The 69901-nt window shown below is 40.9% G+C and overlaps 6 protein-coding genes across 8 annotated transcripts; 4 read left to right on the plus strand and 2 right to left on the minus strand.

Annotated features, from left to right (window-relative positions):
* Window positions 1-756: 756 nt before the first annotated feature.
* On the plus strand, window positions 757-5522 carry zgc:92313 (uncharacterized protein LOC436869 homolog). Its single transcript, XM_047376316.1, has 6 exons — window positions 757-1070; window positions 1218-1330; window positions 1495-1571; window positions 2883-3154; window positions 4866-5026; window positions 5134-5522. The coding sequence occupies exons 1-6, from the start codon at window positions 1025-1027 to the stop codon at window positions 5380-5382; spliced, it is 918 nt and encodes a 305-aa protein (XP_047232272.1). The 5' UTR covers window positions 757-1024; the 3' UTR covers window positions 5383-5522.
* A 143-nt stretch (window positions 5523-5665) lies between these two features.
* Window positions 5666-15658, minus strand: mapk7 (mitogen-activated protein kinase 7). 3 transcript variants are annotated; one of them, XM_047376313.1, is made up of 7 exons: window positions 15543-15658; window positions 13763-14055; window positions 13493-13658; window positions 11818-13295; window positions 6484-7535; window positions 6264-6394; window positions 5666-5965 (listed from the first exon to the last, which is right to left on the minus strand). In XM_047376313.1, the coding sequence occupies exons 2-7, from the start codon at window positions 14037-14039 to the stop codon at window positions 5818-5820; spliced, it is 3252 nt and encodes a 1083-aa protein (XP_047232269.1). In that variant the 5' UTR covers window positions 14040-14055; window positions 15543-15658; the 3' UTR covers window positions 5666-5817. The 3 variants fall into 3 exon arrangements, with proteins under 3 accessions (XP_047232269.1, XP_047232270.1, XP_047232271.1); XM_047376314.1 differs by lacking the exon at window positions 6484-7535 and having other exon boundaries at window positions 5824-5965; XM_047376315.1 differs by lacking the exons at window positions 5666-5965; window positions 6264-6394 and having other exon boundaries at window positions 7360-7551.
* A 1099-nt stretch (window positions 15659-16757) lies between these two features.
* On the plus strand, window positions 16758-19118 carry vkorc1 (vitamin K epoxide reductase complex, subunit 1). The gene is made up of 3 exons (XM_047376320.1): window positions 16758-17019; window positions 18394-18503; window positions 18669-19118. Exons 1-3 carry the CDS (start codon window positions 16838-16840, stop codon window positions 18878-18880), a joined length of 504 nt encoding a protein of 167 aa, XP_047232276.1. The 5' UTR covers window positions 16758-16837; the 3' UTR covers window positions 18881-19118.
* A 10037-nt stretch (window positions 19119-29155) lies between these two features.
* LOC124874786 (prostasin-like) lies at window positions 29156-31722 on the plus strand. Its single transcript, XM_047376319.1, has 6 exons — window positions 29156-29254; window positions 29407-29427; window positions 29512-29674; window positions 29926-30197; window positions 31100-31245; window positions 31334-31722. Exons 1-6 carry the CDS (start codon window positions 29200-29202, stop codon window positions 31577-31579), a joined length of 903 nt encoding a protein of 300 aa, XP_047232275.1. The 5' UTR covers window positions 29156-29199; the 3' UTR covers window positions 31580-31722.
* Window positions 31723-35900: 4178 nt separating this feature from the next.
* LOC124874785 (serine protease 27-like) lies at window positions 35901-38296 on the plus strand. The gene is made up of 6 exons (XM_047376318.1): window positions 35901-35958; window positions 36402-36422; window positions 36500-36662; window positions 36825-37096; window positions 37394-37539; window positions 37629-38296. The coding sequence occupies exons 1-6, from the start codon at window positions 35904-35906 to the stop codon at window positions 37872-37874; spliced, it is 903 nt and encodes a 300-aa protein (XP_047232274.1). The 5' UTR covers window positions 35901-35903; the 3' UTR covers window positions 37875-38296.
* A 2098-nt stretch (window positions 38297-40394) lies between these two features.
* Window positions 40395-58686, minus strand: LOC124874807 (integrin alpha-M-like). Its single transcript, XM_047376347.1, has 30 exons — window positions 58558-58686; window positions 57046-57148; window positions 56824-56921; window positions 56328-56398; window positions 56112-56226; window positions 55865-55992; window positions 55455-55597; window positions 54858-55008; window positions 54381-54531; window positions 54166-54239; window positions 53943-54066; window positions 53613-53749; window positions 53265-53405; window positions 52927-53148; window positions 52717-52850; window positions 52469-52611; window positions 52240-52394; window positions 52022-52147; window positions 51729-51802; window positions 49011-49152; window positions 48830-48928; window positions 48661-48740; window positions 48494-48580; window positions 48334-48403; window positions 48130-48228; window positions 47969-48049; window positions 41699-41809; window positions 41492-41605; window positions 41298-41408; window positions 40395-41093 (listed from the first exon to the last, which is right to left on the minus strand). The coding sequence occupies exons 1-30, from the start codon at window positions 58592-58594 to the stop codon at window positions 41007-41009; spliced, it is 3408 nt and encodes a 1135-aa protein (XP_047232303.1). The 5' UTR covers window positions 58595-58686; the 3' UTR covers window positions 40395-41006.
* Between the last annotated feature and the right edge of the window lie 11215 nt (window positions 58687-69901).

A 69901-nucleotide genomic window follows, 5' to 3' on the forward strand; every position in this document is an offset into this window, starting at 1 on the left:
AAGCGGTAGAAAATGACCGACTGACTGACAATTATATGCAAGTAGAAACAGCATGGGAAGTCTGGTCAGGAAGGAGATGGGTTCTGTGTCCAAGAGATATGTGCAAATCAACCACATAAAAAAGTAAAACATCTAGTAAAGATTCACAAGAATCTTTACTAGATATTTTACATATAACTGAACATGAATTGGACCTGTTTGCCTTCTAAAGTCCCATTAGATCAGTTTTTTTTTTTTTTGTTAATCTGGTACTTGCTGCCATTGTTGAGAGAAACCCAAACTTTCTTTCAGATATGAATTGTAGCTATATTTTGTAGTTTGGCACCTTCAACAGCTAAACTATTACTTTTCAAATACTTTTAAAAAACCTAGTCTTTTAAGTTTGATCAGGCTTTAAAGATCAAATCGTTTACTAAATGATATTAAAACAAGGATATCCAAAATGTTCGCATAAAAACAAACAGAAGGTTTATTTGTTGGCGTGACAAGGTCTCCATGTCAGGAGTTAGAAACTTTACAAAACTACCATATTTGTGTCTCCAAACTAACCTTTGAATTCCCTTTGTTTAGAGTTTTGATCAAATATCCGTATTACGTATTTTCCTTTCAATCCTTGGCTGTTTTCCTACTAACCCCGTTAATAGTAAAACAAAAACCTATAAAGAATGCAACAATGCAGTTCACCGTTGATGATATTGGCTCAGGTGTGTTTCGTGGGCGGGATAAAGGCTCTGATTGGGCGTGACGTAGCTCAGGTAACAATTTTGTACAGAAACTGTTTCTTGGAATTTCGGAGGGACCGCGGATGGTTGTCGAAAAACCCGCAAGTGTTCACGGATTATTGTTGGTGGAAACAAGACTTTTAAGAAAAGAGATGTAACTTTTTATATTTCCTTCTGCAGTGTTTGTTCTAACATCACAAGAGAGGAGGATTACATGTAGTGTTAAAACCTGTTAAGATAACCATCTTCAAACGACTTAAAGGGATTTCCTTCAAGGTTATTGTTCAGCGAAACGCCTCAAAATGGCGACAAAGTTAGTGTTTTCTCTCGTTTTTGGATGCGTAACAGGTGAGTTTTTCTTTCCCCGCCATGCTTGTTTTCTTGTCTGCTCGATAAACAGACACCGTGTACTCTTGGCTTATTCTTAGCTGTTTGTGTTTATCGGTGGTTAAATCTCCCCATTTTTCTTGGGTCATAATTGTGCATTTATATCAGGTTTATGGGGCTCTTACGCCCAGGAATGTGGTCGTCCACCGCTGAAGGAAGACAGGATTGTAGGAGGGGTGGACGCTACGATTGGGGCTTGGCCGTGGCAAGTGGATATTCAGGTAAGTCACCATTAAACAGATTTTTACACATGCATCCAGCGGGTACACAGCTGTGCCTGTAGGTAGGCTGGGTTTATTTGTGAAGCTGACCTGCTGAGAGAGGGGTTCTGCCTGTGATGCAGAGGTGACTCACTGCTGTTTCCTTCTTTCCTCTGTGCCTCCAGAAATCCCAAGAACATGTCTGTGGAGGCGCCATCATCACTGAGAACTGGGTCCTATCAGCTGCACACTGCTTCCCTGAGTAAGAAAGCTCTACCCAAATAAAAATCAGCTGCTGGGCTCTTTTTGAAAAAGAATAATGCTGAAGTTGGCGTTCAGTTCAGCTCCGGTCCAAAGGGGCTGTTTCATTGCATTAAATGTATCTAGCAATTTTTAGTCTGATACAAAATGAATTTGAGTTGTTCATTTGCATGTTGCAATTTGTGGTAATTTAGATACATAAAGAATATGTACTTAAATAGGGTTGCAAAATATTAGCAGATATTATGGTGATATTATGATGATTTTGCCTATTCTTTCTCATCTGTGCTTCCATCCCTCTGTGACCTTTAACATTTTGATCAATGCCATTAGTGTCCGTTGTGAGTATCTGCTGCCGTGAGACTCTGTCCCACTGGCTAAATATTACATTAGCATGAAATATGCAAGTTCATTAAACTTAGGATATATTAGCCAACAATTATTGCACTCCAAACAGTCCTTTTATGTGAAAAATGCACCAGTTGCGATGACAAAATATTAACAGAGTCTTACTGCTCAAACAGGGCAACAGAGTCCTAAAGCAATGTTTTTTCACCATCAGTGTTTAAATGGCTAAATGACTGTGCTCCACAGGCTCAGAGTTTACAATGTTTGCAAAAAGCTTTACAATGTTTGCAAAAAGCTTTACAATGTTTGCAAAAAGAGAACGGGGTTAGAAATTGAACTATAACATGTTTTTTGGCGGGGGCATAGTAAGGAAGGTAATGTGTTATTTATAACAGCCCTAAACATGCATATTATGTGGTTTTTCAGTTTAAATATCATTTAAACAGTTTAAATATCATTTAAAATTTATCAAGAAATCTTATTTTAGAAAAAGGGTCCGAATGTCTGATTAGTCTGAGGAGCAAAATGGAGAGATCCTGAAACCCAAAGTTTGCATTTTGCATGTCTACTTATTAAAAATAATTGATATTTGGAACAAATATTACAAGACATTACAGAATGTCAGTAAAGATCTGTCAAGGTTGCAGCAAATGTACTTTGTGTTGGAGACAGAATATTGAAGCCAGTTTAAGCCAAAGAAAATAAAAACGACACTGACCTCACTTCAGAAGGTTATCCGAAGACATCCTTGTATTTGAAATGATTGCATTATCTCCATTTTTGTTGTTATGCCATTCTAATAGTGTAAAGTGACACTGAATATTTAAAAGCTATTGACCTATTATTAGGAGCATTTTACATGAAAGGCCCATAATTCCTGTTCAGATTTAAAGAGAGTATGATGATTTTATGGCTTCCTGGCCTGTTGTTCTTTTAACATTACAAATTTGGTATCCTCTTACAGTCCATCCGATGTGTCCTTATACATTCTATACATCGGACGGTACCAGCTGCATGGGGTGAACCAGCAGCAGTCGATGCATTATGTGAACCGCATAGTGATTCCCTCCGGTTACCAAGACCCGAATAATGGTAAAGATATAGCTCTGTTGCAGCTGTCCACACCAGTGGTCTGGTCCAACTACGTCCAGCCTGTGTGCTTGCCTGAGTCGGGCACGTTGTTCCCAGCTGGAATGAACTGCTACGTCACTGGCTGGGGAAACATCCGGGAAGATGGTAAAGCTTGCTAATTTCTTCTTGTCATGTTACAGCTACATTTCTAGAAAGCAGAATATCCACAAACGTAATTTCAGTTCAGAAAGTGGGGCTCTTACAGTATGCTGTATTCATTACACATGCAGTGATGTATTTTCTGCCTTTCTGTTAACTCCTTCAGACTGGCCAAAAGGCATGAAGCTAAGCCACTGAGCAGAATTTAGGCCCGCCCGCCAACTTCCTTTAACTATTAATCTATTTCTTCTGCACAGCAAAGATGAAGATTTATAACTGAGAGCAGTATAAACATGAGAATAGAGGTACATGTGGAAATGGAGGAGATGAAAGGGCCACAGAGAAATAATGAGAAATGCATCTTTAACTTATGATAAATGTTTAAGAAGGTTTAAAAATGTCTATATCATCAAAATCAACGAGGAAGGACATTCTGATTTAAAATGAAAAGGCATCATCTCTGTCAGTAATTGTTTTATGAATATCTGTCAGAAACGGGAAGCCCTGCACACATACAGAATAAACAATCAACCTCCCTCCAAATTCAGGAATTAACAAAATCCTTCAACGTCCAGTTAAAATACTTTAGTCAACAAACTCTAACCAGGCTACTAACATTCACCGAAAAGAATACGAAAAACTAATAAACTACAGAAGGAAAAATGGTAAAAAGCAACAAATACGAATAAACTGAAACGGATAACGCGTAAAAAGGTGCAGCGTGAATATGTTGTAGGGTATGTTTTGAGGAATTGGGAGTGAGGCCGCGTAGTAAACACAGCAGAACTAATGGTGGCTACCAGCTTAGCATTAGCAACTGGGATAACAGAGACGCATTTAGCACATTTATGGGGACTCTGCAGACATATTTTATGTGGGTTGGTGAGATGGGAGGAATAGGAATCACGGATAAAACGGAGCAAGCTCATGTTACTGGACCATCAGTGTTTAAACTACTCATTAAAATAAAATTTGTTACAACTTAAAAACAAAACCCAAAACTAGTTTTGTTGCATCAGGCTTAGTGGCCTGTTAGCACTGAAGCAGTTGAACGCCACACAGCACTAAACATATGGTCCAAAGTTCCCTCTTTAGATGAAATTAAAATAAACTCTCTGAGTTTGGAGGACGTGGAGAGCTATATAATCCTTTTTGTTTGAGGTCCAGTGTGAGTTTTGTGAAGCCATGTTACCTACTAGTGTTGAGCCACTGGGTTTTATTAAGTCAGTTGAACCATCTACTAAAAAAATCGTGGAGCATTTCACTCTTCCTCCTTCTGACAAGCTTTATGTAGATGCTGATTTTATTTTCCAGCCGGACGCTGTACCTGTCCACACCGACGGTACCGATACCAGCTTTAAAGACCATGGTGTTACTGTTTGGTTTGCCAGCAAACTGGCCTGACCTAAACCCAGTAGAGAACCTACAGAGTACTGTTGAGAGGAAGAGGAGACATCTGATCCAACCTGAGCCGAAGGCCGCTTTAAATGATCATATTGAATATTCTAATGTTTTGACAAATCAACATTTGGGTTTTAATTGGCTGTAAGGTACAATAAACTCAAGAATGAACATCAAAATAAAAAGAAATAAGCACTTAAAGTGCATCATTGTGTGTAATAAATCAGTTTTCCTTATTATTTTAATTTAAGATGCTCTTATAGTTGGTAATTACGTTTAAAAATGTGCCTACATTCATTAGTCCAAACCTCTTCAGTCCCTCTGACAGGAAGCGGGACTCTGCAGGAAGTGCAGGTGCCAATCCTCTCCCAGAGTTCTTGTCAGGAGATGTACCAAACAAACCCGATGGAGAAGGTGGACATTCTGTATGACATGATCTGCGCAGGATATCAGGAGGGCAGCAAAGACTCCTGCCAGGTACTGTTGGATCAGTGCGTTGTTACGTTTCCCTTCACAGAACATTTACTCGTTAGGCCTTGCATCCATACCTCAGAGGTGTAATATGAATAACTTCATCTCCTCAGGGCGATTCAGGAGGGCCCCTGGTTTGCAAAATGATAAACGGGACCTGGGTGCAAGCTGGGGTGGTGAGTTTTGGAGATGGCTGTGCTAAACGAAACAAGCCAGGTGTGTACACCAGGCTGACCAGCTACACGGACTTCATCAGCTCCACAATACCAGACCTCCAGCTGTACGGAGGAGCTCACCGGACCCGGGGTGTTGTCTTGTTGGTTAGCAGTCTGTCCACTCTGCTGATGCTAACTTGGAGATAAAAAAAACCCCATATAGTTAAATTGTCTTCATAAATCATTGTTGCATCATTGTTTTTATTAGGTTTGATTAAAAGTAGATTTTAACATTAAATCAGAATGAGAAATTTAATTTGGAATATTTAAATAAAAGTTTGATTTCAGATCATGTTTTACCGTCTTTAACTTTGAGTCATCTGTTAATTTCAAAGTGTTCTTAAAATCATCTGCAGCATCAGAACCAGCAGTGATTTGGGCTTGTAATACAAACGTCCTGATCTTAAATGGAGCACAAACAGCAGCAGACTGGTGGTGCCAAAATGTTTTTATTACAGAAATGCAATATGACTTAAGAAATGTTTTACATGGTCTATGGAAAAAAAACCTAAGTTGACTTGATACATCTTGCTGAAGTTGTTATAGGTTGAAACGCAAGTGTCTTTGAGGAAGAAGGCAAAGTCAGGCGTCATGGGGGATGGTATCAGAGAGAATCATGGGTGAGCCGAGCTGCAACTCCTGCTGCAGCGACTCTAGGTCGGCCACAGTCATGCGGTGGACCTCGCTCCAATCAGATAATAGGGAGGCAGACAGAGGGGCCGAGTCGTAGCTGACGGAGAACAGGGAAAAAAAATGCACAGAGTCAATATTTAAAGGCTTAAAAGAATGTGGCATTTTTCTCTTTACAGGACCCTACTGTAAAGAGACTTAATCTCAATTTCAGAGTCAATAAAAGCAAAATGAAATCTTTGCAGGTGCTCTCAAAAGAACACCTGCAAAGATATTAGTAAAACCCTGTAAATCTGTAGTAAAAGAACCAGAAATGAGAATCCCTATTGGTCAGAAAAGCTACAGATGTGGCAGAGTAATAAGAATGCGCCCCCACTAAAACCTGTGTTGGACCTCACCTGTCCCGGTCACCGTGCTGCAGCTCTGTTAGAGACTGGTTGAAAAGGTCATCCAGATCGAAGCCCACCCCGTACCCAGCCCCGCTGCCCTTGGGGGTGACTGAGATCATAGGAGGTAAAATGTCCTCGACCTGATGGATGAAAGGTGGAGAACAGTGGGTCAGCTAAATTATGAACTCTTCATAAAAAGATGACTAAAGCCTGGTATACATTTGCCCACCTGGGACTTTGAGAGCTGCAGTGTTACTGTATGGATGTCAGGGGCAATAGAGGGTCCTTGTTGCCCTGTATCTGTAAATCCTAAGCTGGGATGTGGCTGGGAGGGAACCCCTAAAGTCCCACAGAGATGGTTTAAACTTTGTGCTGCAGTTTTCTCACCCAAAGAAGAGCAAAGTTTCTCCAAGAGTCCAGTATTCGCCGTCAATGAGTTGAGGTTACTCTGACTCCTGAGGTCCACGTTTCCATTTGTCTCTCGGATGGTTATTGGAGGAGCTTTGGACAAAAAACTCTCTATGGAAAGCAGGTGCGCCTGAGGTTTAGGGTCGGGCTGTGTTTGACTCTGCGGTTGGAGCTGGGGTTGAAGGAAGCCGGACGATGGCTGAGGTGTCCTGTCCTGCGCTTCCAGTTGCTGGCCGCTCCAGTTCCCCACACCGGAGAACCCGTTTTCCCCATTGCCCCCAGGGTGAGGTTGGAGTCTGTCATTTTTAAGATATCCAGCAGTGACAGTCATGTCCATCCCTCCAGGTACAGCAACAACTATATCTCCTAGAGGCTTCCTGTGGCTCATGGAGAAGGGTAGAGTTAGCTGCTGGGTGGTGGGAGGCTGAAAGAGCCCGTGTTGGTTCGGTTTTACTTGAGAAACTAGCTTCTCATGAGACAGAATTTTCCGCCCCTCTGTGTTTGTTTTATTGTTCTCACTCATTCTTTGTGAATTCAGGTTACAATCCTTAGTTTTCCCATCATTAATAGCAGTCTGGGATTTCTCGCTGCAGCTGTCCATCATCTTTGTCCAGCGCTGCAAGAGGCTTTTGTCGTCGTCGCTCAGCAGGACCCCACCCAGCGAATCCCCCTGTTTTTTCTCTTTTCTTTCCTTTTCCTTCAATTTTCTCTCCCTCTCTTGTGCTCGTTGCTGCCTCTTCCTTCTTTTCTCCTCTCTCTCTCGCTGACGCTCCTGGGCTGTGACAGGCCGCCGCGACTCGGGAACAGAAGACACTGCAGAGGAGATACCTCCTACTGCGCCAACGTCAATGCCCAGCGCCGAAGCAGCTCCATCTGCAAGAAGGTACTCCTATCAGGTCGAGAGCAGTTTGAAAGTAGGTATGTCCCAGTTAGGTATGAAAGTGCCTGGCAATAGTAATCAAAATCTGAAAAGTGTGGAGTGTATTTGTATTAAGCCCCCTTTACTTAGATACCCCAACACAAAATCAGTGAAATCAGTTGCTTTCAGATGTCAGGTAATTAGTTTACTGGTGTTAGATTGCCTTTGTGAAATCTAACCTCAGTATAAATGCAGATGGTCTGTTTCTGACTTAAGAGGTTTGCTGGAGAACATTAGAGAACAAACAGCATCATGAAGACCAAGGAACGCAGCAGACACGTCAGGGAGAAGGTTGTGGAGAAGTTTAAAGCAGAGTTAAGTTGTAATGCAATATCCCAAGCTTTAAACGTCAAGAGAGTCACACCTACAAGTCTTCCAAGACATGGACATCCACCTAAATCAGGGGTCAGCGACCTTTACAACCCTAAAAGCCAATTCTGCCTTCAGTCCAGCAAAACAAAATTAGTTTAGTGCTATTTAAACAATGTGTCTCTTCAAAATAGCTTGTTTTTATAATAACCACTATAGGAAATGTTTGAATTTTTTAATTAAACGACAATTTTAGTTTAGTTTTTACTTTTTAATACGTTTCCTTCAACCGGACATTACATTTTTATAGAAGACTTCCAAAGAAACATTTGCAAGCTATTTACAAAATAATTACTTCATAAAAAAATGAATATTTCTTAAACTGTTAATGTCATTCTTTGTGGAATTGTTACGCATATAATGCATGAAGACGCCTAAAAAAAACTGCTAAAGCTAACATTTTTTATTACCTTTACATGTTAAAATATTGTTCAGTTCTTTAGCATTTTTGGCCAAAGTTTGAAGAGCCACATTGGAGTGTCTAAGGAGCTGTAGGTTCCGAACCCCTGACCTAAACTGACAGGCCAGTCAAGGAAAGCACCGATCAAAGAAGCTGTCAGGCCCATGGCAACTCTGGAGGAGCTGCAGGGATACCAAGCTCAGATAGGACAATCTGTCAATAGGGCAACAAAAATACACATTACCATAGTGAAGCATGGTGGTGGCAACACCATGCTGTGGGGAAGCTTTTCTTCAGCATTAGTGGCATAATTGGTCAGAGTTGATAAGAAGATGGAAGCTAAATACAGAACAATCTGCAGCAGAAGACGTGAGACTCTGGTAGAGGTTCATCTTAAACATACAACCAGAGCTATAGTGGGATTGTTTAGACCAAAATACATTCCTGTGGAAAAATGACCTAGTCCAAGTCTGGGTAGCTGAAGCAGGGCTTAAAATGTAGGTTTTTCTAATCTCACCGAGCATACCTTAAAGTGGCATTGTTTTATTTTAATTTCTCTTCTTTTCTTAACATAAATCGACATTTTGTTTGCACAATAAAAACGAGAAAAGACCTCCTCTAGGCAAATCAGATCACAATCTTGTTTTTCTCTGCTTGAAATATGTGCCCCTTGTTCAGAGGCAACCTGTAATAAAGAGGACTGTGAGAAAATGGTCACAGGAAGCTGAAGAAGCTCTGCAAGGTTACTTTGAGGCTACAGACTGGGACGCACTGTGCCAGCCACATGGAGAGGACATCAATGCCATGACTGAATGTGTAACCGACTATAAAAACTTCTGTGTGGATAACATCATCCCCACCAGAACCGTGAGATTCTTCCCCAATAACAAACCTTGGATCACCAGTGACCTGAAGGATCTGCTTAACAAGAAAAAAAGAGCCTTCAGAGAGGGAGACAGAGAATTATTGAGGAGTTTACAGAAGCAACTTAAAGTCAAGATCAGAGACAGCAAGGAGGTGTACAAGAAGAAGCTGGAGAGCAAGCTCCAGCAAAAACAATATCAGAGATGTCTGGACAGGGATGAAGAAGATCACGGGCTTCAAGCAGAAGGATGATCGGACCGATGGAGGTCTGGACAGAGCCAATGAACTGAACGCATTCTTCAATAGGTTCAGTTCAGAAACAAGCTCAGCATCCTCCTCTCCTGCTCACAGTCAAACAGACATCCCACCCTCCTTTGACCCACAGGACCCACAGCTGTCCAGTAACACCTCACATTTTTTATCTTCCACCTCAGCCCTAGACCCTTCTGCTTCTACATGTTTGCCTTCAACCATATCAGAAGATGCTGATGCTTCCTTTACTTCCCCCTTCCACCTGTGTGTCTCAAGAAGTCAGGTGAAGATGCAACTGGAGAGACTGCATCAGAATAAGGCTGCAGGTCCAGATCATGTCAGCCCTAGAGTCCTGAAGGCCTGTGCAGAGCAGCTCTGTGGGATTCTGCAGCACCTCTTCAACCTTAGCCTGGCCCAGAAGAAGGTTCCAGTGTTGTGGAAGACCTCCTGTCTTGTTCCGGTACCAAAGAAAATTCATCCATCAGTCCTCAATGACTATAGACCTGTTGCCCTGACATCTCACATCATGAAGGTCCTAGAGAAACTCCTGCTGGCCCACCTGAGTAAGCAAACAGTAAACCATCAGGACCCCCTTCAGTTTGCTTATCGCTGTTGGAGTTGGAGTTGAAGATGCCATCATACATCTGCTTCAACAAACCCACTGTCATCTGGACAAAGCCAGCAGCACTGTGAGGATCATGTTCTTTGATTTCTCCAGTGCATTTAATACAATCCAACCTGATTTGCTTTGTCAGAAACTCCAGAAGACTCAGGTGGAGGCCTCAACAATCTCCTGGATCAAAGACTACCTGACAAACAGACCACAGTTTGTGAGACTGAAGGGTTGTGAGTCTAACCAGGTAGTCAGCAGCACAGGAGCACCACAGGGGACTGTACTCTCACCATTCCTTTTCACTCTGTACACCTCAGACTTCCAGTACAAGACAGACTCCTGTCATCTGCAGAAATACTCAGATGATTCTGCAGTCGTGGGGTGGATCAGAGATGGACAAGAAGCTGAGTACAGGAAGGTGGTGGACCGCTTTGTGGCATGTTGTGGAAATAATCATCTCATTTTGAACGTGACTAAAACAAAGGAGATGATTGTAGATTTTAAGAGAAACAGGAATAAGTCAAAAACCATTTCTATCATGAGAGAAGAAGTGGAGGTGGTGGAGGAGTATAAATACCTCAGTGTTCACCTGGACAACAGACTAGAGTGGAGATGCAACTGTGAAGCCATCTACAAGGAGGGACAGAGCAGACTGTACTTCTTGAGGAAGCTTAGGTTCTTTGGTGTTTGCAGCAAGATGCTGCATATCTTCTATAAGTCTGTTGTGGAGAGTGTGATCTCTTCTGCCATCATCTGCTGGGGAAGCAGCATCAGAACCAAGGACTTAAAAAAACTCAACAAGCTGATAAAGAAGGCTGGCTCTGTTATGGGGACTCCTCTGGAACCTCTGGAGATCATTGTGGAAAGACGGATTCTTCATAAAATGAAGAACATTATGGAGAACTCTGAGCATCCTCTTCATCAGACTGTCCTACAACAACAGAGTGTCTTCAGTCAGAGGCTTCTTCAGATCTGCTGTAAGACGGAGCTCTACAGGAGATCCTTCCTGCCCACAGCCATCAGCATCTACAACGACTCTTTGAGGAAACCCTCATAATGAACTACAACAACATTTAATTTCCCTTTGGGATTAAAAAAGTATTTTTGAATTGAATTGAGATATACTCACAAATCCAAAAGGAGGCAAAAAGAACAGCAAAACATAAAAACGTGCTGTTGATAATTACTATTACTGTAAAAATAATAAAACTGTTTGGCACAGAAGAATGGGTAAAAAAGTAATTTCTAGATGTGCAAAGCTCGTAAAGATATAACCCAGAATGGTGTGGCGCTGATGGTGTATGGGCGTAAGCGCGCGACCATATGCAGAGGCTATAGTCCTCAAAGCAGCTGTCCAGGGTTCGAGTCCCGGACCCGGCGACATTTGCCAAATGTCTCCCCCTCTCTCTACCCCTCTTTCCTGTCTGCCTACTGTCAAAAAATAAAGGCCACTAGTGCTGGGAAAAAAATATATATATAACCCAGAATGAGGTTTTACAAATATTGACTTACTGGTGCTGAATACAACAGCGCACAACTTGTCATATTTCTAAAACCATATATCGTTTTCCTTCCACTTTGAGTTTGTGAATCACATAAAATCCCAATAAAATACATAACAGTTGTAACATGACAAAATGTGTAAATGTTTAAGGTGTATGAATACTTGCAGTGAATTGTGATGATATATTGTGATATATCATCATATATAATTGTGATGTATAAATGATATACTTACCACCCCTGGCTCTATTTCTTTGAGCTGATTTTAACAGAGCTGCTTTTAGGGCAGCTTTGGTATCTTCAGAAATGGCGCCCTCCTTTCTGGTTCCCTCAGCAGCACGTGGAAGAGGCTTTGCAAGCTTGGACAGTGAGTGTGAAAGAGACTGAGAAAGAGACTGGGCCTGTGCTGCTGACAGAGAAAGGGAAGGCACAGTAGTTGGTAGAGGAGTCATGGTTTGTGCTTGTGATGCAGGAATAGAGGTGGGCTCCATGGGCTGGCTCTGGTTGTTTGGTGTTTCTTCCTGTGCCTCACCATCTCTCATCGATTCTGATGGAGCGTCCTGGGTGGACACTGGCGTGGTTAGATCTATTGTCTCTAGCTGACCACTGTCAGAGTTGGCACTAGGCATGTCCACATCGACTGGACCGCTTTCACTTTTACTGAGGAGGGGCAAATGGTGGGGCGCATGAGCCGGGACAAGATCAACCTGGTTTGTAAATGCTTGGTTCACTTCTGCCGGTGGGTTGTTTTGTTGCTGCTGGGATTTCGCTTCTCTCATTTGCTGTTTCTGAATCTGTTTTGCACCAAGGTGCTGCACCATTGTGACCACTGTTTCACTGGTCAGGTCAACAGTTGCTGGCTGTTTACTGCTTAGTGCTGCTCCACTGTTAACTCTTGGCAAAGGCCTGAATTGCAGTCTTGGACGAGGACTCAGTTTCTTTTTGTGAAAGTCTTGAATTTCCATTAAAATGGCCTCTTTAATTTGTTCTTTGTTCATTGGAAGCTTGTCAAACTCAAAGTCAAAAGCTGGCACGCAAGATGGCTCATCATCTGCGTCGTGGTACTTGAACAGGTACTGATGATCCAGTGCCTCTGTCACACTGATACGTTCGCGAGGATCAAACTGCAGCATGGCCTGCAGGAGGTCTAAAGCCGAGGCTTCAGCTTGTGGGTACAGTTTGGCCAAAGGCACGGCTGTCCGAGATGGGAGACTCTGAACATAGGAGCGTACCCGGTCAGCCCTGATAGTTCCGATCAAACCCTCAGGAGGAGTGCCTAACACACTCAGAATGAGCTGGAGCTGGTGCACATAGTCCTTCCCAGGGAAAAGCTGCTTCCGCCCCAACATCTCAGCAAAGATACAGCCCACAGACCACATGTCAATGGCTAAACTGTAATGACTGAGAGAGAGCAGGAGCTCAGGAGCGCGGTACCATCGGGTTGCCACATACTCTGTCATAAAGGAATAAGATTCCTCCGGGTGGGAGCTCAGACCCCTTGCCATGCCAAAGTCCCCAATTTTCAGTTCACAGTTTTCGTTTACCAGCAGGTTTGAGGGTTTGAGGTCACGGTGGATGACATTTGCGGAGTGAACGTACTTAAGGCCACGGAGAAGCTGGTATAGAAAGTAGCGTGTGTGCTCAGGGGTTAGTGTCTGGGCAGAGTGAATGATCTGATGCAGGTCGCTCTCCATGAGGTCCAACACTACATATCTGCAAACACAGGACCGTAGCACAGAAAGGGGTTAGGAATAACAACATAGGTCAGATTGGTGTATTCACATAAGAATGGACTAATAGAAAGAAATTGAGTGCAATGTGAGAAAACAATGGGCTGTCCTTGTTATGAAAGGTTACACTGTACGTAAACTGTTTAAAAGCACTTGGAATTTGATAAAATGTGTACTTACACAGACTTGAAGGCAGAGTGAGGCAGGTTGGGCTGCAGTATGTCTTTGATGGCGATAATGTTGTCATGCTTGAAGTGTTTTAGGATCTTCAGTTCTCTCAATGTTCGCTTGGCATTCGTCACTACTTCAAAAGCATTGGAGATCTTCTTTATTGCCACCTGCTGGCCTACATAAGGTAAATATGAAGAACAGAGAGGAAAAGATCAAAGAGCATTTGCAGCTAAACACAAATGTTCACCTTCAAACACAGTAAGAAATCAAACTATCTACCGTTGTCCCTTCTTCTGGCAGACGAAACAACTCCATATGCCCCGGTACCGATGGTTTCTATGACATCGTACTCCTCTCCAACGTCAAACTTTACGTCCAGAGAGTGTGCTTTAAGCAGGGCCAGGTTTTTTGCAGCTATGCTGGTGTCTGCATTACTGCCCGTCGCCTCAACTCTACATTGATGCTGGTTCTGGTTTTGGCATGGTCTGCCTTTGTCCATGGCCATTCTTTCAGGGGAGGCCAAGACTTTGGCACCTCCTCCCTCTTTAGCCGACATTTGTCTGTAATGAAACCTGAAAAGCAAATTAAAAGGTATTATTTGACATAATCTGGTAGATTCTGACTGTCATGTCTTTGCAACTTTGCAGTTATATAAAAATAAAGATTTCCACTAACTGATGAATAAGCAAAGGCCACCAGATTTTTATCTAAAATATTATATGTATCATGCCATTGGACGCAAGGATAAGAAGGTTGAAAATGCCTTTGGAAGAGAAACAGGCCCACAGCATCACAGATCCTCTACCATACTTAAGTCAGGATAAGGTGTTTGTTGTCAAAATGCTCAGTCTTAGTCTCATCTGACCAAAGCACACGGTTCTAATTTAAGTATCAGTAAAGTTTAGCAGACTTCTTGTGTTTATGTCTGTGAAGCTTGTGACAGAAAGGTGATCTTTTAGTATCACTCCAAATAAACAGTAAGCATGGAGATGAGGTTGATGGTCGTTAAAGAGGAATAAAGACTCATAAGATGACACTGTGCTGCAGTGAGCTTTGGAGATTTTTACTTTTTGTTTTACCAATGATGAGAAAAACTTGGGTTCTCGCCCAGCCTATGGTTAAAAAAAAAAGGCTTCTGTGTCACGTCATATTTACACCCCAGGGAATCAGAAAGTCATCAATTTGCTAATTAGAAGTTCCTGCAACCTCTGGTATATATTAAAAAAAGAGTCTTGTTAGAGCTTTAAGTGATTTGTTAAATTATTTCCTTACATGGACTTTTTTCACAAGTATACATGTACTCAAATAATAGGTTTCTACGTTTTTCAATGTGAGGTTACGTTATAGCTATGAAAACTGAATTTTGGCCATCTTTACAAGAGGTACAAAAAAATACTGTACACCCTGAAATAACTCATTTTATCTACATTATTGTGGTCCACGTGAAAAAAACGCATGTAGTAATAGTAATGTACAGACATAAAGTTGGATGAATGAATGGCATTACTCATTAATGAACTGAATATAACTGGGAACAGCCTCAGTGGCCAACTCTGTAAACCATTAATGGTGCACAAGAGGGTTTTTCAGGTTTGTTAATTTAGCTACAGTAGAGTCAGCATTAACTTCATTAATACTAGATTTATCTGTATATTTCCCTTAATTACGACTTTATGGGTCCCCAATTAGACACCCCAGTCTCCCTTTAGAACGACCCGTTTCCTTTTTCTTAAAACAGGCTCAATTATTAACGAAATATGCAACAAAGAGTACAGAAAAAGACACGCCGCCTGAAATGTATCTAAAAGGGAAGGTAACCTTTAGCTTTCAAGAAAATGTTTAAAACAGATCCGATCTGAAAGCTGAAGAGAAAAACACCCCAGTTTTACTTGTTAAACGGTGTCAAAGAAGCAACATTCCCCACGTCTTGACGCAGGGGCGTATGCTAGTTAATGATACCTGAAACTCCTGCTTCCTACGTACCGTTAAATCTGCTCATTATCGGTTATGTATTTAAACATTACAGTAAATAAACGTGATTCAAGAAAACTTAACATACTTTCAGCTTGTCAGCGACACCATAACGTCCATATTTTTTTGTTTTAATCGCGAGCCAGCACAATAATTCACTTGTTTCGTCGGAGCTTCCTCATCCACTTCCGGCTTCACTTTGAGTGTCATGTGGGAGGCCAATTAGAGAAGGGGAGGGAAGGGAAATCATCCAGTAAGCGCACAGTATACACCTAGAGGCGGGGCGTTATACCAAATACAAAGGTCTTGTGATTTGGTTCATTTTTTATGGGTGGTGACGTCATTTTCCACATTTTGCCAAAGCTGGATAAAACTTCTGGGAATTATGGAGCTAATGGCTGCAGTCTGAAAGGCTAGTGACAATATAATGATCAGATTGAAGAACTAAAGAACCCGAGAATGGCATAAAATGTTTCAGCAAAAGTGAAAATGTAGGAAAAATGTTCTTATCACGTTTTATTTAAAAAAAAATATTGTTTGGTATCTGTACTTTTAACTTTTAACCTGAAGACTCGTTCCGCTATTTAAACTTGGTAGCAATTGGGGCTGCACAATATGAGAACATGCAAGTGCGATATTAACAATATGGATTGCAATTAATCTACAGATTCCTCATAATTCTCTTTTGTCCTCTTTACGATGTCTTCATCACTGTGTGATCTTTAGCATCTCCTGAGCAATAATCCATAAGAAAGATATGGGGCTCAAGGGCAGAGAAAATCCACACAAATGCCCAGATATATTATAAGCATGGAGAGTGTGAGTGTAGGGCACATTAAATATAATAGCTTGCCAAATATTGAAGCCAAGCATCTCTTTCCAGTTCTGATATTACAATTAATCATACTGGGAACATGCATACATAAAAGCGCATTGTTTTATTTTAATTTATCTTATTTTCTTAACATTAATCGACATTTTGTTTGCACAATAAAAACGAGATATACTCACAAATCCAAAATGAGGCAAAAAGAACAGCAAAACATAAAAACGTGCTGTTGATAATTACTATTACTGTAAAAATAATAAAACGGGGTTAAAATTGCTCCAGCTACTGCAATAAAAATATAGAAATGAACAAAAAGTAAGCTGTAATGGACAGTTTGACACATTTTCCAATAGGCGGTTGACAGTAAACAAAAAACGCCCATTTGTCTGACTCAACATTGAATCTTACCGTCCAATGGCAAGTAGGCACCGAAGGCAAGTCAACCAATCAGAAGTGGGAATGTGACTTTTAACACGTCTCCCATGATGGGAGGACACTGGGTAGATTTGCTATAACTGTTACAAGCGATTAATCTTGACCGTAAGAGCGTCCACATGGCTGAGGCTCAGGAAATGCCGAGATGGGAGCGCAAAGTGCGCATAATTTTGGCTCTTCTGGGTTTGGTGCTGTCTGCCTATGCTCTCCATGTGGAGCTCTCCCGAGAGAGAGACCCAGATTACAGGGCAATGTGCGACCTGGGGGAGTCTGTGAGCTGCTCCAAGGTTTTTACCTCCAGGTAGGATTTTTATTCCTACTTATGTGAATCATACCTGCAGAATCCATGAACCTTAAGCAGGCTAAGCCATGTTGCTGTGCACAGCTGTGTGGGTCAGTGTTTTTAATGCCTGTCTCGGCATATTTAAACCAGTCAACCCCCCTTCATTGCCACGTGTTGAAGTTTTGAAATCCCTTCGGGAATCCCTTCATTAGTTGCTGTTTAACACTGCCTGAATACATCAGTACATGTTTGTCTGATACTGTTTTAAAAGTTCATATCAGCTGCATTACAGTTTTTTATTATTATTATTTTAGATCTCTCTTGAAAATGAGAATTTATTTCTCAATATTTATCCTGTATAATTAAAGGTCAAAAAAGCTGTAGGGAGCATTGTAAAAGTATTACAACCAAAAAAGTGGAAGGACAATGATACATAGTTTCCACATTTTTTAAATATAAAGCAAATCTGAAAAGTGTGGTGTGCATTTGTATTCAGCCCCCTTGACTGAAAACTTTATACAACCACCTTTTGCTGCCATTACAGTTGGGAGTCTATTGAGGTATGTCTCTACCAGCTTTGTACATGTAGAGATAGGATTTTTTTGGCAAAATTGCTAATCTTTTTCAGATTGGAGGGAGAGCGTCTGGACTTTGACTGGGCCATTTAAACACAATAATAATATAACATTCCCTGCAGCTCTGGCTGTGTGTTTAGGCCCTGTTGTCTTGGGGGAAACTGCACTAGGATTCTAATGTCATTCTTTATTTCAAGCCCCTTTTCCATTAATTCCAGATTTGTTGTCAGTTAAAAGTTGTCATATCATCAAATTCTTCCACCTGATCTGTGAACCTCTGCAGATCCTTCAGAATTACCCGTGGCTGGATTTATGACTCATGCTCTCCTTAAAAGCTTGTCAGTTTAGGTTTAGACCAATCATGTCTTTGTAGGTTTGCAGTTATCCCATACTGTCTGTATTCATGAGCTGTTTGGACCTTTTTGGATATTGTTCTAAAGCCTAAACCTTTAAGCATCTCCGCAGCTTTCTCCCAGCTCTGTCTGCTGCACTACTTGGTCTTCATGATGCTGTTTGTTTACTGATGTTTTCTAACAAACTTACTCACGGATCAGCTCTATTTACTTTTTAAGTAAAGGCAAACAGTTGCACAGGGTTTTATTTCGAGGTATCAGAGTCAATCGGGGCTGAATACACAAGCACATCAGATTTAAGATTTGTATTTCTTTCCACTCAACAATTGTCCCAGAAAAATACATTAAAATTTGGGATTGTACAAAAAGAGAAAAAGGAACATCCGTACTTCTGCAAGACAAGGTTTGTTATATTTTTAAGAATGCATTGCCTTGTTGATGTTACTGCTTTCTTTTTTTGGCAGATGGGGACGTGGTTTTGGTTTGGTCCAGCTCGTTGTGGCCAAGGACAGCCTTCTGAACCAGCCCAACAGTGTGCTCGGCATCGCATTTTACACTCTGCAGATGGGCCTTGGTTAGTCTGCCATTGTCCTTTGCAAATTATAGAGCAGGGATTTTAGAACGAGAGTCTTAGTCAGCATGTGAGGTTATAGGGGTTGATATATATATATATCAACCCCTATAACCTCACGTATAATATATAAACTGAAACAGTAAAATTAATTTATCTGCATTGCAGGATTGTCTCTGTCTAAAAAGGCAGCCCTGGCCTTGGTCCTCTCCTCCTGGGTGTCCGTGGCTGGCTCAATTTATCTTGCATCTATTCTCGCCTTTGTTCTGGGAGATTTCTGCATGGTGTGCGTCTCAACGTATATTGTCAATTTTGCACTGCTCTACACCAACCTGAAGAGAAGGAAAGCAATTGAAGGACTGAAGGAAAAGACTGGATAGGAAATGCAACATTTGTTAAAGGCTAACCTGGGCCAAAATGATTCGCTGTTTTTATACCATTCATAAAGAAATAATTGCAGATTCTTCTTAGAAAATCTGATCATTTTAGTGATGAACTGAAAAAAATACATATTTTTGTATACCATTTCGCATTTGTGACAGGCTTTAAATATTTGTCAAATATCTTATGGTCTGATATGATTTTACTTTATGCAATAAAAGCACATTTTTACCATCACTCCGGTAATTACTTAGTAATACCAACAGAGGGAGCCAAATACCAATTGTTGGTTCGGTTTGATTAAACAGGCTTTGTGTACCACGTTTAATTTGTGTTATCAATGTTAAATTATATAAATACAGGCAAAAGAAACCGTTTTTCTAAATGGACACATCTATATTTAAAGAGGTAAATACAAAACACATTAAATATACAAATAACTGAATTACAATTTGAAAAAAAGCGGAAAAGTGTAGTCTTTCTCCCCTTTACATATATGATTAATGTGATTTTTCTTTATTTTTGTTAATAAGTCTAAGACCCTTTTTAATTTTTGAAACAGTAGTGATACAGATCAACCTTCTCTAACAAACAGACTACTTTGGTTGTTTAATTAAAATATTGAATGTTTAGTTTATTGTTGAGCAGGTAAAAAAAACTACAACAAAATTATTTTGGCACATTTATCTTTTTATTTTATTTTTTTATAAAATTGAATGCTTGGCCTCCATACATCATACAGATATTGGATATATATGGTTAATTTTCTGTTTTATTATTATGTAGAAACAAAACACATATATGACTGACTTAATATAACAGCAAAAACAAAATTCTAATCATGCATTAGGAGATATTTAGGTCCGTTCCATATTTGATTGCAATATGCCTCTCCCCTGAAAATCACAAACCTGCTGTTTCATGTTACTTTAGTTATGACTGTATCAGATTTTTGATCTGTGGAACAAAGATACAATATTTCAGACGTTGGTGGTATAGAGAAATGTCTCACAGCGGGGGATTTTCTGTTAAAGTGATTTGCAGTCATAACAAAGATTTCTTGCTGAAGACTTAGATCCAAATAGTTTATACAAAGTCAAAAGTGCACTGTGAAAACTAAGTGCACCCTTGTTTCTTTTATAGGATTTAAGAGTGACTGTAGCAATATGCTGCTGATCAAATCTACTGGAATAAGAGATCATCAGCAGGTGTCGCCACCTGTATAGAAGCAGTTTGGTCTGTGCACAATGTCAGGAAAAAGATACATCAGCAATGACTTTAGAGAAGCAAGTGTGTCTGCTTATAAATCCAGGAAGGGTTATAAGGCCGTTTCCAAGCAATTTAAAGTCTATCTTTCAATACTGAGAAAAATTATTCATTAACATAACCATTTTTTTTTTTTACCGTGACCTGTCTGGCAGAGTAGAAGAAGCCCAACAGATTTACTTTCACAAGTGGATCATTACAGCTAATGGTTTAAAGCGCTGCTTGATTTTTATAAAAGAAACTTTATTAGAAACTGCTTTAGGATTATTTCAATTGTTACGGACACGGAGACAGAAATGAAAAGGAAGAAAATAAGAAGCATGAAAGAGAGAGAGGTGGGGCAGGACAAAAGAATGGAGGAGAGAAAGAAGGATGAAGAGAATACAAGATAATACCCTGCTTGCTTCTACACCTGCAGAAACATTCACAATACATTTGTGTATTTGTTAACACCTAAATCTAAACACCTGTGGGTCTGAGTGTGGGTGTGCTTGTTAATACAAGGTTTCTCCATAAAAATATGCAATAGCGAGTGTGAGGAGCCACAGACCTGCCCTCCTGGACCCAGGACACATATGGGGAAGATCTGAGCCACAGACATCCAAAGGCCCCCTAGAGCACAGGAACCCCAGGCGAACCACCGCCAGGACTACCGCAACCCCCCAGAGAAGAGCAGGGGAAAATCCCAGGGGATCCACCCAGCAGCCACAGTGCAGAAGCCACAACAGGCAATTCAATCTGAAAAGACTCACAAAGAAAGGGATGGCAATTAGAAAAGTTTTAATGATGAGAAATTACATGGTTATTTCTTTGGCGCTCGGACCTGGGAGGAAGACATGAATGCTGTGAATGAAATGAGCTAAGATGATCATTTGTAAGGTTTAGATTTAAATATGTCTTCCCCCTGATCCGACACTGGTGGTGGATTGGTGGCCAGGGAGCGAGGAAGCCAGGAGTAGATGTGACGGAAGATGGTGGAGGTGGGGTGGAGGAGGGATGAGCTCAGCTGACAAGCGAAGATGAACACGATAGAAGCTCCTTTAAAAGCAAGGCGCCGGAAGGTGATTGGATGGAGAATCAGGCGGACAGGATGCTGATTGGAAGGCCGGGAGACGCTCAGAAGAGTCATTGGAAGGTGGAGACGGTGAAGGTGAGTCTTTCATTCTGAATTTTTGTCAAAACTCCATTACACCTGCAACAGTGCTAACAACTGGAACACCATCGGACAGTACAATCCCAAAAAGGCTGAACAGGAATGACTTGTTTGGGAGGGTTGCCAGGAGAAAACCTCTTCTCTCAGGTAGACTTAGGTTTGTATTAAATGAACCACAAAACCTTTGGAACAATTTCCTGCGGACAGATAAGACCAGAGTGGAGATGTTTTGGCCATAACACTCGGCGTCATGCACAGTAACAACCAAATACTGGATATAAGCACAAACACCTCACACCAACTGTCAAGCACAATGTGGGAGGAAAACCTGGAAACCTCAAACTCATCTATACCACAGTATTCTGGAGTTACATGAGTCCGTGTTTGTCATCTGAAGCTTGGTTCAAATTACATCATGGAAAATCACAATGATGCCAAACACAGCAGAAAACCTATAACATCTATTTTAGAATCACAGTGGGGGTGCTGCCTGTCTCAGTGCAACCTGGACATGTCCCCCAGTCAATCGCAGGGCAACACAGAAACAAACAGCAATGTCTGGAAAATATTTGGTGCACTTTCCAGGGACTCTGTTTCTCATCTATTCTTGAATTTATTTTGATAGAAGCATGATGTGTTGCTTTTTGAAATCTTTTAGCTGACTTTGTGTTGTCAGTCAGGCAGGTTCTATATGAGCGAATTACGGATTCTAATCAGGCCTGGATGTGGCTGGATAAATTGAATCAAAAACGTGGTACATCACAGCTAATATATAATTTAACAAGGAGTTAATTATATTTTCACACATTTTTACTCTTCGTAAATTAAATCATTTAAAAATCACATTTTGTATTTACTCAGGTTATCTTGGTCTGATATTAAACTTGGTTGATGATCTAAAGTATGTGAATGTGACAAAAAGCAAAAAAAGAAACTCACTATAAGCATTCATGAGGAGCACTATGTAGTGTTATTATGGACGATCAAACTCCATAAGTATTTGGACCAAATATGACAGAATAAACTATGTCACAGCAAAAGGTGCATTGTGTATAAACATCTAAATTATCAGAAAAATCAAATCAAAAATGTAGAATCTAAAATCATGTGGCCAGAAATCATGGATAATATTCAGCTTTGTCCAACATATGGTAAGTCTAAGATATGTTCATTCATTAAAGATGAATAATTCGCTCATAATTCATGATTTAATTGGATGTTTAGTCATCGGTACTTCCCTGTTCCAGTTTGTTTCCACCATGAAGTCATGAAGTTGTAGGTTTCCATTTGATGCTGTGGCGTCCTGAAAAACAGACCTATTCTGATAACATGTTTAAACTATAAAGTCACCATGATGAAGACTGATAAGGTTAACATCAGCATCATCTGCTTCTTCTGTAAAGATAAAGGTCATGCCCTTTTTTAGGACTGGAACCACTCAGGTCTCAATAAAACCAGAATCAAGGACGCAGAGCTGGTCCAGTTTTGCTAAGATGACATGCAGTGACTCATTCAGATGGGAGTTTTGGAAGATCTTGTTAAAATAATCAAGGCCTTTTTATGGTATTATTGACAGTTTTTCCAACACCTTTGCTTTGTTCAGCCTTATTTGCATTTTTTTACACATGTAAGTTTTATAATGCATGTAATAAAAAAATAAATCAGAAATTTGATACTATACTTTACACTCTGGAAATCATTGTGGTTTTTTTCTAGTTAGCTACTATTCATTTTGTACATTTCCCATTTTGTGCTTTAGCAGCTTTTCTCTGCAAAACAACACGGCTCCTAACCAACTTTTTCAGGTACAAGAACGAGCCTTGAGATGTTTTTGCTGCAACAATGCCTTTCTTGGAAATGTTGCATTCCCACTTTGACAACCAATAGTTTATAGTAATTTTCACTAATCTACACAGAGTCCACCTTTAGACATGTGGTCTTTATGTTTCCAGTCAACAATATTTACAGACAACATGTTGCTTAGAGTCAATTTGGTGTGATCATATTCTGTGTCATAGATGTCTACTGGCCCAAACAGCATTACAGCCACAACCAATGAAAATATGTAGGAAATAATACACAAAAATATTCTTGAGATCTGAGTTTTTTATTATTACAGTTGCAATCATAAATATGCAACCCAATATTTGAAGGATTTATCTTTTTTTTAACCACAAAGGAACTTTCTGCTTTGATTGACAGTTTATTAGAGACCAAGGCAACATGAAATTAACACAGAAAGTGCATAATGTATAATTTGTGTGAAACAGTATATTTAGTCTCTACATAATATTGTTTTTTTGAGCAGTCTGACAGTTGGCATGGCATAAAGTGGAAACAAGGTGAAATGTAATCAGAAGCTAAGATTAACTACAGCTAATTTAATATAATCCACAATCAATTCAAACAACAGAAATGACTCTATTATTTAGAACAAAATGAATTAGTGATGTCATTTCCTCCAGCACTGACTAATGTTCATGACAATCAATCATGTGTTCGACCACGGAGTCACTCCACGAAGTCAGAGGTAGGAATACTCTGTCACTCAACGTAGGTGCATGGTGTCATCTTGGTTTTAGGTAAGATTTGTGATCTCTGATTCAGAAGTTGGACTCTTCTCAAAACATTCCCAAAACCTGTGATAGGAAGAGGAAATGCAGTTAAGATGGTTTGTCTCCCCCTCTTTCAGAATTGACCCATATACCTCATCATAGGTTTCTTTAAAAAAGTAGAGGCCATAATTCTTCCATTTATCTGGAATTATAAATCCCAAAGGATCAGAAGGGGACATTTGTGCACACCTAAGACAAGTGGAGGCGTGGCTGTCCCAGACTTTATGCATTATTACTGGGTGGCTAAGATATGCTGTTTTTCCTATAGTCAGATGAGACAACTCTGCAGGTGGCTGGACATGGAGCAGGAAGACTGTCTCCCTCACTCAGTCAGGACTATTAAAATGTCTCCTATTCGTCTTGGAAAACCAAATTACAGTTACAATCTCAGGGCTCTATCCCTCACATTGGCACTCTATGCAAATCCATCATTTATTCCTTTTACTCTGGATCGGGCCTTTGATGGAGTTGGGATTGTGCTGCGTGGAGGATTTATACATGCAGGGTGTGCTTGCGTCGTTCCTGCAGCTTCAGGAGAAATACGATCAATTAACACATACCTGCAGGTTATCAATGTGTAACTTGCAGGTATGTGTTAATGGATCCGTATTTCTCCTGCAGCTTCAGGAGAAATACGGATCAATTAACACATACCTGCAGGTTATCAATGTGTAACTTGCAGGTATGTGTTAATGGATCCGTATTTCTCCTGCAGCTTCAGGAGAAATACGGATCAATTAACACATACCTGCAGGTTATCAATGTGTAACCTGCAGGTATGTGTTAATTGATCCGTTATTTCTCCTGAAGCTGCAGGAGAAATAACGGATCCATTAACACATACCTGCAGGTTACACATTGATAACCAAAAAGCACGTTAGCTCATTCATCAATGATGTACAAGAACTTAGACAAGAGAGTATGTATGGATAGTGGAAAGACAGGCCGGAAAAAGGAAAGTTTTTATTTTGTCTTATGTATTTTTATGGAATTTAAAAGGCAGTAATTCCATGAGGATTTTTGTCTTGTTATAATTAAGCCTTACAATAAAAGTATTGGAAACACAATTGTCATCTCTTCTTCCATCAATCATTTTTCATTAGAAATAAGGAAGAAGATTCATTGACCTTTGACTCTATGGTTGGCAGAAAACGTTCTGTTCAACAGAGTCAGTCCAGCAAATACGTCTAGTTTTCTCCATCATCTTTACCTCACCGAAGGTCACTAATAAATACTATTATTGCTGATAATTAAACAGCAAATACTCGTACTCGTACTCGTCGTCTTCCGCATATCCGGGACCGGGACGCGGAGGCAGCAGACTCAGCAGAGACGCCCAGACGTCCCTCTCTCCAGACACCTCCTCCAGCTCCTCCAGGGGGAGCCCAAGGCGTTCCCAGGCCAGCCGAGAGACATAGTCCCTCCAGCGTGTCCTGGGCCGTCCCCTGGGCCTCCTCCCAGTGGGACGTGCCTGGAACACCTCCCGAGGAAGGCGTCGAGGAGGCATCCAGTATAGATGCCCGAGCCACCTCAACTGGCTACTCCGAGCTCCTCCCGGATGGCTGAGCTCCTCAGTCTATCTCTAAGGGAGTGCCCGGACACCCTACGGAGGAAGCTCATTTCAGCCGCTTGTATCCGGGATCTCGTTCTTTCGGTCATGACCCAAAGTTCATGGCCATAGGTGAGGGTTGGGACGTAGACCGACCGGTAAATTGAGAGCTTTGCTTTTCGGCTCAGCTCTCTCTTCACCACAACGGACGGCACAGTGCCCCCATTACTGTGGCAGCCGCACCGATCCGTCTGTCGATCTCCCGCTCCATTCTTCCCTCACTCGTGAATAAGACCCCGAGATACTTAAACTCCTCCACTTGAGGCAGGAACTCCCCTCCAACCTGAAGAGGACAAGCCACCCTTTTCCGGTCGAGAACCATGGCCTCGGACTTGATCTTCATCCCAGCCGCTTCACACTCGGCTGCGAACCGCCACAGCGCATGCTGTAGGTCTTGGCTAGAGGGGGCCAGCAGGACCACGTCATCTGCAAAAAGAAGAGACGAAATCCACTGGTCCCCAAACTAAACCCCCAACATGCACCGGGAACAGGTCCGACTTAGTGCCGGCAATGCGGACCAAACTCCTGCTCCGCTCGTACAGGGACCAGATGGCCCCTAATAAAGGGCCCCCGATTCCATACTCCTGGAGCACCCCCCACAGGGCATCATGAGGGACACAGTCGAATGCCTTCTCCAGGTCCACAAAACACATGTGAAGCGGTTGGGCAAACTCCCATGAACCCTCGAGTACCCTGTAGAGGGTGTAGAGCTGGTTCAGTGTTCCACGGCCAGGACGAAAACCACACTGTTCCTCCTGAAGCCGAGGTTCGACTATCGGCCGGACTCTCCTCTCCAATACCCTGGCGTAGGCCTTACCAGGGAGGCTGAGGAGTGTGATCCCCCTGTAGTTGGAACACACCCACCTTGAGGTACTCAGGGCGGATCTCATCCACCCCCGAAGCCTTGCCACCGCGGAGCTTTTTAACCACCTCGGTGACTTCAGCCTGGGTGATGAAAGAGTCCAACCTGGAGTCCCCAGCCTCTGTTTCCACCAGGGAATGCGTGATGGCAGGATTGAGGAGATCCTCGAAGTACTCCTTCCACCGCCCGATAATGTCCTCAGTCGAGGTCAGCAGTCTCCCACTCCCACTATAAACAGTGTTGGCGAAGCACTGCTTCCCTCTCCTGAGGCGCCGGACGGTTTGCCAGAATCACTTCGAGGCCAACTGGTAGTCCTTCTCCATGCCCTCACCGAACTCCTCCCAGGCCCGAGTGTTTGCCTCTGCCACAGCCCGGGCTGCAGCACGCTTGGCCTCACGGTACCCGTCAGCCGCCTCAGGAGTCCCACAAGCCAACCACAGCCGATAGGACTCCTTCTTCAGCTTGACAGCATCCCTTGCTGCTGGTGTCCAACACTGGGTTTTGGGATTGCCGCCGCGACAGGCACCGCAGACCGTACGACCGCAGCTACGGGCAGCAGCATCAACAATAGATGCGGAGAACATGGTCCACTCGGACTCTATGTCTCCAACATCCACCGGGATCTGGACGAAGCTCTCCCGGAGGTGGGAGTTGAATACATCCCTGGCCAAGGGCTCTGCCAGGCGTTCCCAGCAAACCCTCACTATGCGCTTGGGCCTGCCAAGTCTGTCCGGCTATCTCCTCCTCCAGCAGATCCAACTCACCACCAGGTGGTGATCAGTGGACAGCTCAGCCCCTCTCTTCACCCGAGTTTCCAAAACATGCGGCCGAAGGTCTGATGATACGACAACAAAGTCGATCATTGACCTCCTGCCTAGGGTGTCCTGGTACCAAGTGCACTGATGGACACCCTTATGTTTGAACATGGTGTTCGTTATGAACAATCCGTGACTAGCGCAGAAGTCCAATAACAAAACACCACTCGTATTCAGATCGGCGAGGCCATTCCTCCCGATCACGCCTCTCCAGGTGTCACTGTCGTTCCCCACGTGGGCGTTGAAGTCCCCCAGCAGAATAATGGAGTCCCCGGGAGGGGCACTATCCAGCACCCCCGACAGGGACGCCAAGAAGGCCGGGTACTCTGCACTACCACTCGGCCTGTACGCTGAAATGATAGTCAGAGACCTCTCCCCAACCAGAAGGCGCAGGGATACGAGCCTCTCATCCACTGGGGTAAACCCCAACACGAGACGGCTGAGCTGGGGGGCAACAAGCAAACCCAACCCAGCCCGCTGCCTCTCCCCATGGGCCACTCCAGAGTAGAAGAGAGTCCAACCCCTCTCAAGGAGATGGGTTCCAGAGCCCACGCTGTGCGTGGAGGCGAGCCCGACTATTTCTAGTCGATATCTCTCGACCTCCCGCACAAGCTCAGGCTCCTTCGCCCCCAGCGAGGTGACATTCCACGTCCCTAGAGCCAGCCTAAGCATCCGGGGATCGGGCCGCTGAGGTCTCCACCTTCGTCCGCCACCCAATCCTCTTTGCACCGGTCCCTCACGGTTCCCCCTGCAGGTGGTGGGCCCACTGGGGGATGGCCTCGCGTCTCTCGTTCGGGCTTGGCCCGGCCGGGTCCCGCGAGTAGCAACCCGGCCACCAGGCGCTCTCCGACGAGTCCCGACCCCAGGCCTGGCTCCAGGGTGGGACCCCGGCTCCGCCGTACCGGGCGACATCACGTGCCTCGATATTTTGGTCCTCATGAGGGATTCTTGAACCACTCTTTGTCTGACCCATCACCTAGAGCCTGTTTGCCATGGGAGACCCTACTAGGGGCATTTAGGCCCCAGACAACATAGCCTCTAGGATCATTTGAGCACTCAAACCCCTCCACCACGTTAAGGTGGCAGTTCAAACAGCAAATATATTAGTATTATCAGTTTAACCAGCTCTGCTGCTCTTATGTTCAAATGCACATAAAAAGGAGAGAGATATTTTCCTTAAGCCAATTTGTAACTAATTCCGAGTGTCATTGAGCTTTTGAAGACCAAGTTGTACCCAAGCTTTTACTTTTTGGCTGATGTCTTCAGTTGTTGCTTCAGTATTTCCACATAATGTTATTTCCTCATGATACCAATTGTGAAGCACATCAGTCTCCTCAGCTTTCCCCTTTTTTTCCTAATGGGAAGAAAAAGGGGAAAGCTGAGGAGCCAAGCACTTCAATGTTAGATTCATCAGACCACAGAGGATCGCTCCAAAAGTTGAGATTTGTTCCTTAGTACATTTATAAACAGTGATTCAGCTTTTTATGATGCTTTTGGAGTACTGGCTTCTTCCTCTCTGAATGGCCTTTCGGCCATGTTGGTACCAGACCCTTTAGGTTATGGATATGCATAATTTTGGTAATCCTAACTGACCTAAAACAGGAAATACTGAGTCTGATTTAAAGTCTGTGTCTTTTTATACAGCTGATGTAAATACAAAAATCAGATGTACTGACATAAATGTTTGAATATTTTCATCATACATTTATACAAACAGAAGGACAGTGCCTGTGTAAAGCTTTAGGAAGACTATAAAAGGTATGTAGCATTTATTTTTGAACTGTGAGTTTAACTTCCAGTCAAATCATGACAATTCTTTGAAAAAAGAGAACTAAAAACTAAAAAAAAACCTAAAAAAAATTATTTGAATTCTTGGAAAGAGGAAACAGCTGAGCAGCTGATCTGTGATGCGTTGTTTAGGTGAAGCACACAGGAAGAGGTGACTGATGGGAAGAAGTATTTAAAGAGCTTCACACAGAGGTTCTGGCCCCATGCACAATGGCTCTGAAGACACTGTTGCACATTTTGGCCCTTGGGAACCTTCTTTTTGCAGGTAAGTCACTGTTTATATGGTGGAAACATAAGGACTGTGTGCAATAAATAGAAAATGTAGCTTTCTGGTTTATCCATAATCTTTGTTTCATTATTTTGGTTAAGAAAATATACTGAAATTGATCTAAATAATCTGTTTTGTCTATTTCCCAGAATCTGGTGCGCAGCAAAATGGTTGGTAGAAATTTAACTATTTATGGAATTAAATTCATTGAACGTATTCATCCTAATATTGTCTCAACTGATTTTACTTTTCAGTTTGTGGCATCGCTCCTTATAACCCGAAAATAGTTGGAGGTGTAGATGCTTCACCCACAAGTTGGCCCTGGCAGGTCAGTCTGGAGCTTTCTGGTATGCACTGGTGTGGGGGCTCCCTAATCAACAAAAAGTGGGTGCTGTCTGCTGCTCACTGCGTCACTTGGTGAGTGCAAAACATAAATACAATTGTCTTTTGTAAAAAACTAGCAAATTTGTCTCAGAGCGAGTAAGATTATTGAAGTATTTCACATGCAAACTTGCATGGAGGTGTTTCATGCTAAATGTAATCTTAAGATGAATTTCAACGGAATCATTTGTAAAGAAAAATGTGATGTAAAAATATAACAGAAGTTAAAAAACAGCATCATAAAGTTCTGTAATGAAAAAAATCCCTAATGTCTTTTTCTTCAATAGGACAACACCATCCATGTGGGAGGTTTCTCTAGGGCGGCAGAAGCTGAAGTGCGGAAACACAAGAACCGAAGCCTCCAGAAAGATCATTAAAATCATTGTACACCCCAAGTTCAATAACAGTACCTTTGAAAATGACATTGCACTGTTCAGACTGTCTTCATCAGTAAAGTTCACAAACTACATCAGACCTGTGTGTCTGGCAGCGAGTGGCAGCGAGTTCAGTAACGGCACCGCTAGCTGGGTCACCGGCTGGGGAAATGTAGCAGAGGGAGGTGAGTTTCAGCTGAGTAGCTTCTTGTACTACTGCCTATCTTTATTGGCTCCCTTTAAAATAAATTCAGTTTTATTGCAGGACTACCTTTATATAGTGCTGAAATATTCCCATTGTTGTTTTCAATAACTCCCCAATAGTATTTACAAACCTCTTGTGCCTGTGGGACATGCTTTGAGTCAGACAGATAGAGGGGTCTTTGACCCTTCCTCTTTGCATCCTCGTTGGATCCAGATTCCTTGGTTCTCTCTTGTGTTCTCTTCTCTGCAGCTCAGTCTACATGTTTTCTACAGAATATGGGTCTGGGGACTTAGATGTCCATTGAAGAAGGTTGATTTTGTGTCTTCCTCACATGATCCGGGCTATTCTATGGTTTTCAACTAGCAAAACCATATAACAGTTACAATCCGGTTACATATGATTTTCTGGACCACTTCTGGATTGATTTAATCTTCGCCTTAAGCAACTGATAATACCTTTTGAAAATCCTGTAGATTTTATTAATATACACACATTTACGTTTGTGATGGCAAGACAGAGAGGACTTTTTCCAGGCGTGTTTTGCAAACAAGTGGTTGGCATGTAGACACCATCTAGTGGTTGGTATGGTTACTGGTTGACCCCGACATACAGTAAGAACCACTGCAGCTCCTGAACAGCTTCGGTTTACGTCCATCATCATCCTGCTCTCTGTGAGATAAACATGGCTCCTTGTCCAGCCTAGTTACCAATGGCCAGGAGAAATAGCCTTCTGTTTCATGATGTATTTTACTTTTTTATGTTATGTTTTATGTTTTTTTTAAGTGTCTTGTGATGACAGTTATGGATTTTAATAAAAAACATTATCTGCTCTGTTTTTCTTTTGCTTGTGTGATCAATCTCTAATCATTTCATCTTTCACAGTGCCTCTAGCCTCTCCGCAAACCCTTCAGGAAGTTAAGGTACCAGTTATAGGAAACAGACAGTGCAACTGTTTACTTTCAGCTCATAGCATCACGGACAACATGATCTGTGCTGGTGTTCTTCCAGGAGGCAAAGATTCTTGTCAGGTAAGCAGCTTCATTTCATTTAGATGAAACGCCGCCTGGATCAAAAACACGATAATAAGTTCCTACGTTTTCCTTCCTGTCATTTCAGGGAGACTCAGGAGGTCCGATGGTGAGTAAGCAAGGCTCACGCTGGATCCAGTCTGGAGTTGTTAGTTTTGGCGATGGCTGTGCTCGGCCCAGGCTGCCTGGAGTATATGCCAGAGTTTCTCGTTACCAGTCTTGGATAGACTCCCACATCAGATTTAATAAACCAGGCTTTGTCCAATTCATCTCCAGCGGAGTGGATCCTGACAGAACCTTCACCTGTCGAAGCCAGGAATCTTTTTCCAAATAACAAGAACCAAGGCCTTCAAGCTTCAGTTGCCGGAAATGTTTTTTCCACCCGAAGCCCTTTGAAAATTTCGCCAAGGCGATAAAATGTTTTTAACTTAATATTAAAGAAAATCTGTTTTTCAAATGTTGCTTTAATAAAAACTCCTAAAATGAGGAAAACTCTTTATTCATTTCATCTTTCATTCTGTCTGAAATATCTATATATCTATTATTTTTCCACAACAAATCAACTAATAAGGTTGTTATCCATTAACATGTCTTTTAGACATTATAATGCAATTTTTGCGGCCCTTCATTTCCTGACTAGTGTCTTTTTTCATCATTTTAGTCTTAAAAATAATATGCAATAGGTGCAGACGGGTGTGAGATTATAAACAATGTGGATAATAGTCCAATTCCTCTTATTATGAACAGAAAACCAACAGTCATTCACTGTAGCCAAAAATAATTTATTGGCAGTTACGGTTAAATAGTACCAGTAGTTCCCAGTCCTGGTCCTCATGCAGGACCCACTGTGCTGCATGTTTTAGGTGTTTTCCTGCTGCCACACATCTGACTTCAATGAATGGGTGATTAACATGCTGCTACATCACCTGATGGCATGCTGAGGAGGTGATGCAATCATTTGAATCAGGTGTGCTAATTTTGCAAGTATTTTTAGTCTGGCTGATCTGGTCAAAATTCCTTTAACCACTTTTTTTCTCCAGTGAAATCCTCGTGAAATTACTGTTCTGTGAATAAAGGTCCAAATTTTCTTGCTGGCCACCATTGTTTCCTGTCTTATTGTTGGCTGACTCTTTGTTTGCATCTGTATGTCTGTAGGCTGCAACATGCTGTAGGGATCAGGGGAACAGTACAGGTCTGGTTTAAATCTTATTTCTCTGACAGATTCCAGTTTGTTCATGTAATATATAAATCATCTTTAAACTCTAGGGTTAATTGTGGAGTACCACAGGGTTCAGTGCTTGGGCCAATTCTCTTGACTATATATATGCTTTCAGGCAGCATGGGATACATTTTCACTGTTACGCTGATGATACTCAGCTTTATTTATCCATAAATCCTGATGAACCCAACCGGTTAGATAGACTACAGGCATGTCTTGAAGACATAAAAACATGGATGACTTTAAATTTCTGCTTCTACATTCTGAAAAGAAAGAAGTTGTTGTCTTTGGACCAGAACTTTTGAAAAAGAAACTGCTTAATGAGTCAATTAATCTAGATGGCATTAAATTGACCTCTGGTAATAACGTAACATGTTATTTTTGACCAGGACATGTTATTTAAATCCCATATTAAACAGGTTTCTAGGATTTCCTTCTTTCACCTCCAGAACATTGCCAAAATTAAAAATATCCTATCCAGGAGTGACGCTGAAAAACTAGTCCATGCATTTGTTACTTCAAGGCTGGACTATTGTAATTCTTTACTATCAGGATGTCCACAAAATGCAGTTAAAAGCCTTCAGCTGATTCAAAATGCTGCAGCAAGAGTTCTGATGAAAATTAAAAAGAGAGATCATATTTCTCCTATTTTAGCTTCCCTTCATTGGCTCCCTGTTAAATCCAGAATATAATTTAAAATTCTCCTCCTCACATATAAAGGCCTTAATGATCTAGTTCCATCATATATCAGAGATCTGATTGGTCCATATGTTCCTAACAGAGCACTTTGTTCTCAGACTGCAGGTTTACTGGTGGTTCCTAGAGTCTCTAGAAGTAGAATGGGAGGCAGACCTTTCAGTTATCAGACTCCTCTCCTGTGGAACCAGCTCCCAGTTTTAGTCCGTGAGGCAGACACCCTGTCTACTTTTAAGGCTAGGCTTAAAACTTTCCTTTTTGATAAAGCTTATAGTTAAGAGTGGCTTAGGTTATCCTGAGTTATCTCTGTAGTTTTGCCGCTATAGACTTAGGCTGCTGGATGACACAATGGCCACTCTCACTCTCTCTGCTACATTCTCATACTACTGTCCAATTTTGTGTTATTTGCTGTTATTTCAACTTCTATTTCTATGTTCTCTCTCTGTTTTTTCTCTTTCTAGAAGCTACGTACATCTGACCTGGCTCTGTGTCTACCTGTGGCACCTTCCTGGAGGGGGCATCGGCTGAGCTGCTGCTGCCAAAAACCTAATGCTCACCTTCTACAGATGGTCCACTTGGCTGTGTCTTTCGGTGTTTAACCCTAGACATAGCTACTGACAGAGCTTTTACTGTGACTAACTCTATGTGCTTTCTTTAACACTCTAGACTTGAAAACTGGCTCAGAGTTCATCTGCTTAGCTGTCTTTCTATCCTATCCTGAATTTTCTCTTTCATTCTTTTACTATTTATAGCCCCAATTCCAATTAGGTTGGGATGTTGTGTAAAATTTAAATATAAACAAACTACAGTGATTTGAAAATCCTGTCCAACCAATCTACAATTGGATAAACACAAAGATATTTAATGTTTATATTTAATGACAAACTTCATTGGTTTTTTTTTTTTTTTGGAAATATTCATTTATTTTGAATTTTATCATACAAGGATCTGGATGTTGTTTAATTTCTTATTATTTACAGAACATTTTAGAAACCAGACTGCACTGTAAAAATTACACCACAGACGTGTTACATTTTGTCACTAACACATTTTTTGTGCGGCTAAAATTATCTGCAAACATGCATTGGAAAACGACTCCTGAAAGTAACTTTACTTTGGAAATTTTTTTATTTATTCGTTAGTTTCTGATTTGTATTCCTTGCTACAATAATGACATACATATTAGGCCGTCAACTCATTTATGTACAATATGGCAGATATATTACTAAAGCAGGGAAACCATCTCCAAACATGACATTTCTTCCATAAAAAAAAATCATTAGAAAAACTGTGCTATTTTATTGCCTTACAAATCTCTGGACAGTGACAAATGTTAATGACAATTAATGATTACAATTACCACACAGTGACTCCAGGAAGAAGGAATACATTTAATGCATCACATCATCTTGGTTGGTAAGTAACCAATGTTGTCAGTTTTATCTTTTAGCAGATTACTGGCATCTCTTGACCCGAAGAATAAAGAGTCATAGTTTTCTGTTAGGATCGACAGAAAGGGTGAGTCTGTTTCACTAAAGCACACACAGGTGATTAAACCATTCAGAATCAATCATTTACAGATATTCAGGTTTTTCTCCAGTGGTCCTTAAAACCTGCTGGATACTGTTGTGGATGGAGAAGCTTAAGCAAATGGTGTCAGTCACAACGCTTGTCCTTAGGACATTCTCGGGTATCATGGTCTTCTGCAGCTAGCATGGTGGTTTTCTTCTGATTTAAAATAAAAATACATTAAGTACAGACGCTCCTTAGCAAGACTTTGAGTGGACAGAAAAGAGCAGCACAAAGAGGAAATAAAATTGCCAAAAGAACTGGAGTTAAGTTAAAAATAGAAGCCTCTACCAAAATAAATGACTAAACAAGAAAATAACCCAAACCCAATTTAAATTGCCCTGCAAAATGAATTATTCTGTGAGATATAAATCTAATATTTTACCCAAATCTGTTGCATAAGGATATTTAATAGAGAAATCTAGCCCTTCCTCATCACAGAGCACTTCCAATGGTTTTCCTGCTACCTGATTTTTACAAAATGCCATTCAAGTGCTTTTTACATACAGCTCCAACATGTTGCTGCATCTATACTGAATACAAGAAAACATCTTCAACAGGAATCTGAATATTACATACAAATGGGGAGTACAAATAAAAAGAATATCCAAGTGGAGAAACTTGAAGAAACTTTATTTAAAGTAGGTTACAGAAAACCCTGGCTAGTAGCTTTAAAAGACTGTAGATAGAGGTTGAATCAAAGTAACCTTTAAGTAAACTTTAGCAATTAATTAAATTAATTAATGTTTACAAGACAAAAACAAGGTAACATTTAGGAAAACATTAACATTCATTGTTGAAATATTTCCAAATCCCATTAAATTATGTCAGTGTGATAAAAGTGCGTCCACCAAACAAAAAAGATTAACTGGCATATCCATGAGGTGTTCAGCTGATGAATCATGTAGTTATCATAATTTTATCTCTTCATAGGAAGTTAAGCTATACTAAACCACACAGCTGTTCAGTAACAATGACAGTAAACATTTACGTTTGGCATGTGCGGCACAAGAAGAATGGGGGAGGGAGCTTTTTCAAAAGCCTTTAAGATGTGGATATATAGCTTTAATAAAAAAAAAATATGTAACCTGATCATCATGATGTGTCTTTTGGGAGGGGCACACTTTAGCAGGGGTATTTAAAGAGCAGGAAGGATTCTGTAGTCACTTTCACAATGGCTTCATGGAAAAGGCTGCACGTAATGGCTTTGGTGAGCCTTCTCTTTGCAGGTAAGTCATTCTTTATTGCTCTGTTGTCTAGAAATGGTGAAAAAATGTAGTTTTTTTAATTCAAATTTTTTTTAAATTACATTCAGAGCATTGCATTGTTCAGATTATTCAGAACTAGCTGTTAAAACTGTCCTTCATAGTTGATCACAGGCTTTTAGTGTTATTTTAATAATTGAGTGTGTATTAAAGTTATTTGTGAAATCAATAAATGTTTATGTTAAAATGTATAAAAATGTATTTTGTGCACATTCAACTCATCTATTTTATTCACCATCCTTAATTAATTATAAAAACATTTTTTTAGCAATGTTTGTTATTGCAAAACAGCCTAATCTTAAACACAAATGTGTAATTTTAAGAAAACATGAGTTACACACACTTGTAACTCAAGCTGTTATTTACTGTTAAGCTAAACTTTTTCACGTGTTTTGTCTCTTTTCCAGAATCACATGCACAGCTTGGCGGTACGTAGACGATTAGATCAAAAAATGTGTTTAAAGAATTTTATAAATAAGATAAATGGACATGATTTCTGTTTCAGTGTGTGGCATCGCTACTCAAAACCCCAAAATAGTTGGAGGTCAGGATGCCTCACCTGGAAGCTGGCCGTGGCAGGTCAGCCTGCAGATATCTGGCAGGCATTTTTGTGGAGGCTCCCTAATCAACAGAAACTGGGTGCTGTCTGCTGCTCACTGCGTCAGTCAGTGAGTAAAGTCAGGATTAGATTTGTCATATAAAGCAAACATTAAATTATGAATGATTTACAATGGAATTGCTGACATTCCTGAGATATTTGACTGGAAAGTATGTGGCCTATTACAGAAAATTGGTTGCTGAAGGCAACTCTCTGTCTTTTTCTATTTTAGAATAAGTCCATCGGTGTGTCAGGTTTCTCTTGGTCAGCAGCAACTGCAGGGCAGGAACACAACTACTCAAGTATCTGTGGGAGTTGATGAAATCGTTGTACACCCAGAATATGTCAGCAGCACCTTTGACAATGACATTGCACTGCTTAGACTCTCCTCGTCAGTGAAGTTCACAAACTACATCGGCCCTGTGTGTTTGGCAGCGAGTGGCAGCGTGTTCAATAATGGCACTGCTAGCTGGGTCACTGGCTGGGGAAATGTAGCAGAGGGAGGTGAGAGTCGTTTAAAGACTTGTATTTGTTTGTTTTAACTTGTTCGACCACCTGCCCAGGATGGTATGGCCTAAGGAGCGGCAGGAGCACTTAACAATAATCTGCCAGTTATCCCTAAACAACGTTTTTGTCCTAAACAGATTTTAAATGGCATGAATTTAGATTTTTATTTGTGAAAACACAGTGTATGTCTTGTATTGTGTAGGGTATTGGGGGATGCATAAGGAAGAATTTACCCAGTGCATTTCCAATAAAAGGCCACTGATTGTGTGTGTCTTGTACTTTATGGCCCCACAGCGCCTTTACCCCCTCCTCAAACTCTTCAGGAAGTGAAGGTACCAGTTATAGGAAACAGACAGTGCAGCTGCTTGTATGAATTCATCAGAATCACAGACAACATGATCTGTTCTGGTGTTCTGTCAGGAGGCAAAGATTCATGTCAGGTACGCTCATGATTTCATTTTGCAACAGAGTAATAACTATGACAAATAATGGCTCTTTAAAAACTTGAAATGTCTTTCTGTCATTTCAGGATGACTCAGGAGGGCCGATGGTGAGCAAGCAAGGCCCACGCTGGATCCAATCCGGAGTCGTCAGTTTTGGCTACGGCTGTGCTCGGCCCAATCGACCCGGGATTTATGCCAGAGTGTCAGGTTACCAGTCCTGGATAAACTCCATCATCCGAGATGATCCACCAGGCTTTGTTCAGTTCACCTCCAGTGGAGTGGATCCTGACAGCACCTTCACCTGTCGAGGCCTACCATTTTTACCCAAGTAACAAGACCAAAAACTACAACTGTAACTAAAAGCTCTTGTAATGCTAAGTGAAAGTGGACTGGTGTCTGCAGAAGTTCAGGTCTTCAATAAAATGACAAATTTAATTCTTAACGTAGACACTAGGTAGCATACTGTTTCCTTAAGTACTTTCGTCATTGTCCTAATGTTCATATTGCTGTGAATCATTTACAGATTTTGACTGTTCTTAGTGCACTAGAAACTCATTCTGACATCAGGCAATTGCTTTTGTCCTTATTTAATCAACACGTGTGCTGCATCCAATTTTAACTGAGCAATATTTTATCATTAACTACGCTTATATCTTAGTGATCATAACATGTAGTCTGTTTTGAGATAATTCCTTTTTTAACTCCAAATCTGTTTCAACTTGTCATCTTCTAAATAAAAACAAAACCCTTTAAATGTGTTTCTTTATATTGATCAATAATTATTTGCTTTTTGCAAATTGTACTCAAAAAGGTGTTTGTTAGGTCCCAAAATGTTCTGGAGATTAAAGAAATTTTAGCATATGAGCACTTTTAAACGTGTTATTTTACATTTTCAATAAATTATGATTTTAAATCGCCTATCACTTGAACCAACTAATAATGCTGTCCAAAATGTAAATACAGTATAAAATGGCGGAGGTAGCATGCTGTGGTGAGGCTTTCTTTCAGGAGGGACAGGGAAACTGGTCAGAGTGGATTTAGATGGAGCTAAAAACAGGACAATACTGAAAATAAATCTGTCAGAGAAAAAGTATAAATCTGTTAGGCTTATTAGCCTGTCAAAACAACCAATAAAAGCACATTGGCCCAAGAAATTTGAGATTTGTATGATTTTAATGTTTTTGAAACTGCTTTTAAATTTAAAATGCAGTAGAAGACAAGTGGACTTTTTATCTTGTTGAAGATGTTTCACCTCCCATTGAAAAGGCTTCTTCAGCTCTGAACATTGGTTGGAAGTATCAGGCTTATAGGGTACAGTAGGGCTGTTCATGTCATTATAGGGCCCTTGAAGTTACACGAGTCTCTTGCCCTTACCTCCACTTGGTCAATTGTTTGGGTTGTTGTCACCTGATGATCCAAATTTGTCACCTAAAGAGGCCAACATGTGAGGGTTTAAGGTCACATGAGTCAAGTTGTGAATGACTGTAAAAACGTTTGCGGAGACAAGTCAGAGCTGCAGGTGTTAGAAAGCTGGAACCTGAGGACACCTCCACTGTTCAGTGTTCTTATTGCCTGCAGAAAGAAGCCTTCAGGGATCAAGTGGTGAAAAGTCTTCAGGACACGAGAAAGAAATGCATTGTTGGACTTCCATATTCAGGAACACAGTGGAATCTACCTTAACTTGCTTAAAAATCTTTGGTTTAACCTCTCACCCCTATTAAACTAAATGTATAATTTTTGATACCTGGATTTTTTAGATCTTTAACTCTTTAACAAAGCTGGTACAAATTCAATACTTGTCCTCTGTTCCCAGGTAGAGGATTAGCCATCCAGGATGGCTTCGCGCACCTTCTAAAAAGAAGAGTTTAGATTAAGCGAAAAAAATCATTGTTCTGAACATAGTTACTGGAAATGTTATATATATATTAAAAATTGGAAACAAAATATAAATTGAATGAAAATTCTCATATATTCTACTAAAAAACTGGTCAAAATGTGTGCCAAGTGTTTGTTTTTCAATATATAGAATCTATATGCTGTCACTGGACAAATACGTAAAATACATGACTGAATTCCTAAATTATTAATTATAGTACAAAAATGATGATATCTAGCCCTTTAAATAATTAAATATGCCTGGGTATTAGGTTGGCTTTTCCACATTACACAGCTAAATCACAAAACATTACACAGGACAATAAAACATGTCCTGTGATGGACTGGCGACCTGTCCAGGTGTCCCCCGCCCATCTCCCAATGATGGCTGGTGATGGGCAGCAGCCCCCTTGCAATGCTACAAATATATGCTGGTACAGATAATGGATTGATGTAGGACAATAAATCCCTGTTCTGATCATTATTTTTTAATAAAATATCTAGATTATTTAAACAACACAGTCCAAGAAACACAAATCAGTTGTATATAATGGAGTTTGGACGAAAATTCAATCTGGAAGACTCACTTTTTCCTGCTCCGTCCAATGACTCCACCATGTGTCCCCGCTCCAACCAATCAGCATCGAGTCCGCATTTCCTCTTCAGCCAATCACAGTCAAAGGCTCCGCTTTAAAGATCTTTAAAGATTCCTCGCTCTTCAAGCTGAGCTGCGACCCTCCTCCTCCCCACCTCCACCATCTGGCTTCCTAGCTCCTCCCGATTTCCCAACCTCCTCAGGCCTCCACTCCACCACCAGTCGGATCCCAGGGGGAAGACATCTATAATTCTGTTCATAAGTTGTTCATTCAAGTTCATGTCATTCTCAACGTTTGTGTCTTCCTTTGGGGTCTGAAAGGAATTTTTGTAAATAAACTACTCTAATCGCCACCTCTGTTTCTTTTCATTGTGAGTCTTACAGGATTGAATTATATTTTATTTCTAAACAAAGCACTTTACATTCTTCTGTCAAGCACAGACACTTTTAGCATAAAAGCAGCTTTAAGCATGTTGTGTTTCAAAATGTTAATAATATGAAGGGAAAATCAATGACCAGCGATATGATATTTTATTTTCTCCACCATGAAATCAGCTGGTCAAGATAAAACATTAAGTAACAGAAACATTTCCCCTTTCAAAGTACAACACAAACATATAACAGTACTTTGCATCTATGGATACTTCACTTTGCATTTGAGATGCCTCCACATGTACATCATTGTATTACCCTTATAATCACCTGCAAAGATTTATTTATTGTCCGCAATCAAAGTTTTAATAAAACCAGTGTATCGTCAGGAGTTCACTAATATAAAGAGAAACTTAATTTTTTACCATTAATTCTGACATAGTTAGTTGTTCACGGCTCAATGTAGGAAACAACTCAAGGAATGATTTAAAAAATACACATCGTGTTTGATACAGTCTAATTAAAAGGCCATCAGATACATTTAATAAAAACAATGAACATTTTAAACGTACTGGATGGATATAACAGGTGATGTCTGTCAGGTAGAAGAGAAGTGGGAATTTCATCCCTCTGTGGGTGCGTCTCCTTCAGCCCCTGGTGCTTCTTCTGCATTAATCATTTCCTTGTATTTGCTCTTAAAAAATCCAGCCTAACAGAAAAACAGCAAATAGTGTGAAATGAAAATCATGAGTGCAAATAAATTAATGCTTAAGGAATGAAACCAAATGACAGAATAAAGGTTTTAGAGGTTTTTTAAAGAAATTAACTGCTTGCCAGTAATTATTGGTCATGTTTTGTTAATTATTTCCTACTGGAAATCTTTGAGCTTTATAGAAAACCTCTGATGTCTCACCTTATACAGACCAGCGGTAACTAAAGCCAGAAGGGCCAACCCTCCCAGAGATCCTCCTACAATCTCTTTAGTGAAATCTGGTTTAGGAAACACTTCTACCTCAGCCTCAATCTGAAAAGTCAAGATCAGAAATAAAAAAATCTGCTTTAAAAGCTCTTTTTGGTACTAAGATATTGATCATGACATGCCATCACCATGCGAACAGGAGGCTCATTGTTAAAGGTTGTAGAGAAGAAGATGTACTGATTCTTGTCGTACTCTAGACTGGCTGTACTGGTCAAGAGGAATTTGGCAGATGAAAGTCCGATCTGAGAGAAAGAAAAATCACGAGGAATGGTAATCTTTTATTCTATATTTTTAAATGAAGTTGTCGTCAGTTTATCTACATCAACTTCACATACCTGTTCTATCCATCTGGAGCTGATGTTTGCAGTGATGGTATACGTTTTGTCCCTGTTCCGTTCCATGAATGCAGAGCACCTGAACACTCTGCACGTCGCTACCGAGCAATCCTGCAGGTAACAAAATCAAAGGTGAAGTGTAATGTGTATTTATAAAAGTGATCACACCCCTGTTGAAAAACGTTTTCCACCTTTAATGTGGCATTTTGCCTTAACAGCTGAACTAAAAAATAAACTGTTAGAATAGTTTTTTTTGTAAGTGTAATAACTTGGTTGCATATAGGTAAGTACACCTGTAACTAATACTTTGTTCAGCATGTGTTCTGCTTTGGTAAGAGTGTAGCAGCATCCCACATCCTGACTTCTACCAGATATGTTTCATTGAGTGTGGTTTTGGAGTCAGACCCTGGTGCAGACAGGAACGAGGGATGAATACTGGGAGCACATGAAACACGGGCAGAAACACAGGCAGGATAACGGAGAGGATAACAAGCATGGGAAAGAGGGATAACGAGAGGATCCAGCGGGGAACAATGAGAACCGGTGAGTCAATCAGGGGAATATGTGAAGCAGCTGGGGCAGCAGGACCACAGGGATACTGAGAAAGGGAGACTAATCAACACAAATAAAACTCAGCTGGGACACAAAGAAATTATCAGTCAAGGGAAAACAAGAAATAGAGATGTAACAGAATAAATTCAAGACACCTTCATGAGGACCACAAAATCAAGGCACGTGACGTCGGCTTACTGCGGAACCAGGGTCCCACCCTGGAGTCGGGCCGGGGGTCGGGACTTGTTGGAGAGCGCCTGGTGGCTGGGTTGCTCCTCGCAGGACCCAGCCAGGCCAAGCCCGAACGAGAGACACGAGGCCATTCCCCAGTGGGCCCACCATCTGCAGGGGGAACCATGAGGGATCGGTACAAAAAGGATTGGACAGTGGAGGAAGGTGGAGACCTCGGCTGCCCAATCTCCAGATGCTTAGGCTGGCGGGATGTCACCTTGCTGGGGGGGAAGGAGCCTGAGCCAGCTTGCTGGAGGTCGAGAGATATCGACCAGAAATAGTCGGGCTCACCTCCACGCACAGCGTGGCCTCTGGAACCCCTCGCCTCGAGAGGGGCTGGAGTCTCTTCTACTCTGGAGTGGCCCACGGGGAGAGGCGGCAGGCTGGGGTGAGTTTGCTTGTTGCCCCCCAGCTTAGCCGTCTCGTGTTCGGGTTTACCCCAGTGGATGAGAGGGTCGTATCCCTGCACCTTTGGGTTGGGGACAGGACTCTGACTGTCGTTTCGGGCTACGCGCCGAGTGGTGGTGCGGAGTACCCGGCCTTCTTGGCGTCCCTGTCGAGGGTGCTGGATGGTGCCCCTCCTGGGACTACATTATTCAGCTGGGGAATTCAACGCCCACGTAGTAAACGGCAGTGACACCTGGAGAGGCGTGATCGGGAGGATTGGCCTCCCCGATCTGAATCCGAGCGGTGTTTCGTTATAGGACTTCTGTGCTAGTCACGGATTGTCCATAATGAACACCATGTTCAAGCATAAGGGTGTTCATCAGTGCACTTGGCATCAGGACACCCTAGGCAGTATGTCAATGATTGACTTTGTTGTCGTGTCGTCAGACCTTCGGCCGAATGTTTTGGACACTTGTGTGAAGGGAGGGGCTGAGCTGTCCACTGATCACCACCTGGTGGTGAGTTGGATCTGCTGGAATAGGAGAAAGCCGGACAGACTTGGCAGGCCCAAGGGCGTAGAGAGGGTCTGCTGAGAACGCCTGGCAGAGCCCTCGGCCAGGGACGTATTCAACTCCCACCTCCACGAGAGCTTTGAGCAGATTTCGTGGGATGTTGGAGACATAGAGTCCGAGTGGGCCATGTTCTCCCATCTATTGTCGATGCTGCTGCCTGTAGCTGTGGCTGTAAGGTCTTGGGTGCCTGTTGCGGCGGCAATCTCAAAACCCGGTGGTGGACACCGGCATTAAGGGTCAGGCTCAAGAAGGAGTCCTATCAGCTGTGGTTGGCTTGTGGGATCCCTGAGGCAGCTGACGGGTAGCGTGAGGCCAATCGTGCCACAACCCGGGCTGTGGCAGAGGCAAAAACTCAGGCCTGGAAGGAGTTCATTGAGGATCATTGAGACCGGTTGGCCTCAAAGCGATTCTGGCAAACGGAATGGGAAGCAGTGCTTCGCCAACACTGTTTACAGTGTGGGTGGGGAGCTGCTGACCTCGACTGGGGAAATTATCTGGTGGTGGAAGGAGTACTTCGAGGATCTCCTCAATCCTGCCGTCACGTATTCCCTGGTGGAAGCAGAGGCTGGGGACTCGGGGTTGGATTCTCTCATCACCCAGGTTGAAGTCACCGAGGTGGTGGACAACGGTGGCAGTGCTTCTGGGGTGGATGAAATCCGCCCTGAGTACCTCAAGTCTCTGAATGTTGTTGGGCTGTCATAGTTGACACGCCTTTTCAACATTGCGTGCCGGTCGGGGCCAGTGCCTCTGGACTGGTAGACCGGGGGGTTGGTCCCACTTCATAAGAAGGGTGACCGGAGGGTGTGTTCCAGCTATAGGGGGATCACACTCCTCAGCCTCCCTGGTAAGGCTTATGTCAGGGTATTGGAGAGGAGAGTCCGGCCGATAGTCGAACCTCGGCTTTAGGAGTGATGTTGTTTTTGTCCCGGCCGTGGAACATTCGATCAGCTCTACACCCTCTGCAGGGTACTGGAGGGTTCATGGGAGTTTGCCCAACTGGTCCACCTGGAGCAGGCATTCGACTGTGCCCCTCATGGTGCCCTGTAGGGGATGCTCCAGGAGTATGGAATCGGGGACTCTTTTTAGGGGCCATCCGGTCTCTGTACAAGTGGAGCAGGACTTTGGTCCGCATTGCCGGCACTAAGTCAGACCTGTTCTCGGTGCGTTTTGGACTCTGGCAGGGATGCCCTTTGTCACCGGTCCTGTTCATAACTTTATGGACAGGATTTCTAGGTGCAGCCAAGTGCTGGAGGGGGTCTGGTTTGGGGACCAGTGGATGTCGTCTCTTCTTTTTGCAGATGACGTGGTCCTGCTGGCCCACTCTAGCCAAGACCTACAGCATGTGCTGGGGCGGTTCGCAGCCAAGTGTGAAGCGGCTGGGATGAAGATCAGCTCCTCCAAATCCAAGGCCATTGTTCTCGACCGGAAAAGGGTGGCTTGTCCTCTTCAGGTTTGAGGGGAGTTTCTGCCTCAAGTGAAGGAGTTCAAGTATCTTGGGTTCTTGTTCACGAGTGAGGGGAGAATGGAGCGGGAGATTGACAGACGGATCGGTGCGGCTGCCACAGTAATGGGGGCACAGTGCCGTCCGTTGTGGTGAAGAGAGAGCTGAGCCGAAAAGCGAAGCTCTCGATTTACCGGTCCATTTATGTTCCTACTCTCACCCATGGCCATGAACTTAGGGTCATGACCGAAAGAACGAGATCCCGGATACAAGTAGCTGAAATGAGCTTCCTCCGTAGGGTGGCCTGGCACTCCCTTTGAGATAGGGTGAGGAGCTCGGCCATCCGGGAGGGGCTCAGAGTAGAGCCGCTGCTTCTCCACATCGAGAGGAGCCAGTTGAAGTGGCTCGGGCATCTAAACCGGACGACTCCTGTACGCCTTTCTCGGGAGGAGTTCCAGGCAGGTCCCACCGGGAGGAGAACCAAGGGGAAGGCCCAGGACATGCTGGAGGGACTATGTCTCTCTGCTGGCCTGGGAATGCCTTGGGTTCCCCCCGGAGGAGCTGAAAGAGGTGTCTGGGGAGAGGTACGTCAGGGTGTCTCTACTGAGTCTGCTGCCCCTGCGACCCGGTCCCGGATAAAGCGGAATATGATGAGTACGAGTACAGAATAAATACTAAAAGTATAACAAGAATAAAGTAAGCACCAAGGATTGACTGATGTGGCAAGAATATAGAACATAATCAACCACAGAAAAACCAAAACGTAACAGCCAAGGATCATAACAGGGCATACAGGTCCTTCTCAAAATATTAGCATATTGTGATGAAGTTCATTATTTTCCATCATGATGAAAATTTAACATTCATATATTTTAGATTCATTGCACACTAACTGAAATATTTCAGGTTTTTTATTGTCTTAATACGGATGATTTTGGCATACAGTTCATGAAAACCCAAAATTCCTATCTCACAAAATTAGCATATCATTAAAAGGATCTCTAAACGAGCTATGAACCTAATCATCTGAATCAACGAGTTAACTCTAAACACCTGCAAAAGATTCCTGAGGCCTTTAAAACTCCCAGCCTGGTTCATCACTCAAAACCCCAATCATGGATAAGACTGCCGACCTGACTGCTGTCCAGAAGGCCACTATTGACACCCTCAAGCAAGAGGGTAAGACACAGAAAGACATTTCTGAACGAATAGGCTGTTCCCAGAGTGCTGTATCAAGGCACCTCATTGGGAAGTCTGTGGGAAGGAAAAAGTGTGGCAGAAAACGCTGCACAACGAGAAGAGGTGATCGGACCCTGAGGAAGATTGTGGAGAAGGGCCGATTCCAGACCTTGGGGGACCAGCGGAAGCAGTGGGCTGAGTCTGGAGTAGAAACATCCAGAGCCACCGTGCACAGGCGTGTGCAGGAAATGGGCTACAGGTGCCGCATTCCCCAGGTCAAGCCACTTTTGAACCAGAAACAGCGGCAGAAGCGCCTGACCTGGGCTACAGAGAAGCAGCACTGGACTGTTGCTCAGTGGTCCAAAGTACTTTTTTCGGATGAAAGCAAATTCTGCATGTCATTTGGAAATCAAGGTGCCAGAGTCTGGAGGAAGACTGGGGAGAAGGAAATGCCAAAATGCCAGAAGTCCAGTGTCAAGTACCCACAGTCAGTGATGGTCTGGTTGCCGTGTCAGCTGCTGGTGTTGGTCCACTGTGTTTTATCAAGGGCAGGGTCAATGCAGCTAGCTATCAGGAGATTTTGGAGCACTTCATGCTTCCATCTGCTGAAAAGCTTTATGGAGATGAAGATTTCATTTTTCAGCACGACCTGGCACCTGCTCACAGTGCCAAAACCACTGGTAAATGGTTTACTGACCATGGTATCACTGTGCTCAATTGGCCTGCCAACTCTCCTGACCTGAACCCCATAGAGAATCTGTGGGATATTGTGAAGAGAACGTTGAGAGACTCAAGACCCAACACTCTGGATGAGCTAAAGGCCGCTATCGAAGCATCCTGGGCCTCCATAAGACCTCAGCAGTGCCACAGGCTGATTGCCTCCATGCCACGCCGCATTGAAGCAGTAATTTCTGCAAAAGGATTCCCGACCAAGTATTGAGTGCATAACTGTACATGATTATTTGAAGGTTGACGTTTTTTGTATTAAAAACACTTTTCTTTTATTGGTCGGATGAAATATGCAAATTTTGTGAGATAGGAATTTTGGGTTTTCATTAACTGTATGCCAAAATCATCCGTATTAAGACAATAAAAGACCTGAAATATTTCCGTTAGTGTGCAATGAATCTAAAATATATGAATGTTAAATTTTCATCATGACATTATGGAAAATAATGAACTTCATCACAATATGCTAATATTTTGAGAAGGACCTGTATCTTGGTCTACTGCACTCTTCCAGTGTCCATACAGATTTTCTGTCAGATTTAATTCTGGATCCTAGCTAATCCATTCCAAAACAATCATTTTCCTCTGATTAAATAATTATTTTCTTGATTTGAAAGCATATTTGACCCTCACTTGCTGTGATGGTGAAAAATGAAATTCCTCCTCATCTTTAGCTTTCTGTCACCTAATGGTTTTGGGCTAAAACTAACTGGTATTTAGAACTATGCATGATTTAATCCACCTTGACAAAAGGTCAAGCTTCATCTAAAGAAAAGTAACCCCAGAGCTTGATGTTGCCATCACTATGTTTTGCTGCAACAAGTTGTCCAAACCCTGATTTCACCCTCGCCTGACTGATACCTTTGTAGAAGTTATTTTTTGTGACCTCTGTGGCTTTAGCTAGGGACATTAGCAGGGAAATCCCACCAGGACAGATTCACTATAGCTGACGGTAGGTGTGAATTCAAGAAGACTGAAGGGAAAAACTGAATTAAAGGGTGCTTTAACAAAGTATTGGTTCAGTGGTGAGCACATCACAAAATCTGTAATATATTCCTCTTATAAATGTGTTTTCTTGACAGATGAATTGTACAGGATACATGCCACATTATGTGGAAAAAGTTCTGAAATAATTTATCAAATGAGAGTTTTTTTAGGAAGGACTCTATAAAGTCTTACCAATATTTTCTTTTCTTTTATCTTTGCAGCAAAATCCGTGGCAACAGGTGGTTCGTCTGCGCCTCTCTGACAGTCTGCAATCTAAAACAGAGCTTCCTCATGTCAGTTTTAGTCTTCTTTAACTTTAATTAGTTAGTTATAGTTTGTAGTATTTTTTCCACCTGAAAATTGCTCGTGTCTGCCCAGATGTCTTTGTCACCGAGCTTTACAGGAACCCTGATCACCACAGTGAAAGTTAGAGCTCTGATAATGTTTGCAACCTAAGAGACATGGGAAGAAATACAAAACAAATTATATTAATGACTGAACTCAAGGCAACAATGTAGAAGATAATAATGAAACGACTTAAAGAAGTCGTCTTTTACCTTTATTTTTTGCTCGAGAGGTTTCTGCAAATCATTTTCTCCAAATGTGAAATTGTTGTAGCTGAGGGAGCTGAGCATACAATTCATGCATATATTTAATAAGACAAATTTAAAATGTTATGGATTTTTAATGATACATTATTTGTTTGAATTAACCAACCTATCAATTGTAATGAAAATGCTGTACTTCACATCAATCTCTTTCTTCTTGTAGAGTTCATTGGACGAGGAGTTTAGATTATTGCCACTAGAAGAGAAAGACAAAATAAAAAAGTTAATGTAGAAAATCTGCTTTGAAGAGCTGTACTTTCTGCCGATTAGTTGTACCTGGTGGCGTTCGCAGTCACAAAGATCCTCCTATCAAGTTCACTGTTGGTGTTGAGACCATAGGAGACAATGAAGACTGCCTAAGAGGAAATGAAAAAGAGGGATCAGATGACGCCCTCCTCTGGCTCCACAATGTGTTCAACAGTGAGAAGCGGCACAACAAACTAACCGTAGAGGTGCTTTTAAATATAGGAGTGTCAACGCTACAGTCTGTCTTTCCTCTTGTTACACCGTCCTCACTGTCCAAAGAGTTGCACTCAATTCTTCCCTGTAATAACAGACAGAACATCAGCTTGGTGCAGCAGCTGCTCAAAGATAAACTCCTTTTAAACTCGACCCTAGTGCCTTACTTCCAGAGATGCAAGCTTCCTGTAGGAGAGCCCAACAGGGTATGTGAGGATGATGCGACTGTTGTATGAGTTTTCTCCTCTGTTCTCCACAAAGACAGTCACATTCAACAGTTCGTCTATGCCAACTTTGACCTCTGTGGATCTGAAAGATTATGATGAATGACAAGAACATATAGATGAAGCCAAGTGGAGAGACTACAGTTCTGCAAGGAGACCAGTAACGCCGGACTCACTCTCAACATTTGAAATAAAGCGAAGCACACCTGTGGATGTATTTAAAGGCAGCAACTCAGACGCACTGCTTCCTTGTGTGGCATCATGGGAAAAGAGTTGTGGACCTCCACAAGCCTGGTTCACCCAGTCTTGTGGAGGTCCACAATGTCCAGATGCCTGAAGGTACCAGGTTCAACTGTTCAGTTTATTATATGCAATATGGGTAAAACCAGCCTTCATAGCATTCAGGCAGGGTTCTGTGTTTCAGAGACATGAAGACAAACATCTCATAGAGCAAAATGAGCAAATCAACCCTCGTACAAAGGCAAAGGACCTTGTGAAGATGCTGGCTGAAGCTCATAAGAGAAGATAATTGTCCACCTTTTAACAAGTCATATAACAACATGGCTTAACAGGCCACTCAGCAAGAAAGAAGCCATTGCTCCAAAAGCTACATGAAAAGTCAGATTACAGTTTGCAAATGCCGTCATGGACAAAGACCTTAATTCTTTGGGGCGTGTACTGTAGTCTAATAAAACTAAGTAAATATCTGGCTGTAATGGATTTGGAATAGGATTTGGATTTGAAGATAAAAGGGTGAAACTTTAAAGCCAGAGACCAGGCAAGGCAAGTTTATTCATATATCACATTTCAATAGTAAGACGATTCAAACTGCTGAAAATGAAAGTGACATAAAAGAAAAAATTCATTACAGTGGCATAACGAACACAAATAATTAAAGAGAATAAAAATGAATAATACAAATGATAAGATGAGAATAGAAAAGATTTTAAAAAAAATAATGATAAAATGATTCATAGGAAAATGAAAGTAAAGTTGGTCTGAAAACTTAACTAATAATGTTTAGATGGCACAGTCAAAGGCCATTCTAAGTTAATAAGTTTTTTAACTTGATTTAAAGCAACTTGGAGTTTCAGCACTTTTACATTTTTCTGGGAGTTTATTTAAGATTAGTGGAGCATAAGAACTAAAAGTTGTTTGGTTCTGGTTCTGGGTATGCAGAGTAGATTTGAGCCAGAAAACCTGAGAGGTCTGGGTGGTTGATACATTGACAACAAGTCTAAAATGTATTTTGGTGCTAAGCCATTCAGTGATTTATAGACTAACAGAAGTATTTTAAAGTCTGTTCTTTGAGATACGGCGAACCAGTGTAGGGACTTTAGAACTGGGCCGATGGGCTCCACTTTCTTAGTTCTAGTGAGGACGCTGGCAGCAGTGTTCTGGATAAACTGCAGCTTTCTGATCCACTTTTTAGGCAGACCTGTGAAGACACCGTTGCAGTAATCAATTCTACTAAAGATGAACGCATAAATTAGTTTTTCAAGGTCCTGCTGAGACATTAGTTCTTTAATCCTGGAGATGTTCTTTAGGTGATAGAAGGCCGACCTTGTTACTGTCTATGTCCCTCTGAAGGTTCAGGTCTGAGTCCATCACTACACCCAGGTTTTGAGCCTGATTGGTGGTTTCTAGCTGTATTAACTGAAGCATGTAGATGGTTAGTAGGAGGGCCCCTTAGATGGACCCTTGGGGAACAACACGTGTGATTTTTTGTTACCTACTGACACAAAAAAGTACCTGTCCTTCAAATAGGATTTAAACCAATCGATTTAGAAAGGCCAACCGACTTTTCCAGGTGCTCTAATAAAATGGACTGATCAACATTGTCAAATGCGGCACTAAGATCCAATATTAGCAGCACTGTGGTTCTTCCACAGTCTGCATTTATACGGATGTCATTAAACACCTTGACAACCAACCCAACTGTGAAGAATGGAAGTAGCAGCATCATGTTAGGGGCTGTTTTTCTGCAGGTGAGGCTGGTCTATAGAGGGCATCATGAGGAAAGAACAATCTGTGGAAATATTATAGCAACATCTCAGCCCATCACACAGGAAGTTAAAGTCTGGACAGAGCTGAGGCTTACAAATGGTTAATGATTGTAAACATACCAACTAAACTGGTTACAAAGTAGCTCAAAAACAACAAAGTTAAGGTTTTAAGGTGACCATCAGAAAGCCCTGATCTCAGTTCATGGTTCACTGAGGTAGCCTTCAAACCTGACTCAGTTACATCAGTTCCCTCCAGAGGAATGGGACAAAATTCTAGCAAACTGTTTTGAGAATCTTGGGGAAGAAAAACCCAAAATGTTTGATCCAAAGCAGTTTTACCAAATACCAAGAAAATACATTGAAACCGATGCCTTTGAAGAAAGAAATCAAAATGATGTTGGTACCTACCGGACCTAAAACAGGAGAACCAGAGTCTGATTTAAAGTGATAGTCAGAGGAAAAATGATCAGTTTTTAAACATGGTGTGTAAATACCTGGTTTCAACAAAACGGTAACTTTAGTTTGCTGAACTTCAGAGATTTCTACTAGATCCTACCCTCAGCTAAAAATGTGTTGCTGTGCAGTTTTTGCAGACATAATATATAAAAGTTCAATGCACACATGGAGGCTTTACTTCCAGAAATTAATCCCTTACCTGGTGAAGTTGAAATCCACCTTCAGATTATCTACACACTGTCCATCAGCTCCACAACTGATCTCAAACCCGATCTGTGGGTGACAGTAAACCATTAAGCTTGTCTGCTCATACAAATTTTAAATATCAATATTTAGTTTTATTCTATTTTTTTGAAATAGCTTTGAAATGTAAATGTTTAGCATGAAATAGTTATTGCTCTAACCAGGAAAGGAGCCCATAAAAGTAGTGGAAAGGTTAAAGCTGAGCAAAGATTGTGCGGTTTGGATAAAGCGTGTATAAAGGTTACTCACAGAATGAAAGGTTGTGGTTTGAACCTGCGGAGAGAGACTTGGTCTGGGTTTTGTGCCAGAAGGCAAACCTTCAAACGTGAATCTGAGCTCATTCTTGATTGGATTGAGAGCATCTTCTGGACAAGCCTGCAACATGATAGAGACATTATGAAATACTAAGATAATTGATAAAAAAAAAGGTTGCATAAGGTTATTTTAATGGTAGCATTTGGACTTACGTCAATAATAAAGTCCACATTGTAACATGTTTCCTTGTTCAACTGAAGGCTAAGAGATCCGGTCTTTTCTCTCAGGTTCTTACTGATCCGAGCTCGGTTGTTTGGTATCTTGCGGTTTGAGTCCAAAGTTAAAGTGAAATTAACCTGTGCTGAAGCTGAAAGATTTGTTTTGTTCAATAAAAGTTCTTGAAATAAACAGATGGATAAATAAAAAACTAAAGTCAGGTACCTTCAGTCACATCAGACAGTTTGCTCATAGTAAAGCAGACTTTAGCCTGGTTTGTCAGTGGTTTTAAGCAGTTTACGTTTTGAGTTGGGATTTGATTTGGGTTAAACAACACAGTGGCCGTCACCAGTACAACTGGTCTGGATCTAGAAAACAGGATGTTTGTTTGGAGATTGTGAAGCAAATAAAAAACTCGACATATTGTCTCTGGAACTAGCAAACATTTTATTATTTAAATAAACAGGGACTACCTGAGTAAGATAACGTTTCCCTTTGAACCCACTGCTAAGTCAGGAAGTCCGTCACCACTCTGATCATAAGACGACTGACTGATTGAGATGCCAAATAACTTCAGTCCTGATTGGATCTCAGAGGCAGCAATCCTCTGTTTTATGAGAAACATCTTGTTTTATCAAGTGGAAAACATAACGGAGAATGGTTCATGTTTGTGTTTTACTCACCTGTGAGTAGGTGGGATTTATTCTTCCTCGTCCTTCTCCTCGAAATATGTAGATGCTGCCTTGGCCGTCATTCTCCATAGGAGCTCCAACAGCCAAATCATTGAATCTGTCTGCATTTATATCAGGCAGAACAGCAAGAGACGACCCGAACCGCCCTCGGTCGGACACATCTCCTCTAAGAGCTGTTATGCTTGATGGAGTATCAAAAGAACATAACACACTCTGGAGAAATTTAGGGATGAGAAAAACTTAGCTATATTTTTAATAAAGCTTAACATGAGAGAAACTGACATCAACAAATTGGGTTAAAGAAATAAAGGTAAATATTTGATATTTACCAAACGAGTTAATTCACAGACGTAAACTCGTCCCTCTCTGTCAAGTTCCTTGTACATCGGAGAAGATATGAGGACTAGATCAGTCAGACCATCAGAATCCACATCCATGGCACAAACCTCCGCCCCAAAATATTCACCAGTCTGAAGAAACAAGAGAATTAATGATCAGAAAGAATCATTAATCTCTTTTAAGACTGCAAGTCGTATATATGCACAGACAACTATAATATTAGATTATATATACTTAAAACCAGATTTTTGGCCTGATTTAATGTCAGATTTAGAGAAAACAAGAGTGATGTGTTTTTTATTCAGTACATTTAAATATCTGGTTTCAACTGTTCCTACCTGTGGTTGGTTGGGGTTGATTTGAGCTCTCAATATTTGATTGAAAACAGTCAGAACAACTCCTTTGTGTTGATATCTTGGCGCACCAATAACTGTCAACGGGCCGTAAGCAGTATTAGCAATAGTCATGGAATAACCTGGAGTAGAACGATGAAATAGTCGGAGAGATTGGTGAAAAAGTCTTTTAAAATGTTCAGACTGAAATACCTACATGTGTCTTTCTAACAGACAAACATAGCAGCCCTCTGGGTCCACTAATTCTCTTTGTTGAACCAAACTGAAATAATGCAGATACACAGTCCTACAAGTCAGTTTTTAACATATTCTTACCAAGGTAACTGTCAGCCTCCATGAATGACGGCTCAAATGAGCCTGTGGTTTGGGCACTACTAAGTGAATATTTCTTGTAGCCTCCTTTCCACTGGTTCGCACCAACCATAGCCATCTGAATCTCCTGAAATGGCAAGAATACAGCACACCTTTGATTTAAAATACTTTTGTTTTTAACGTTGAAAGACTGTAACTCAGAAGAATTTACAGTGACGTTATTTACCCCAGACACATAGGCTGCTCTGAAGCCTTCTTGGGACATTTCCTGTTTCAGAGCCTCTCCGCTGGTTTGAGATCCTGTTACAAAACAAAAAAGAGCCGGACTCAGATAGCCAGTCTTTTGAAACAACATATGATGTGAAAAACAGTTCATGTTGCTTAAAATGAATAATTGTTATAAATCCAGTTGAAAGAAAAAAAAAAAAAACACATTTGTACCTTCAATGGAAAAGATTTTGGCCTGCAAACTCTCTTGTATTTTGTTAAGTGCATCAAAGCTTCCCACTTGAAACACAAAGTTTCCAGCCGGTTTAGATGCAATAGTTTCAAGCTCCTGCTTTGCTCTTGGTTTTGTAAATGCGCTCCCCACCTAGAGCAGTAAATACAAGGTCAGTAATGTCTTTGTCAGAATAGAGAGATGTATGCAGAAGTATCATCAAGGTCAGGTTTTTGTGCCTTTCTTAACCCTACACATTGTTGAGTCAAAATACAAGATAACTTGTTTAAAAGTTTGGGTTTTGTTTGATGTTTCAATTTGATGAGCTCAAAATACAGGAATTGTGATTTTTGCGACATGCAAAAGCAAATTATTCTATGTTAAAAATTAGGTTAATGCAGGTTGTAGAAATACCCTGCACTCTCTCAACACAGAAATGTTTATGTTTAAATTAAAAATAATATAAAAATGCAACTTACCCCAATAGCAAATCGAACAATTTTTTTATCATCTGCTAATTTTATTGTCCATGGTAGGTTTGATCGATCATGAGACTTTCCATCCGTAATAACTATCAAAATCTTGTTTACATTTTTCCTGGAACCTTTCAGTGGTGAAAATACATCTTCCCTGTCAAACAAACAAAAACTTTAATTAATGTTCTTGCAACATTCTTTACACACAAGTGTGAACAAACTAAAGTATTTGTTTGTTTCAGCTGTAAATTGATTTTTTTTTCTTGTGGTGTATTACACTGTAGCCACCCATAAATGAACAACTCAAATTAAATGTCTCCAACAGAGAAAACAGAATAGATAAATGTAATTTAATCAGAAAAAGAAAAACAACCAGTGTAAAAACCCTTTTGTATGATCAGTATCAGTAGAAAAGGACAGAATAAATATGAACTTTTATTAAGGGATTTGAGCTGGTTTAGATTGTTTTGCCTGCATATCATGTTTTCATATATTCCTCTAGACGTAATGAGTAGTCGTAAAGATGGTTTTATTAAAATAAATAAACACCAACAGGTTTTTCATGTAACAGACAGTTTGTAACACAAGAGAGGTCCTTACACAACATTTCCGATGGCTGCAGCCGTTTTTGTTCCTCCGGTCAATTGATGGATTTGATCAATTTGATTTTGCCAGTTAGAAGCGCTGAATTGGTTAAAGTAAAAATGAGTTGTAGTTCTTGAGGAAAACTGGGTGATGGCAAACTGAAAGAAAAAAAACATAAATTGAATTAAACTTTTTACAATCAACAAAATAATTAACCAAGTAAATTAAAGACTGTGAGGAAATTAAAAGAGATGCTATAAAACATCAAGGTTTTTTGGTGAGGCCAGTTTATGAAAAATATTTCTATTTGCTGTCATATTGGGACCATTTTTAAGATTTTTAGGGCCTATTAGTTATGTCCAACAGCTGCCATGTTTATCAAGTGGCTCTGTGATACCCATTTAACTGTAAAACCAATGTCTCACCTTTACATCTCTTCCCAGAAATGATGTGATCAGATTTTTCACAAAAGCTTTCATTCTGTCAAAATCTTTAGCAGCTACACTGCCTGAACCATCCAAGAGAAATGCAATGTCAGCTTGGGTTGGACAGTCTGTGAACAAAAATTAGAAAGAGATCTAGAAACGTTTCCTGCACAGTTGTTCAAGTATATTATTGAAAAGGTTAACCCACAGTTCACAGAGACATAATTATGATATCTTCTGTTCCTACCTTCAGTAGCAGTTGGGTAAGACTTTCCAAGGCGATCATTTTGTACTATCTCAAAGCACAAACCGTTGTACATGGTGATACTTTTGCAGTCTCTGGGAATAGTTGGACCACAGACCTGAAAAATGTTTGATTAATAGGTCGATTCTTTGATTGTCCTTTCAACTTTACATTTGTATGTTGCATATATTCTATGTTATCTGCGGCTCTTCATCTCACCATGGTCATTTGTGTTGACGGATCATGTGCCATTGTTAAACCAAGGGACATGTTGACTGCAGCATTTTGCTCTGTGAAAACAATCACTTCTGATGACGACTTCCAAAGCTATCACTCATTAAACATTGCTTCCATATATAACAGTAATTACTAGCAGCCTTTCATTTGTTTTATCTAAATCTCCCATAACTGAAGCTATTATAACACCAGTTTGAAGAAAGGCAGACTGAGCTGAACGCTGCTCCTCAAGCTTTAAAAAAGAAAAGCTGTTAAAGGAAAATGCCTGAATTACTTTTTTCCAATCAAATGGCAACAAAAGTGAAAAATAAAGCTTGACCTTTGATGCAGTGTCATGAAAAAGTATTTCACCCTTAATCTGCTTTTACCTTTTTGCAACACTTAAATGTTTCATATTATCAACAGAAACAAAAAAAAAACAGAACAATGTCTGTTCATGAGATCAACTTATAAGATTCTTTAGTAAAATCATTCCTACCTGCAAATAACAGAGTTTTGCAAACATCTGTGGAGCACTGAAATATCCTTCCCCTTCTATCCTTGCTATACTGTTCAAGTGGGGCGCTGACAAGCAGACTGAGAGAAACACAGACAAACATTTATGAGTGGCAGGTGGGTCAGAAACCATTTATCAAACATTTTACAAAGAAATCTTTTTTTTATTAAATCAAGATTCCAAACGATGTCTGATCTGACTCACTCTGATCTTCTTTGCACCACCTGGTAACCAAATCCTGCAGCAAAATTACTCAGGGACTTCCAAGGCCTTGAGTCAATATTAAAGCCGAGTGCAGCTTTTAACACTGAGGAATAAAGAGGAAAAAATCAGCAGAATTAAATTAATTTAAAGACTTGATGCTTTTTATTGTTGGTTTGTTTTTCACTTTTTCTTTTTTAATTTCTGTGCACATTTATATATTGGTGAATATAGCAGGAGAATTGACATCTTCCGCAGTGTCTGTTTTTATCACTAGGGGGCACTAAATAACCAACCCTTTTAAATGTCACAAAACAGAAGCAGGAAGCAACAATAAGGTCAGTAACAGTTAAATAAGTTAAATATTGGAACTAGGTTTTTGTCCTTCTGTCGAGCTTTGATAACTGGTTAATATTATGTAATTGGCTTTTTACTTTTTTACACTCAAAACCTAATTAGATTTTTCTCTCTGAGACGTTTTTGCCAAATATCGAAGGGTTTTCTCTGCCTTTCGTGATTTTATGTATTTTCTAAGAATCTTGAGTTTGGGGAATGGATTCTTCTACAAACCCTTTAAGATGCATCTTCTTCAAATTAATAATTACATGGTTGAATCTATGGTGTGTTTTTACATCTGGAGTAGGATTTAAATCATTTTAGAACCTCGCAGAACCTCATCCAAAGTGGTAGATTTTGACACAGGTAATATGGCTCAACACCCAGGCTGATGTGGCCTTGGGGACAACAAACAGGAACAGCAAAAAACTGAATGAAAAAATACATCAGTCATTTGTATCAAGCAAATTTGGCTTATTTTGCATGTTAGTTCAGTAGAGAATAGAGGAGATAGAGTGTGTTGTGCACAGTGTATGTGCATACAGATATTGTGCTGTTGACTGCAGAAGGCAAGGAAGCTAAAGATTGTTGTGCGGATTTAGCTTAAATTAAAGTCGTCAGCTTAAATTAAAGAATTACCACTGTTTACCCGTTAATTGAAACCCTCTGAGTTCCATTTTCTTTAGCTGGGAGCCTTTGCAGGCTGCATAAGTTCAATGTCTCTAGAGAATACATGTTACATAATAAGTTCCCTAATAATGTGCCGAGACAAGTCCACGTCTTTGATAAGGGGGACCCAGGTTTGAGACCCAGTTGCGTCAGGAAAGAAGTCCATTGTAAAACTTTGCAAAGTCTTTGTGAAAGCTGTAATACAGGAGCAGCTGAAAAGACTCCTCCTAATACTTTTTTTCACATTATAACATAAAAAACATTGTTTATTTTAGTTTTTATACATATAGATGATAGACATGCACAATTGTACAGGTTTTTAGGTGTTCTATCGAGTACTTAGTTTTCTTAGGAAAGTTTGGACTTTTTGTGGCATTCAATGATTAGTAATCTAGTAAAACAGGACACTATGTTAGCAGTCTGCAGCTTCCATTAAATCATCATACTTAAAAAACTGTCACATCTGCATTAAACATCTTCATGAAATCAAGAGACACAAACATTTCTTACCTGAACAGAAAAGAGTCGCTGTAATTATCCAGTCCATTGTGTTTCTCTCATGGAGAGCAAACTAAAATTGTTATATCCTCTCTGGTCAACAAAATTTACCTGGAAACTGAAGGAAAATGTTACTTTTTGATGTTGATGGCCGACTGCAGAAATTTAATACGTATTCTAAAAGCAAATAGAGGAACACTGACGTAGGAGCTGTGGTTAGTCCTACAGCTTTTAATTAATTAGTACTGTGCAAACTGTGTGTGTTTGTGAATATGTGTGTGTGTGGAGGGGGGTGGGGGTTTTTTTCTATCTAAAAATATTTATTTCATGTCCTTAAAAGGAATCGATCTTTAATCTGTGAACTCTGTGCGTGTTGATGCTATTTAAGCAAAGTAATGTTGTAATGTTCTTTGCTGAATAACTGTAACACAGGGTAATTTACATCAGTACATCTGATAATAGCCTCTGTTTACTTGTGAAACAATTGTTTTCGAGCCTCTTCTTGTGAAATATACAGATAGTAGATCAGCATGTTGCTGTTTGCATGCAGCTTTCTGACACTACGGGTTTGTCTGCAAGAATGTGGGGAGAAGGGAAGGGTTTGTGCAGAAACCTTCCTTATGGAACATCCTCTCTTTAAGTGGGTAATTCAAAGAGAGAAATACCAAATAGAATGTGTACAAAGTGAGCAGGAATAATGATGCACTACAGAGCAACAAGACATAAATTAGCAGCTATTTCAGGTGGTTTTGAACAGTTTATTGCACTGTGGCGGCCTGATTAGAAACACGTTTTGCCCACTTCCACTTCCTCTTTTTGACATGTGTCTTCCGGGGGGGGCACGCCCGCTGGGAGAAATGATGCGTGGCAGTGGAGTATGTTTGGGACTGGCAGTTTGTGAGTGAACACAGCAGGTCTTGGATTACCCGAGAGTTCGTTTGGCTCACAACAGAAGGTCACCCTTCGGATCAAGTGTCTCATAACGCCGGTACCGTGAGTGAGATAAAGAAAAAAACAACCTGCCATCTTAAAGATGCTGCTACAGGTTGCTTAACCTTGTGTGCCACCGAGCACAGTGTTTTTTGTGCTGCTACACAATGTTTGGGACTTCCTTGTGTTGTATGAAACACACAAAGTGTATTTTTCCTTGTATTAGTTTTTTTTTTGGATGGATCGGACCGGCGAGGGGTACATCCTGGACTGGATTATTTTTGTTCGAACTAAAAATTACTGAACTGAGTAAATCCCGAGCCATGTCCCTCTTTAAATTGAAGAACTAATTATTTTTATTTAGTTTTTTATAATTTTTTGCTGTGGGTGAATACGTTTGAAACTTGAAAAAGGGGAAATTGCGGTTGTTGGGTTACTTTCATTCAATGTGTAGGGTGATGAGCATGTCTTTGCTTTTTACCCTTGTACGGGTTTTGGATTAAAGAATAAGTATGTCGGGAGAGAGACCTGGCTGGCATCCCAGAAAGACTTTGATTCCATAATACCGCTACAGCACCTTCTCTGAAGAAACACTGATATGGTCATGTTTACACAATCCCTGGAAAAACGTATTCATACCACCTTAAACTTTTCCACATCTGGTGATGTTACAACCAAAAACATCACAATGTTTTCTTATTATGTTATAGGCAAATAAAAAAGTAGCGCATAACAGTAAAGTGGTGGAAAAACAGAAATAAAAATCTGAGAAGAGTGATGTGAATTTCTGTTGTTTTGTTCCCTTTAGTCTGACACCATGTCAATATGGACTGAACTCTCTGAGGAATGTTTCCAGTACCTTGGTGAATCTATGCCACGAAGGATTAAGGCAGCTCTGAAGGCAAAAGTGGGTCCATCCCGGTACTAGCAAGGTGTACCTAATAAAGTGGCCGGCGAGTGTACAGGTCCTTCTCAAAATATTAGCATATTGTGATAAAGTTCATTATTTTCCATAATGTCATGATGAAAATTTAACATTCATATATTTTAGATTCATTAAACACTAACTGAAATATTTTAGGTCTTTTATTGTCTTAATACGGATGATTTTGGCATACAGCTCATGAAAACCCAAAATTCCTATCTCACAAAATTAGCATATTTCATCCGACCAATAAAAGAAGTGTTTTTAATACAAAAAACGTCAACCTTCAAATAATCATGTACAGTTATGCACTCAATACTTGGTCGGGAATCCTTTGGCAGAAATGACTGCTTCAATGCGGCGTGGCATGGAGGCAATCAGCCTGTGGCACTGCTGAGGTCTTATGGAGGCCCAGGATGCTTCAATAGCAGCCTTTAGCTCATCCAGAGTGTTGGGTCTTGAGTCTCTCAACGTTCTCTTCACAATATCCCACAGATTCTCTATGGGGTTCAGGTCAGTAGAGTTGGCAGGCCAATTGAGCACAGTGATACCATGGTCAGTAAACCATTTACCAGTGGTTTTGGCACTGTGAGCAGGTGCCAGGTCGTGCTGAAAAATGAAATCTTCATCTCCATAAAGCTTTTCAGCAGATGGAAGCATGAAGTGCTCCAAAATCTCCTGATAGCTAGCTGCATTGACTCTGCCCTTGATAAAACACAGTGGACCAACACCAGCAGCTGACACGGCACCCCAGACCATCACTGACTGTGGTTACTTGACACTGGACCTCTGGCATTTTGGCATTTCCTTCTCCCCAGTCTTCCTCCAGACTCTGGCACCTTGATTTCCGAATGACATGCAGAATTTGCTTTCATCCGAAAAAAGTACTTTGGACCACTGAGCAACAGTCCAGTGCTGCTTCTCTGTAGCCCAGGTCTGGGGAATGCGGCACCTGTAGCCCATTTCCTGCACACGCCTGTGCACGGTGGCTCTGGATGTTTCTACTCCAGACTCAGTCCACTGCTTCCACAGGTCCCCCAAGGTCTGGAATCGGCCCTTCTCCACAATCTTCCTCAGGGTCCGGTCACCTCTTCTCGTTGTGCAGCGTTTTCTGCCACACTAGAGAATTTAAGTGCACCCTTTCATCAAACATTTTGACAGGTGGGCGGGACTTCCGGTGAGGGCAGGACTTCCGGTGGGCGCCATGTGGTTGCCATGTGGGCAGGAGGTCACGTGGTCAAGCTGGGTGGGGGTGTCCAGGGGCGTAACAGTGGATGTTGATTGGTTGTCGTCATTAGGGGCGATACCTTAAATGAGTCAATTAAAACACAGGGGTGTGTTTAAGGGTGTTACGGGGAAGGCCTTAAATGAGCCAATTAAAACACACAGGGGTGTGTTTAAGGGTGTTATTAATAATCTGTATGTTTTTTCAGGCGTTAATACATCTAAAAAAAAAAAAAAAAAAAGACATGCATCCTTTTATATTTTTAAAGGTATAATCAACTTAATGTTGACCTATCTCATGAAATCCTAATAAAGGAACTGTGTAACCTGACAGAATTGTAAGTTAATTTTGCTTTACAGCAGGACCTATTTGTTGAATATATGAGCCAGTCTAAATCCGTTCAAAATAGAAAAGACCTAAAAAAGTAAATAAAAAAAATTGTGCTTCACTACATCGATGGAACGAGAAAAACCTTCAGCTTCTGCGTCAACATACTGGAAAAGCAGCTGAAAGAGGTAAGACGAATATCAGATTAACAGAAAAAAAAAAAGAACATCAGTATACTGTTTCCAAGTTACAAATTGACTAGCAATGATGTGTTTGTTTTTGAATCATGAGAGACTCCATTTTAGGAAAAAGGAATGATAATTTTAGTTACCTGTAGCTTTTCTAAAACATTTTACTTTTTCATCTTAGAGTTACAGGGTTACAGTTATACCTATATCCAACTGTTAGGGGCGATTTCAGGAAGGGGCAGTTACGTCTGTTTCTTAGATAACATATCACCTTTGAACTCAAGAAGGGTTTTGGTCTTAAAAACATAGTCTTTGCAGTTGAGATAACACTGTCATGTTCTGGTATAAATACTGTGTGTAAATGTTGGGGCTCTGTTTCATTGGTTAACCTCAGTGTCAGGGTCTTCAAATGCTGAATGTCTTTGAACCATAACACTTGTTACATTGAAAAATACCAGTACTGACAAGAAAAAATGTCGGTAAATATTTCAGGAAACCCGGAAATTGTGGCTTCTACTTCTGATAATTCACAAAAGCACAATGACATCTTTAAACGTAAGTAAGTAAGTAAGTATTCATTTTTAAGAAATCATTAAATGCATGTGAATGTTCTCAAATTTTGTTTATATATATTGTTTATATATATATATATATTTGTTTCTTTGTCATAGAACCCACCGTTGATGACCTTGACGATTTCATCTTGACACAATCAGATTATGGTAAGTAAATGTTAAATGCAATAAAATATATATATATATATATATATATATATATATATATATATATATATATATATATATATTATAGTTAACCCTTGACAATGTTTCAATTTATAGATTTGATGAGAGAGGTAAACCCGAATGATCAAGTTGGAGGGTTCAGCGGCTGGAATCGACAGTCAAAATTGAGAAGGCGAATTATTTCCAAACAAGAAAAAACCCCAACAACATCTGAACTTTCTTCTAACACAGAAATTAAAACTGATTCTTTGAATATCCCTCCGTCAATTATCATCATTTCCCCTGAAGACACACCGGACAAGTTACCGGCACCACCAGAAAGTAAGTCCTAAGAACTAACTATTTTTCTTTGAGAGTGAATGTATTTTAAACCTCAGATAAAAACTGTTTACAGATTCGACTGAGAGATCTGTGGAAGACACAGCTGTCGAGCAGCAGCAGCAGCAGGGTAGAAAAATTTTTTTTTAAAAATAAAAACAATATATATATATATGTATTTTAAGCATAGTTCAATAAAATGTCATATAAACCTGTTTAGAGATACATCCAAAGATGCCACATTGAATCCGCCCACCAGAAGGTCGCTTTTCAAAGATCAAGACAGCTTTCAGCAGAGAGGCACCGTTTCAGTTCAACAAGAAGTGAAATCTGGAGGTTTTACCGCAAAGAATCGGAGTAAGATTTTAAAAAAAAACTTGTGTATTTTAAAAACTATTTTTCGTTTTATTTATGAACGCTGTGCTGCGCAGCGTAAGATAACTTTTATTGTCTTCTGTTTTTACAGAATATTTAACCCCGGCCAAAAGACAGCGACTCTCTGCGCTACAAAGCAGAGCAACACTAGTGAGTGGATTAATGAAAGGTACGTTTTAATTCATACATACATACTGAATTAATTTGAATTCCTTTATTTTTTTTCCAGCTTTAATGTGATTATTTCAATATATATATATATATATTTATTATCTATTTATTTATTTTTTGTTCATTCTCCTTACAGAGGTAACGTTGATGGTAGGACAGATTGGTCACAGAAACGGACAGCGCAGGAAGACAGTCTCTACAGCCTCACGGGATCTTCGTAATAAGGCCTCATCGTTAACGCTTCTGGCTGCATGTCAGATTCTGTTAAAGAAGCATTTTGGTGACATCAAGGTGATTTTAAACTGAACTGATCACTGTGTTTTGTTTTTTGTTTTTTTGTTTTTTCTGTAGGTTAGTTTTATTTTTATTTTGTTTCTTATGTTCATAGAAATGGATAACCGAATCAGACTTGCCCTGGATGAAATAAGAAATTTAGTTAATGAACTTAACGAAATTCCCGTTAATGCAGAAGTAAATAGCGCACCGTCTCCACACAGCATTGAGCAAAATTATCATAATCCTTCTACGTCACACTCCGCAGATCGGCACGGGGGTCATTTTAATACGGACGTAGCAGTTAGTTCTGATCAAGTAATCAGACTTGCCCTGGATGAAATAAGAAATTTAGTTAATGAACTTAACGAAATCCCCGTTAATGCAGAAGTAGCAGATAACATCGTTTTAAATGCATCTCCTGCTAACAGTGAAAATGTAATAAATGAACATCAGCACGGTGACGTTTTAAACGTAATCAATCAGGCTCTTTCCGATTTGAACAGCGCACCGTCTCCACACAGCAGCATTGAGGAAAATGATCAGAATCTTTCTACGTCACACGCCGCAGATCGGCACGGTGACGTTTTAAACGTAATCAATCAGGCTCTTTCCGATTTAAATAGCGCACCGTCTCCACACAGCAGCATTGAGGAAAATGATCAGAATCTTTCTACGTCACACGCCGCAGATCGGCACGGTGACGTTTTAAACGTAATCAATCAGGCTCTTTCCGATTTAAATAGCCCACCGTCTCCACACAGCATTGAGCAAAATTATCCACCTGACACTCATCAGAATCCTTCTACGTCACACGCCGCAGATCAGCACGGGGGTAATTTCAATACGGACGTAGCAGTTAGTTCTGATCAAATAGAGCGAGATCCTCCAGCTGTGGTTGAACGTGAACATTTTAATAACCATGAAATAAGGAGACCTTTTACCATACCGCCGCCCTGTCCAAGTGACGTTCCAGATTTAGCAGCATTCTATACAGACATCATGCGTATTATAATTGAATTAGCCGACGCTGCGAGATCGTTAACCAGACGTAACGACGTTGTGCAGCTGGAATTAGTGGGTGAAAATCTCAATCGTCACATCACATTTACTGTTACAGATGATGGAAATATGATCCTGCCTGCTTTCGAAAACTTCCTCGACGATTTAGTACAATCGAATGCAAATATACCTGTAGATAATAACATGGAATTTGTTCTTCAGGTTGTTAATGACCCAGCAGGAGGTTCTAAGCGTAAAGCTGCAGGAACGTTAGACTGTGAACTGTTTAATAAGAAAATGCGTCATTTGTATATTATAAACAATACCGGTAATCAGTTATGTTTTGCAATCAGCCTCGCACACGTCTCTGATCCTGAGCTCACGGATCACCGTGCTGTAGAACTGGGGAGGAGATGGCAGCATCAGGCAGGCCTCGATGAGCAAACAGCAGTTACTTTTAGTGATATTGGTAAATTTGAAACCATTCTGAAGAGAAAAATTGTAGTGTTTCACAGAACCACGGGCTCTACTGCTCTGTGTAAATTTGAGACCAGTTTCCCTGATCGTTCAAACCCTCTGTTTTTGCTGTTATTTCAAGGTCATTACTATGGGATAAAAAATCTCAAAGGTTTTATGGGGTGCAGATATATTTGTAATTACTGTTACGCCAGCTATCAGAATGCCAATACACACCATTGTGAAGGTTATTGTCCAGTGTGTCGAACATATACATGTATGCAAGAGATTAGCAATCCTGTAAACTGTGCAGGCTGTCAAAGAATCTGTCGTAATTCTTCATGTTTCAGCAGACACAGAGAACCGCGCATCAGAAATAGTGCTGAAAGGCCTATGAGTGACTGTGAGTTGGTAAAACTGTGTAAAGTATGCAAACGGATATACGTTATTCCAATCAGTAAACCGCATAAACCACACGTGTGTAATGTAAAATGCAGTATTTGCGGTGAAAATGTACCCCCCAGCCTAGACATTACATGCGATGATCATAAGTGTTACATTCTGCCTTGCAGTGCAATTAATCAGCTTGATGATAAACTGATTTTTTATGATTTCGAATGCCTCGTCGATGAGAGCGGCGTGCATACCCCCTTTCTGGTCTGTGCTAAAACGTTGAAAGGTGATGAATGGTACGCTTATGGACTGAATTGCACCCAAAAATTTCTCCTGCATTTCAGGAGGCCAATGTACAAAGGTTACACCTTAATAGCACACAATGCGCGGGGGTACGATGGTTACCTGATTCTCACAGCAATGCTGCAGTTAGGCATTAAACCACATATCGTCATGGTAGGGAGTAAACTTCTCTGTTTAACCGACCCTGATTACAGGTTAAAATACATTGATAGCCTGTCCTTCATGTGCATGAAGCTTAGTGCCATGCCGAAAGCGTTAGGCTTTACCGATCAAAGCAAGGGTTTTTTTCCCCACCTATTTTCCTCTGAACAACATCTCCAGTATGTGGGGGCTTTTCCTCCTCCATCCTGCTACGCTGTAGAACGCATGAGTCTTCAAGAACAACAGGTGTTTAGCAGCTGGTACAGAGAAGCGAGCAAAGAGGTCTTTGACTTTAAGAAAGAAGCTATTCGTTATTGTAAAAATGACGTTGAAATTCTTTTTCAAGGATGCTTAAAATTCAGAGACGAGTTCTTTAAGGAGACAAGTGTGGATCCGTTTAAAAGTATCACAATAGCATCAGCCTGCATGAAGGTTTTTGTAACCAATTTCCTTCCTCCTCAAACCTTAGCCATTCCATCACCTCTGGACTACAGACGTAGCAGTAAAACGTTCTCCAGCGCGTCCATTCAATGGCTCAGCTGGATTGCAGACAGCAGAGCCATATTTATCGAGCATGCATTAAATAGGGGTGAAAAGAAAATCGGGCCATATTCAGTGGATGGGTATGCAGAGATTAACGGTGTCAAAGTTGCGTTTGAATTTTATGGCTGTTTTTTCCACGGCTGTAAAAAGTGTTACATGTGGAACTACAGCAAACGTGTCATATATCCACCAAGTAAGACAAATAATGTGTTTATAGCAGCATTCACCACCGCTTATGCACGTTTAAAACTTCTCAGAAGCATGGAGAAGTTACAGGACAGATTGATTTATATTGACACGGACAGTTTGATTTATGTGACAAAAAGTGGTGAAACTCCTCTGGAATTGGGGAATTATCTGGGTGATCTTACTGACGAGTTAGATGGTGACAGCATTTCGGAGTTTGCATCGACAGGACCCAAGAGTTATGCATACCAAACTAAAAACCGTAAAAAAGTAGTGATACGTGCTAAAGGCATCACTCAGACGCATGAATGCAGCGAGAGGGTCAATTTTGACAGCATCAAAGGGCTGGTCGAGGGCTACTTACAGGGGTCAAGTGAGGGTGTCATTGAAATCCCTCAACACACGATCAGGAGGGATAAAAAGAGATTCCGTTTGACAAACGCGACATTTCTTAAAAAGTTTCGACTGGTGTATGATAAGAGACGTCTTTTTTCTGACGGGACAACTCTGCCTTTCGGTTATTAGAGTTGAAGAAGAAATAAAATAAAAGGTCACATGGATTTACAGGAGATTGATTTTGATCCTAGATTTAGAGCACCTTTCTCATGTATGATAGTTGGACCCAGCGGCTGCGGGAAAACTTTCTTTGTAAAAAGTATTTTACAAAACTGTAATCATGTCATGGATATTGTTCCAGAAAATATTGTATGGATTTACACATCTTTTCAACCCATGTATGCTGAATTGCAGAAGATGAATAAAAATATTACCTTTGTGGAAGGATTGCCTCATTCTTTTGAAGATGAAAACCTGTTTCCTCCTGATCAGAATCATCTGATTATTCTAGACGATGTTATCGCTCAAGCCTCAGATGATGAAAACGTGATGAAGGTCTTTACCCAGTTTCGTCACCATCGTAATATGAGTGTTATGATGTTGACTCAGAATGTTTTTCATCAGGGAAAGTTCAGTCGCACTATTAGTTTGAACTGTAATTATATGGTGTTGTTTAAGAACCCGAGAGATAAACTCCAGCTGAATATACTGGCCCGCCAAATGTTTCCATCTCAAAAGGGTCTCTTCTTGGAGAGTTTTGAAGACGCAACGAGAGAAGCTCATGGATATTTAATCATCGATTTTACGCCTACCTGCCCAGAACATTTCAGACTGAGAACGGGGATACTTCCTCAGCAGTGGCCTGCTGTGTACGTACCCAGAACAAAGTAAGTCATCATGTCAGCGCGTATAAAAAGGAATTTACCATTATTCAGAGCTTTGTACCAGGCCTGTCCACAGAAACGTAAAGATATTCTCGCACACTGCTCTCCCGACTTTATTCAGGCTCTGTGCGAGATTGCACTGAATATCCTAAAAGGTAACATTAAACTATCACCCTCTCAACACCGACAATTGAAGAAACAAAGAAATATCATCAGATTATTGGGTGATAAAAGAACCGGGATAAAAACTAAACAGTTGGCTCTCAAAAAGCAACGAGGTGGTTTTATTCTCCCCATCTTAACGGCTCTTGCACCCTTGATCGGTGATCTAGTGGGTGGAATCATCAGGAGAAAATGTCTCTCAGAACATCGCAGAAGATGTTTCTCATTTCACCTCATCAATTCAAGCGTCTGACCCAGTCAGACACGTCCATCAGACAGACGGCGGAGGAGAATTTGGATGCTGAAATGAGAGCGATATTAAATGAGCCGGGTTTGACTTCTTATGAAAAAATCAAGAGATACGATGCTCTTCTCCAGAGGTATCTGACTTTACTTAAGCAAGGTGTCAAAGAAGAAAAACAGCGAGTCAGTTTAATGCTGCAGCGTGACACAGAGGTTCCTGAACATGAGCGGTCCCAAGAAAAACAAGGCCCAGGGCAGGACGAGGCCCCTAAGGATCAGGTTCTTACGGAAGTACTGAAAAGCCTTCCTAAACACAATCGTAAAAATGCCGAGTACATTTTGAAGAAATTATCCGAAAGAAGTGAGAGTTGGACTTCGCGAGGTGAATTTGTATTTAACGGAAATATTATAAAGGGGTCCCACATAATTGATTTGTTGAAAAATCTCATGCTTCCGTTTAAAAAATCTGGAGCATCACAAACCCGAGGATGGTCTGATTTTCTACACTCCATGTCAGAAGTAAACATACCTATATCTTCAGTCATTAACCCTTATGCTCGTGAAGAATATAGACGTTTCAAAACAGAGGGTACATCGATTGAAAATGGGGGTACACCCCCCAGCGTTAAGCAGAGAAGAAAAAGAAGAAGAAGGCAGATAACTCATTCTCCCTACTGGTCGAGATCTGAGCTGGAAGATCCAAAAAATGCTGATGGGAGATCAAAAAGGTCTCTTCGTAAGACGACACTACCACCCCGATGGATTACATTTTCACCATAAACCGTTATAAGAAAAATGAAACATGTAGTCTATTTCTTTTATTCAATAAAATATTTATTGATTATATTTTTCAAGTCTAACTTCGTTCTCTACTTCACACACTAACATATGATATCATTACACAAATATTAAATCATAAGAAGAAAAAAAAAACAAACAACGAAAAAAAAAAATAAGACATTTTAAATTCCATAACAATCCAGAAACATCTCCAAAGAGCATGTTCCGTGAGTATAAAATGTACAACTTTGATTAATGACACATTTCTGATATTTTTTCACAAAGTTAGATACCATTAAATCATTCTTAATCACATCTCCGGTGTATTTCAACAACACTTGCTGCATTGATAATCCGCACGCTCTATGACATAGATAAAAAATGCAATGGTGACCGCACACAGTGGACAGAGTGTTTTGAAGCTGATTATTATGATACAATATTTTTGAGGA

This window comes from Girardinichthys multiradiatus, chromosome 10, assembly GCF_021462225.1.
Source record: "Girardinichthys multiradiatus isolate DD_20200921_A chromosome 10, DD_fGirMul_XY1, whole genome shotgun sequence".
Lineage (NCBI taxonomy): Eukaryota > Metazoa > Chordata > Actinopteri > Cyprinodontiformes > Goodeidae > Girardinichthys > Girardinichthys multiradiatus.

Coding starts and splice junctions, on each gene's coding strand:
- vkorc1 (XM_047376320.1), top strand. CDS start 16,838: ATGGCTGAGGCTCAGGAAATGCCGAGATGGGAGCGCAAAGTGCGCATA. Junction 17,020..18,393: donor TCCAAGGTTTTTACCTCCAG/GTAGGATTTTTA, acceptor TTTTTTTGGCAG/ATGGGGACGTGGTTTTGGTT. Junction 18,504..18,668: donor CACTCTGCAGATGGGCCTTG/GTTAGTCTGCCA, acceptor TCTGCATTGCAG/GATTGTCTCTGTCTAAAAAG.
- LOC124874807 (XM_047376347.1), bottom strand. CDS start 58,594: ATGGACTGGATAATTACAGCGACTCTTTTCTGTTCAG. Junction 56,399..56,823: donor CAAAACTCTGTTATTTGCAG/GTAGGAATGATT, acceptor TTGTTTTCACAG/AGCAAAATGCTGCAGTCAAC. Junction 41,810..47,968: donor TAAAAGAAAAGAAAATATTG/GTAAGACTTTAT, acceptor TGTTACCTGCAG/GATTGCTCGGTAGCGACGTG.
- LOC124874786 (XM_047376319.1), top strand. CDS start 29,200: ATGGCTCTGAAGACACTGTTGCACATTTTGGCCCTTGGGAACCTTCTT. Junction 30,198..31,099: donor GGGAAATGTAGCAGAGGGAG/GTGAGTTTCAGC, acceptor CATCTTTCACAG/TGCCTCTAGCCTCTCCGCAA. Junction 31,246..31,333: donor GAGGCAAAGATTCTTGTCAG/GTAAGCAGCTTC, acceptor CTGTCATTTCAG/GGAGACTCAGGAGGTCCGAT.
- mapk7 (XM_047376313.1), bottom strand. CDS start 14,039: ATGTCGGCTAAAGAGGGAGGAGGTGCCAAAGTCTTGGCCTCCCCTGAA. Junction 7,536..11,817: donor AAGAAATAGAGCCAGGGGTG/GTAAGTATATCA, acceptor ACCTTCTTGCAG/ATGGAGCTGCTTCGGCGCTG. Junction 6,395..6,483: donor TGCAGCTCTCAAAGTCCCAG/GTGGGCAAATGT, acceptor TTCATCCATCAG/GTCGAGGACATTTTACCTCC.
- LOC124874785 (XM_047376318.1), top strand. CDS start 35,904: ATGGCTTCATGGAAAAGGCTGCACGTAATGGCTTTGGTGAGCCTTCTC. Junction 36,423..36,499: donor ATCACATGCACAGCTTGGCG/GTACGTAGACGA, acceptor TTTCTGTTTCAG/TGTGTGGCATCGCTACTCAA. Junction 37,540..37,628: donor GAGGCAAAGATTCATGTCAG/GTACGCTCATGA, acceptor CTGTCATTTCAG/GATGACTCAGGAGGGCCGAT.
- zgc:92313 (XM_047376316.1), top strand. CDS start 1,025: ATGGCGACAAAGTTAGTGTTTTCTCTCGTTTTTGGATGCGTAACAG. Junction 1,071..1,217: donor CGTTTTTGGATGCGTAACAG/GTGAGTTTTTCT, acceptor CATTTATATCAG/GTTTATGGGGCTCTTACGCC. Junction 3,155..4,865: donor GGGAAACATCCGGGAAGATG/GTAAAGCTTGCT, acceptor AAACCTCTTCAG/TCCCTCTGACAGGAAGCGGG.